The sequence below is a fragment of the Panthera leo genome, chromosome A2 (assembly GCF_018350215.1).
Source record: "Panthera leo isolate Ple1 chromosome A2, P.leo_Ple1_pat1.1, whole genome shotgun sequence".
NCBI lineage: Eukaryota > Metazoa > Chordata > Mammalia > Carnivora > Felidae > Panthera > Panthera leo.
The window spans coordinates 36,610,082-36,682,170 of record NC_056680.1 but is presented as its reverse complement, the minus strand read 5'-3'; the positions used below and the strand labels follow the sequence as shown (position 1 = coordinate 36,682,170).

Here is a 72,089-nt window from a genome sequence, read left to right as displayed (position 1 = left end):
TTTACTTCTTTTCATCTTTCCTTGATTGCCTATCTGTGTTGGGTCAACAATTGGTTTGATAGTGACTTAACAGGTTATTTTTTATCTTATTGTTAAGTATCCGTAGTCATCTGCTCTGATAGAAGCTTATGCAAGGACAAATATTTCTTGTTGCACATACCAGCATTATTGCTTCTATTATGAAATTCACCTGGTCATAAGGTAGGAGTTGGTTGTCTATTTTTGGTATTCAGATCTTAAGATCATATACCAATGCCTGAGCCCTACTACGAATGCTCATCACCGCATCCCTAACAGCCACCTAAAGTACACCAATCATATTTTTCACGCTTCTAGGACAGCCTTGATACACCTACATCGGCGATGCAGGAGTGTCACGCTTGCACCCCTTCTGTGCCCCTTCATCGGCCATATAGATATGTCACGCGTGTGCCCTTTCTTCAGCCATGTAGGGGCATCACGCCTGTGCCTCTTCATGGGCCATATAGAGGTGAGCCGCCTGCTCCCCTTCATGGACTACGTAGGGATGTGCTGTCATGACATGTCATGATAACATGCCTCCTGAGGTCTATTGGTGAAAAACCGTCGTAGACTTTGAAAGTTAGTTATTTATAGTTAGGAGAGTATCATTCTCTCTTTGGGTGCAGCTGATTGTTTAAAATAGAACTTAGGGTTTTTCTCCATAGATTTTATATTTTAGAGTGAGCTTTGCTTTAAAAAGTAAATTATATTTGCATTCGTGCAAGTTGTGCAATCATTAAATTGACAGAAAAGCAGCTGTTAATAGTTGTCATTTGGACGTGTAGATGGAACTACTTCTATCCCTACTTTCTTGATGGTTTTTATCAAGAAAGGATGCTGTATTTTTTCAAATGCTTTTTCTGCATCTATTGAGAGGTACATGTGGTTCTTGTCCTTTCTTTTATTGATGCGATGAATCACAACGATTGTTTTGTGGATATTGAACCAGCCCTGCATCCCAGGTATAAATCCCACTTGGTCGTGGTGAATGAGTTTTTCAATGTATTGTTGGATATGGTTGGCTAATATCTTGTGGAAGATTTTTGAGTCCATGTTCATCAGGGAAATTGGTCTATAGTTCTCCTTTTTGGTGGGGTCTCTGTCTGGTTTTGGAATCAAGGTAATGCTGGCTTCATAGAAAGAGTTTGGGAGATTTCATTCCATTGCTATGTTTTGGTACAGCTTCAAGAGATAGGTTAACTCTTCCTTCAATGTTTGGTAGAATTCCCCTGGAAGCCCATCTGGCCCTAGGCTTTTGTTTTTGGGGAGATTTATCATTACTAATTCGATTTCCTGACTGGTTATGGGTCTGTTCAAATTTTCTATTTCTTCCTGTTTCAGTCTTGGTAGTTTACAAATTTCTATGCATTTGTCCCTTTCTTCCAGATTGCTCATTTTATTGGCGTATAATTGCTCCTAATATTCTCTTATTATTGGTTTTATTTTTGCTGTGTTGGTTGGTCTTTCATTCTTGATTTTATTTACTTGGGTCCTTTCCTTTTTCTTTTTGATCCAACTGGCTAGTGGTTTATCAATTTTGTTAATTATTTCAAAGAACCAGCTTCTGGTTTCATTGATCCGTTCTACTGGATGTTTTTGTTTTTGATTTTTGGGATTTTTTTTATGTGTGTGTGTTTTCGGTTTAAAGCATTGGTTAAAGCATTGATTTTTGCTTTAATCTTTATCATTTCTTGTCTTCTACTGGTTTGGGGTTTTCTTTGATGTTCTTTTTCCAGCTCTTTAAGGTGTAAGGTTAGGTTGTGTATCTGAGAACTTTCTTCCTTCGTTAGGAAGACCTGGATTGCTATATACTTCTCTCTTATGACTACCTTTGCTGTTTCGCAGAGGATTTGGGCTGTGGTGTTATCATTTTCATTGGCTTCCATGTACTTTTTCATTTCCTCTTTAACTTGTTGATTAGCCAATTCATTCTTTAGTAGGATGTTCTTTAGTCTCCGAGTACTTGTTATCTTTCCAATTTTTTTCTTGTGCTTGATTTCGAGTTTCACAGCGTTGCAGTCTGAAAACATGCATCATATGATCTCGATCTTTTTGTACTTGTTGAGGGCTGACTTGTGTCCCAGTGTGTGATCTATTCTGCAGAATGTTTCATGTGCACTGGAGAATGTATACTCTGCTTCTTTAGGATGAAGTGTTCTGAATATATCTGTTGAGTCCTTCTGGTCCAGTGTGTCATTCAAAGCCATTGTTTTCTTGTTGATTTTCTGTTTCAATGATCTTTCCATTGCTATAAGTGGGGTGTTGAAGTCCCCTACTATTATGGTATTATTATCAATGAGTTTCTTCATATTTGTGATTGATTCATATATTTGGGTACACTTACATTTGGAGTTTAAAAGTTTACAATTGTTAAGACTACTTGGTGGATAGACTCCCTTCATTATGATATAACACCCTTCTTCATCTTTTCTTACAGTGTTTATTTTAAAGTCTAGATTGTCTGATATGAGTATGGCTACTCTGGCTTTCTTTTGGCGACCATTAGCATGAAAGATGGTTCTCCATCCCCTTACTTTCAATCTGAAGGTGTCTTTAGGCCTAATGTGGGTCTCTTGTAATCAGCATATAGATGGATCTTGTTTTCTTTTCCATTCTATTACCCTATGTCTTTTGGTTGGAGCATTTAGTCCATTGATGTTTAGAGTGAGTACTGAAAGATATGAGTTTATTGCCATTATGTTTCTTGTAGAGTTGGAGTTTCTGGTGGTGTTTTCTGGTGCTTTCTAGTCTTTGTTGCTTTTGGTCTTTTTTCTTTTTCTTTTATTTGTCTTTTCTCCCCTCAGAGTCCTCCTGAAAATTTCTTGAGGGCCCGTTTAGTGCCACGAACTCCTTTAAGTTTTGTTTGGGAAACTTTTAATCTCTCCTTCTATTTTGAATGACAGCCTTGCTGGATAAGGAATTCTTGGCTGCATACTTTTCTGATTCAGCACATTGAATGTATCTTGCCACTCCTTTCTGGCCTGCCAAATTCTGTGGATAGGTCTGCTGCAAACCTGTTCTGCCTTCCCTTGTAGGTTAAGGACTTTGTTTCCCTTGCTGCTTTCATGATTCTTTCCTTGCCTGAGTATTTTGTGAATTTGACTGATATGCCTTGTTGATGGCCAGTTTTTGTTGAATCTCATGGGAGTCTTCTGTGCTTCCTGGATTTTGATGTCTTTCCCGGGTTAGGAAGGGTGTTATATCTGTGTCTTTCCCCAGGTTAGTTAAGTTATCTGCTATGATTTGCTCACAGAACCCTTCTACCCCTTTTCTCTCTCTTCCTTTTCTGAGAACCCCATGATTCTGATGTTGTTCTTTTTAATGAGTCACTGATTTCTCTAATTCTTAAATTGTGCTCTTTTGCCTTAGTCTCCCTCTTTTTTTCTGCTTCAGTATTCTCCATAAGTTTGTCCTCTCTATCACTGATTTCCTGCTCTGCCTTATCCATCCTTGCCTCCGTGGCATCCATTTAAGATTGCAGCTCAGTTATAGCATTTTTTATTTCATCCTGACTAGCTTTGACTTCTTTTATCTCCACAGAGAAGGATTCTAACCTATTTTCAACCCTAGCTAGTATTCTTATTGTCGTGATTCTAAATTCTGGTTCAGACATCTTGCTTGTATCTGTGTTGATTGCGTCCCTGACTGTCGTTTGTTCCTGCTGTTTCTTGAGGTGAATTCCTGTTTCATCAATTTTAGGGAAGGAAAGGAATTACTAAGGTAAAAAAACCTAAAACTGAAAAAAGGAAAAACAACACACATATCGAATAAATGATGCCAGATCCTGGTGTGTTTTGGTCTGGCTATTGAAAGGAGCTTGATTAGATAAAAAGCAGGGAAAAAAGGAAAACGTTTGGAAATTTGAGAAAATGAATACAATGAAATAGAATAAAATGAAATGTTGGAAGTAAAATAGAATTTGAAAAAATTACCAAAAAAGTACAAAATATGGCAAGAAAATAAAGAAAAATATCTTTAATAAAAATTGGCAATAGAAATAAAATTTTCTCTTTCTTTATTCAAGAAACAAAAAGAAATAAAAAAAGAAACTGCATAGTTGGACCCGCGAACACACTGAAATACGATTGAAATTACATCGCTTTCCCCTAGAAGTCAAACTATGAAACACTTTGTAGTCCACAAACTAAGCAGGCAGAGAGATTTGTGGTGTTCCTGAAGAGTGAGTTTGGTCCAGTCAGGTGGGGCTTAGTGTAATGGCTCTGTTCTCCATTAGATGGCACTGCTTAGCTTACTGGGTTTCAATGTTGTGGCACTTGTAGGTGTGTATGCACATGCACAGGAATGGTGAAAATGGCGTCACCCAGCTACCCAGTCTCTAGTATCGGAACTCTGTGCTCTCCCCGACCAGCAATCGCACACCCATCTTTTGTCTCTGGTTTCTGTCCATTCACCGCTTTACCACTGTCCGTGACCAGGTGGTCAAGTTGCCAGGCGCCACCTCCCTCTTGAGTTTTATCTCAGATGTGGCTGTGTTTCCTGACCCCTCAATTCTGAGGGACTGTGGCTTTGACCTGCTCAGATCTTCTAGGGGAGGGTCTCACTAAGCAATGGCTGGGTGTCAGGCGCACCCAGGACCATGCTGCTGCTGATGCCCAGAGACTGCAGCTGGGTGCCACAGAAAAAATTCACACAATCCTGTAGGAGCAGCATTTCGGGGATTATGGAAAATCACAACCCACATCTGGCACCAGCCTTCACCCTCAATGACCCTGTTCCAGCACCTGTGACTGTGGTTGTTCACTGGGGTCTGCTGGGACCAGGTGGCCATACAGCCTCTACCAAATTTCCTTCCAGCAGTGGAAACGCTCCTCCCTGGGTGGCCCGAGGACCTCCGGGACCCCACTCTGCTCCTGGGGATTCACCCTTCCCACCAGAACACCTCCAGGTATTGAGCTGTGGAGTTTCAGACTCTGCACTCCCCCTGTTTATAGAGTCTTAATGGAATTTAAACCCTCTCCTTTCTCCTTTCCCCCTTTTTAGTTCATACCCTGTGACTGTGTCCACTTTTCCACTTTTTCTCCGGCTGCTTTTGAGAGGGCTGCTTTTCCCATATTCCCTCCCCCCCCCCATCTCCGTCCTCTCTCTGCAAGCAAAAATGGCTCCCAGCCCTTTGCAGCTTCTCTCTTCCCCATTCACCTCTCTGTGCTGTGTACCTGCTGAGTTCTGTGGTTCAGGTTGTGCAGATCATTGTGTTAATCCTCAAATAAGGTTTCTAGGTATACAGGATGGTTTAGTGTTGATCTGGCTGTATTTCATGGATGCGAGACACACAAAAAAAAACCTTCCAGGCTGTTCAGCCATCTTGGATCATCCCCTACTAGGTTAGTTTTATAGAGCAAACGGTATGTATGTATATATATAGTTGTATATATGCACACACACACACACACACACACACACACATACATATTGGTTATAAGAAGGAGTTTTAGATACCACAAAGCCCATATCTCCACTAAAAACATTTAGCCCATTATGTTTTTGTCGACCAGAGTTTTCTCTCTGGCAAGCCCAATTAATTATGCCATTGCCCTGCTTGACAAGCAAGATTAGCTTCCCTTTATCTTGTAGGTTGGAGTATAAAATCCTTAATTGGGTTTTTATACTGTTTACCAAACCCTCCAACTCTTCATTCTTGCCTCTTCCATCCCCATCTTTTCCAGCTGCTTGGTCTTATTGCAATTCCTAAGTGCTAATATTAAACGGGTGGTGGTGCTGCCCTGCTATCCTACTGAGTTTCTCTGGACCACTCACCTACGTGACTCTCCATAGCTTTCCTTCATCCTCACATCAGTCCTTTTAAAAAATTTTTTTTTAGTGTTTATTCATTATTTTTGAGAGAGAGAGAGAGAGCAAGCAGGAGAGGGGCAGAGAGAGAGGAAGACGCAGAATTTGAAGCAGGCTCCAGGCTTTGGGCTGTCAGCACAGAGCCCAACACAGGGCTTGGACCCATGGACTGTGAGATCATGACCTGAGCTGAAGTTGGATGGTTAACAGACTGAGCCACCCAAGTGCCCCTCTAATACATCAGTCTTTTTAAAATTTTTTTAGTGTTTATTCATTATTTTTGAGAGAGAGAGAGAGAGAGAGAGAGAGAGACAAAGCAAGCAGGATAGGGGCAGAGAGAAGGGAAGACACCGAATTTGAAGCAGGCTCCAGGCTCTGAGCTGTCAAAACAGACCCTGACACAGGTCATGGACCAATGGACCGTGAGATCATGACCTCAGCCCAAGTTGGATGCTTACCCGACTGAGCCACCCAGGCGCCCCTCTAATACATCAGTCTTGATCATTCATATCAGCTGATTCCTTTCTTCTCTATTCTACTAAAAAAGCAGAATTAGTTATGAGATATATATTGCTGCTCCTGGAGAGGAGTTGTCCATGCTCCTGCCCGAGGCCAGCCCCTCCAGCCTTACATTAGATCCCATTAGATTCACTACATTCAATTCCTTCCCCCTTACTTAGAATGTTGGCAACTCTCACCTCCTTGGCATGTCAATTTCCCACTCTTGAGTGCATCATCCCCCAAAACATATAAGCATGTTATTGCTTTTCCCCTAAGAAAAATATTGCTCTCCTGATCCCACTGGTCATTCTTAGATACCATTCCATGTTTCTGTTCCTCTTTTTCTGCCAAAACTGGAGATCCCTGCATTTTTTCCAGTTTCTCTCATCCATGACCTCTAGAAGATTGTTTTTTTCAAGGTCACCAAAGACCTCCATATTGCTAAGTCCCTTGGGCAATACTAGACTTCTTTCTTTATTCTTAGTCTTCATCTTACTTGACCTATCAATAATATTTAGATCCATGCAGATGTTCACTGTTAGGGGCTGAGTGTTTATATCCTACCCTAAATTTATATGTTAAAACTCTACTCCCGTGTATGATGGTGTTAGGAAGTGGGACGTTCGGGAAGTAGGATTAGATGTGGTCATGAGGATGATGTCCTTAGGGATGGGATTAGTGCCCTTGTAACGAGTCACAAGTGAGCCTGCCTCCTTTCTCTGCTTCTGCCACATGAGAATACACAAAGAAATCTGCACCCCAGAAGAGAGCTGTCACCAGAACCTGACCATGATGCTCCTTGATCTTGGACTTCTAGACTCCAGAACTTTGAGAAATACATTTGTATTTTGTATAAGCCACCCATGTGTGGTATTCTGTTATATTAATCAGAACTGATTAAGACACTCTCCTTGATACAGCTTCACCACTTGACTTGCAATATACCACACCGGTCAAGTCTCTTCTTCCTCAATGTTTTCTTTGCTGGTTCCTGTTATGTCCCCAAACCCTAAATATTGGAGGCTTCACGTCTCCATCCTTACATCTCTTCTTTTCGCTGTTATCACTCTCCTAAATACCTTTTCCCCTGATGATCCTCAAATTGAAATCACTAGCCCTGACCTCCCCCTGAACTCCCGTCTCCTATTTCTCCACTTGATGTCCTTGCTTGTATGTCTAACAGACATCTCTGACACATTACATTCAAAACCAAAATCGTGATCCTCTTACAACCTTCTCATTCCATAGTCCTCTTCCCATAGTAAATATAAATCCTGGGGCGTCTGGGTGCCTCAGTCAGTTAGGCGCCTGACTTCAGCTCAGGTCATGATCTCGTGGCCAGTGAGTTGAAGCCCCACGTTGAGCTCTGCACTAACAGCTCAGAGCCTGGAACCTGCTTTGGAGTCTGTGTCTCCATCTCTCTGTATCTCCCCCTCTTGCACTCTGTCTCTCTGTCTCTCTCTCAAAAATAAATGAACATTAAAAATCTTTTAAAAATATATAAATTCTATTTTTCCAGGTGTAGGTTTCAATATCTTGGAGTTTTTTTGACTCCCCACTTTGTTTTATACCCTACCCTCATATCCAGTCTGTCAGCAGGCACTTTTGGCCTTACCTTTAAAATATATCTAAATCAGACTCCTTTTCATCCTCTCTGAAATTACCACCCTGGTCTAAGCTACGATCATTATTCATCGAGATCATTGTAACCGCCTTCTCATTGGTATCCTGCTTTCTCCCTCTTTGACTCATAATTTTATTATTATTTTTTTAAGACAGAACCCAAAATGGCCCTTTAAAAACTGAAGTATGACTATGTGACTCTTCCACTCACAATTCTGCATTGTCTTCCAGCTCTCTCAGAGTAAAACCCAACGTCATTACCCTGTGGCTTACAAGATCTTATATTATCTGCCCCCATCCTTGCTAGTCTTTGACCTCATCTTCTACCAGTCTCTCCTTCACTTACTTTGCTCCACCTATATTGACATCTTTGCTGATTTTCCAACACATCAAGGTTTTATCTTAGAAACTTTTCAAGAAACTTGGAAAGGATTTCCTCAACTATACACATGGATTGCAGCCTTCCCTCCTTCTGGCCCTAGAGCAAACGTTGTCTTGTCAACAAAGCTTTCCCAACCACTCTAACTAAATTACACCTTTTTTTCAACTTTGAATTCTCATACCCATTTATTTTTTTCCATCCTGAGCTCATATATCATATCATTTTGCTGATGTTTTTGGTCAATTATCTGTTCCCCATTCCCCATTGAGTATTAGCTCCATGAGGACAGAGTGTATGGTCTGTTTTGTGAATGCCTGTATCCCTGTTGCTTTGAACAGGGATTTAATAAATAAATGTTCAAAGATTGAATACCTTCGTATCTTTATATGAACTCTTTTCTCCAGAATGGCCTGAATGTTGCTTGTTTTGCAATTTTTAATTTTTTTTGTAATACAGCACCCTGTCAGAGAGATTTTCCTCTCTTATGAAAACAGCTTCTAGTCACTGTTACTAAAATAAGAATAATAATCATAAGCTGTTATATTATGCTTACTCTGATCTAAATGCTTTATCTATTTTATAGGCACCATAACAACCCCATGAAGTAGGAGCTATTGTAACATCTATTTTACAGATGAGTTGACACAGGACATTTAAATTTACACAGGTAGTACGTGGGGGAGCCGGGATATTTTAAACTCAAGGAATGTGGCTCTAAAGGCTGTGCTTTCAGCCACTGTGTTATGCTGCTTACAGATAGAAGTTGTGTTAAGGAGGTCTGCAGAAAAGGTGGATAGAGACTTTCATTTGACTTCTGGAAGCCAGCCAGTTCCTCTTAGTGATGGCATCTGAGCGTTCTCGGAAAGGATTGGATAAATTTGCATAAAGGAGACTGTGGATATTTCAGGAAGAAAGGTCGAGTTATGATTTCATTCTGGTACATTATGGTGTGGGAGAAGGTGACAACTCTTATTGTCATGGTGAGACATGGATCAGAAATAGTTCTGAGTTGTGGCAAGAAGCAAAGAGAGTGCTCTGTTTCTATGATGTGGCAAACCCTGGAACTAGTCCTAACCCAGCCAGCTAGCTCTCCTGTAAGGAACTGGGCAGGTGAACTGAAAACCTGACTCAGGGAAGCCTTGAAAACTGGGCCCATTAGGGCAAGACATCATCTCAACCGAACCCTATAGCCATCCTCATAGGGCCTTTGGGCAAAGTTTCCTCTGCAGGAGCACAGCACCCTAGAGTCTTCTGTTCAGTTCTTGCCATTAGTCCTAAAAAAGGTTCCTCTCACAGCCTGAACTCCATAATGACTAACCCTTGAGGTGACAGGCACTCTGTAATCACCTGACTTGACCTCACCACTCTGGGGCTGCCTTTTGCCTTAGGAATATGCACAGGCGAGGGAATGACAGGGCATTGATCCTCAGAGTCCTGGCCCCTTCTCTGAGCATAATGCTGGGGAGTGTGTTCTTCCATCCTCAGAATCTTTATGGCTGTGAATAGATGCTGCCTTACTCCTTGAGAGAACTTCTGAACCCCCACTACCATGCTTCCAACACAGCCTGCTGATGCCAGGTTTTAAATGTCAAACTGGGTTAGGGCAAAACTGAAACCCACTGCTGTTTTGATGTATGAGAGAGAAGAGAATTTGGGAGATTCCGAATGAGTGAATGTTCTGTTACAGTACCTGATGGTCGGTAACTCCAAGCATAGCAGAGATAGCGTCCCATTAATTGCACACAAACCTTAAAGAAAAATGACCAGGTGGACTTCCAAATCCATCACAAATGTTATCTAATTGACTTCCTTCAGGCTAAACGTTAAATGGCTGTTTCAACATTCCTTGCCTTGATCATAATGCTGTTAGTCATTAGTTGATATCTCTGTCTCTCCCCACTAGCCAATAAATTCCTCAAGGGTAAGAACCATCTCTATGGATCTACTTACCCTTAGAGTTAGTCATGCCTGACATGGTAAGACTGTTAATATATCCTTGATAATTGACCGGACAAAGGAATGAGTCATGAGTGGACAAAGAATTTCTCTTTTCAGATTATGTTATTGCTACAGGGTATACATTTTGTTTTAACAAAAACTTTATCAAGAGTCGGTGTCATATCGAAGGAGGGATTTATGGCAGATATTTTGGCGCAATTGTTCTTTACAAACATTATGCTTCAGAAGATGTTTCCTTTATACAAAGTTGGTATCTAATATACATATGTGAAAACAACTGAACTGAATTTATGAAACAGTAGAAAAAGCAGATCTGGTCATAGTCCCATTTTTGCCACTGACCTTGAACAAGGAGGTTGCCGTCTTAAGTCCCTTCTGGCTCTTTTGTTCTACAGCTTTGTGAATTGATATGTGGAAGTAAACTATGCATTTGTTTCCTAGTAAAATTAGTGAAAAGGCTGATAAAAACACCCAGCCCCCCTCAAAGCAAAGCCTACTTCTCTAATAAGAATGTAAGGATGTCTCTCTCAGGCTCCATTGGGTATGGATTATTTTGCATTTGTGTCACTAATCTCAGAAAAAGCTATTGTTTGAACATTTGGCTCATGATAGATATAAATAGAAACCCATATACTTTCTGGTGTTCAGATGGATGTAATTCTAACACCTTCAGAAAACCTCATAGATTGTTGGAAAAGCTCCATGAGAACAACAGTGACATTTTAACATAACCTATTGTTGGATTTGGAGGGCTTTATAGCTCCATTGCTAAGAGAATAGAATAATATCTTGGTAAACTGGCATCTCTGAGGATCACTAATTGTTAATTAACCTTTACATTGTTATCAGTTTACTGAAAATACCATGATAGTATTGCTTTGATTGATCAGAAAAATTCTACCACATATGTCCAATAAATACCTGCATATAAGTTCCTAGCACAAAATCTTATATTGATTCACTTACTGATATTAATGACTGCATAATGACATATATGTATATTTTTTGCAGCTCTGCTGTTACGTTTGAACAGATTCAAGCCTAAAGACCTGTGCCCTGAAGCAAATCGAATGCTGCTAGTGTAGAGGGAAGAGGACAGGTGTGATGTAATCAGAAGGGCTTAGAGTCTTAATCAGATAAACCAGTGAATTTTTGGGTTATCTCTCACGTTGAAGTAATTTTCAAAGTAAAAATGTACTTTGCAATAATAAGATTTGGGGTTAGAAAGTCATGTATATTTGGGCCATTAGTTTTGCATCAGAGAAAAAAATCTCCAGGTTTAAGAACTGTCAGGAAAGAAGGGAAAATAACCTCAGCCCCCAGGAGTAGAATCTGGGACTGTAACAATAAACCAGGGGTAGAGAAGCCATGGTCAAACATCAGGAAACATTTGGGAACCTTGCAAAAGTTGTACCTGCTCAGAAACTCAGATCCAATAGGGCTGGTTTGGCATGGGCTTTAGGAATCTGAGTTTTTAACAAGCACCCTACCAAATAGAAAGTTCTTGACAAGTGAGGAGTGATTCCCATGTAAAACTTCAGTCATTTGTGTAAAGACTTATTTTTCCCAAGAGAATAAACAGATTTTTTTTATTGTGTTCAATGCCTCAGACTTTAAGGGTGTTACGTATGTAGGCATAGTGACCTCAGGATAACTTAAAGAAGTTATACCTTGTTGTCAGCTCAAACAGAATTTTTAATTTTTTTAATGTTTATTTATTTTTGAGAGACAGAGCATAAGCAGGGGAGGGGCAGAGAGAGAGAGGGAGACACAGAATCTGAAGCAGACTCCAGGCTCCGAGCTGTCAGCACAGAGCCCGACGCAGGCTTTGGTCCCTAATTGCAAGATCATGACTGGAGCCCAAGTCGGATGCCTAACTGACCGAGCCACCCAGGCGCCCCTCAAATAGAATTTTTAAAGCATGCTTGAGAAGTTTGAGCCAAATTTCCCACATCAATTTTTTTCCAGTTTGAATTTTTATTGGAGAAGCAAAGTTTATTTATTCATTTCCCATTTATAATCTAATTATGTCAAGCTGTATTTTAGTCACGAAAGGTGTCAAGATGAATAAAATAGTCCCTGTCCTCAAAGAGCTTATAATCTTAGTGGGTGATAGGCATATAGGTAAATAAATGTAATAAAATGTGATTAGTGTTATTATTAGAACCTATTTCATAGTATGGTTGGAACAGAAAAACTGAGTCAACTCTCACGGGATCAGAAAAGTGTCCCAGAAAGGCTGTAAAGGAAGGAGATGCTTGACCTGATTTTTTTTTCTTGCTTTATTGAGATATAATTGACAAATAACATTATGTGAGTTCAAGTTGTACAATGTGATGATTTGGTACACATATATATTATGAAATAATTACCATAGTATGTTTGGTCAACACATCCAACACCTCACATTGTTACTTGTTTGTGTATGTGGGGTGAGGGGTGGTAAAAATACTCTTGTAGCAATTCTCGTATTGTTAACCATTGTCACCATGCTGCACAATCCCCAGAACTTCCTCATCTTCTACTTGAAGGTTTGTGCACTTTGACCTACATCTTTCCATCCCTAGCCCTTGGCAATCACCAGTTTGCTCTTGGTTTCTATGAGTGAATTTGACTTTTTTAGATTCATAAATAAGTGGTATTATACAAGATTTGTCTTTCTCTGACTTATTTCACTTAGCATAATGCTCTCAAGGTGCATCCATGTTGTCACATATGGAAGGATTTCTTTTGTTATGGCTGATAATATTTCAATATGTATATGATTATTCATATGACATATCCATATGATATGTCATATATATATTGAAATACTATCATATGACACTATGATATCATATATATCATATGATATCATATGACATATCATATGTATGTATATAAATCACACACACACACACACACACACACACACACACATACACACACACGCACACACACAAACACATCTTCTTTATCCATTCATCTGTCAGTGGATACTTTGGTTGTTTCCATGTCTTGGCTATTTTGAATATGGCTGCAATGAACATGTAGGGGCGGATATCCCTTGGCGGTAGTGGTTTTGTTTCCCAAGAGAATAAACAGATTTGGTTGTACATCCAGAGTGGGTTTGCTGGATCATATGGTAGTTCTGTTTTCTGTAAGTTAGTTAGTTAGTTAGTTAGTTAGTTAGTTAGTTAGTTAGTTAGTTTATGCCATCTCTACACCCAGCATGGAACTCAAACTCATGACCCTGAGATGAAGAGTTGGATGCTCCACCGACTGAGTCAGCCAAGTGCCCTGGTAGTTCTATTTTCAATATTTGGAGGATCCTCCATACCGTTTGCCATCGTGGGCATACTAATTTATATTCTTACCAGCAGTGCACAAAGGTTCCCCTTTCTGTACATTCTCACCAACACTTGTTATCTCTTGCCTTTTTTATGATACGAATCCTAACAGCTGTGAGACAGTATCTCATTATGATTTTGATTTGCACTTTCCTGGTGTTAGTGACGTGGAGCCCCTTCATGTATCTGCACGCCATTGTGTGTCTTTGGGAAAATCTTTGGGAAAATGTCTATTTAAGTTCTTTGCCCATTTTTAAATTGGATTATTTGTGGGTTCTGCTATTGAGTGATATGAGTTCTTTAAATATTTTGGATGTTAACTCCTTATCGGATATATGATTTGCAAATATTTTCTCTTGTTCCGTACATTCACATTTGATTTTGTTGATGATTTCCTTTGCTGTGAGATGCTTCTGAGTTTCATGTAGTTCCACTTGTTTATTTAGTTTTTATTGCTTGTGCTTTTGGTGTCACATCCAAAAAATGTTGTCAAGACCAATATTAAGGGGCTTTTCCTGTTGGTTTTTCTTCTAGAGTTTTACAGATTCATGTACAACATTTAAGTATGTTGAGTTAATTTTTGTGACTAGTATAAAATATGAGTTTAATTTCATTCTTCTGCATGCAGCTACCCAGTTTTTCCAGCACCATTTATGGAAGAGACTGTCCTTTACCCATTGTATATTCTTGCCTTCTATGTTATAAATTAATTGACCACCCATATGCATGGGTTTATTTTTGGGCTCTTTATTCTGTTGGCCTAGGTGTCTTTTTTTTATGCCAGTACCATAATATTTTGATTGCTGTAACTTTGCGATACAATTTCAATCCGGAAATATGATGCCTCTACCCTTATATACTTCCTCAGATTGCTTTGGCTATTTGGAATCTTTTGTGGTTCCATACAAATTTTAGGGGTTTTTTTCTACTTCTGTGAAAATGCCATTGGAATCTTGATAGAGATTGCATGGACCTATAGATGACTTTAGGCAATATGGACATTTCAATGATATTAATTCTTCTGATCCATGAACATAGGATATCTTTTCATTTGTTTCTGCTTTAATTTTTCATCAAAGTTTTATAATTTTCCGTGTACAGCCCACTGTCTCCAGAAATGTGGGTGCTACTGGGTCCTATAGAATATGTAGATCCTTCAAATGCCCCCACTCTTCTTCGTGTTGTGGCCTCTGTGGCCTCTAGAGGAAATGGGGGAAATTCCCTCTGATGCCTAATATACAGACAGGTCTAGTTGGGGAAACCCACGCAGAGGAACTCAAGTTGGTATTTAGCCCAATACTGACACCATCTGGATGGAAACAGGAACAAGCTAAGCAGCCACTGGGCTGAACTCAGAGGGGTTTCACTGGTGATCACTCATGCGTTCTAGCCATTAAATCCTTTGCAATGACAGGTGGGCTGTTCTAAAGAGATTAGCCTCAAATTTAGACGCTGGGAAGCCAAAGGGCAGATTATCATAACTAAGCCCTGTGGTATCAGGATATGGCATCAGGACATCTGGCTCACCTGCAAGAGCCTGAGGTGATCCTCCCTGTTTTCCATGTCCTGGCTCAGAAAGCACTGGTTGGTAGAAAGGAAAAATGGAATATTGAAGCAGCAGATTAAATTATTAACAGGGAAAACCACCTTGTTCTGGTGTACTAATGTGCTGTCACAGGCTTTAATGCATTTGAATGATCAAACATATGCCCCATATGTCAGACTGGGGACCCCTGCTAAGGCACCCAACACTATAAAGGTATAGAAGTTAGGGAGACCACTATGGCCCCAACTCTCACTGTGGATTCATATGCTATGCTGCTGAGAACACCAAAAGGTGTTGTCTACTGGAATTTGCCATGGGATGCCCCCTAGGATAGGTGAGGTACTTTGTGCCCCTGGGTGAGAGGGATCTATTCGATCTCTACTGGGATCCTGTTGTTCTGCTGAAAGTCAGACCTGTGTAAATGCACTATACCTGGAATGGAGCACACCCCATCGAAAGAGGGAAAGACATGGGGGTCCTAGTATGGCATATTCTGCCCCAGTCTATCTCCTCGTGCCTGACAGTGCTGCTTCCCCCTGCCTACATGTATGGCATGCACAATCAGGTGAAGTTCCTAAAGCTGCTGGTCTCCCTCTCCTTCAAGGCCATAAGACACTGACACACCCCTGACAATCACGAGGCTGATCCCTACCCTGGGTATAAGCCCTAGCAACTGACTGTGCAATACATACAGCAGATTAAGTACAGTTACTGTGGAGCCTTGGAATGGATGGATTGGCTATTGCCAGGATTTGCCCTTAAAATAGAGTGACTTGGCAAATGTAGTAACAGCATGTGCTATGTTTGTTTGTTTGCTTGCTTGTTTGTTTGTTTCTTTTTTTGGTGGAATCTTTGGGTTTTCTCTATATACTAAGATCATGTTATTTGCAAATGGGTGATTTTACATCTTCCTTCCTGATTTGGAAGCTTTTTATTTCTGTTTCTTGCCTGACTGGTGTGGTAGGACTTCCAAGACTACGTTGAATAGAAGTGTAGAGAGTGGACACTGTTGTCACCCTTGTCTTGCTCTGGATCTTATAGCAAAAGCTTTCAGCTTTGACTACTGAATGTGATATTTGCTGTGGGCTTGCCATATATGGCCTTAATTATGTTGAAGTAAATTCCTTTTATACCAAATTTATTGAGAGTTTTGAATTTTAAGTTCTTGTGTATCTAAGTTCTCCATATCCCTGGGTAAGGGCTCAAATGGGGCCTGGGTAAGAAAACACTGACATCGGCCTCTAAGGTGACCTCGTGTTGTGCTTTTATCCTGAGAATGAACTGGCCCTAAATGCTGTCCCTCCATAATTCTCCCCAAGTCCCATCAGAGAAGATTCCAGGGCTAGATTCTCCCTCCTGGTTCCAGGGGCCCTGGGTGACTCCTTATGCCCATTCAACAGCTAGGACACAGAGGTCATGGGAGACACTCCTGTGGCCCCAGGTGCCCATCCCTGCCTGGCTTGCCCATGCCCTGCTGGAGGGTGATGCCAGGGCAAGAGACAGTGAGGTGGCTGGGGCAGGGGGCAAGGGCCGAGGGCAGCCCGGCATGGTGATTCCCTTTGCTTGCAAGACCATGGCTCACTGCTCCATCCACCATCCCAGGGATCTGCTGCCCCTGCTGCCTCTGGATGCTGTTGCTGCTGCTTCCAGGCCCCAGCCTGCACCAGCACAGGTGAGGAAGGGATCTGCCCTTTGGGGACCCACAAGTCCTGCAGAACACCTCCAGCTCTTTCCTGGGGTGTCCAATGCTGCCTTCCTTCCATGGGAACCTGCTTCGGATTCTGTGTCTCCCTCTCTCTGTCCCTCCCCCACTCATTCTCTGTCTCAAAACTAAGTAAACATTAAAAAAATTTAAAGGAAGTGTGCTTGTATCTCTGCCTTACTTTTTATTTTTTTTTAATTAAATTAAATTAAATTTTTTTTTCTGCCTTGCTTTTTAAAAACAATTATATCTTCATTGAAGATCATTTGATATATATATATACACACACAGTATGTATTTGTATAGAATATGTGTACATTATGTGTATTATCAATATAACTTTACTTCCAAGTTTAATATTTGTGTTACTTATATACATTCATATAATAAATATATATTTATATATTTTAATAAATAAATGACAGCATATTTATTATATATTTTTAAAATACATTTAGATGTATAATAATATGAATGACAATTTATTATAATTTATACCATGTTTGGATTATAAACATATTTATTTACTAAATATGTAAGTAAGGCATTAATACCTAAACTGAGTTCTCTATTTTATTTTATTGATTTATTTTGAGAGAGAGGTGGGGGAAGGGCAGAGAAAGAGGGAAAGAGAATCCCAAGCAGTCTTTGAGCAGTCAGCTCAGACCCCTACGCAGGGCTCAATCCATGAATGGCAAGATCACGACCTGAGCCGTTATCAAGAGTTGGATGCTCAACTGACTGAGCCACCTAGGCACCCCTAGAATTTTTTTTCACTGATCATTCTTTTCAACTGCTGTATAGTATTCCAATATGGAAGTACCGTGAGTTATTTAGCCAGTACCTCACCGATGGAGCGATCTCTCTGGGAGACTATCAGTTCTCTCACCGATGGAGGTGGTTTTCAGTCCTTTGCTATTACAGACAATGCCATAATGAATACTTTTCTACATCTTTGGTTATGTATGCAATGACACCTTTCTCTCTTCTTCCCCCCCCCCCCCCCGCCTTCCCCTGACCTCTCCTCCTCCTCTCCATCTGGCCAACTCATGGCATCGGGGAGGAGAGACACAAAATGTGACAATTGGTGGTGATGTGACAAAGGCCTGAAGACAGAAACTGGACACACGGTATCCAGGCCAGAATTATAACAGGAATCAACTTGCGTTAATTTCGGCAAAAACAGGAGGAAGTTAGGAGGACTTTATTGGGAGATCCAGGAGTAGCACGCAGAACCCCCAAATCTCAGGATCCAGAAAGCCATCAGCCAGGTAGTTAAGTTTCTCTTTGTCTTGTTTCTGCTTCTCTCTAGAATCACATCCATTTTCCCTTTCTGTTTCCCAGCACTGTTTGATCCAGTCTGTGCATGGAGGCCAATGGGATTCCCCACAGGACTCGGTATAGATGTTCTCAGCTCAGACTAGTTGGCTTTTTCTTGGTCCCAGAAGGCTGATGAGGACCAGATTCGCTGGCAACATGATTTGCATAAGATGCAAATCTGAATGGATGTGTCTGTCTTTGTTTTACATTGTTGGACAAGGTACCATCATTATAGAAAGCAGTCTTGAGCCCCTTAGCAAGGAATTGAAACACTTTAAGCTGACCCCCTACTTGACCTTTATTTCCAGTGTTTTCTCCTCAAAAGCTCCAAGTTCTGGCCATGCCAAGCATCAAATCAGTTTCTGTATACACCAAGAGTACATGCTTCGGCCAGGACAGTGTAGGTTGGATTTCAGCCTCAGCTCACCCATCGTTTGGTTAGCTGTACAAGCAGCAACAGGAAATCAGAGTCAGAAGTGATTCGGAGAAATAGAAATCCCTTGATCGTGGCGTGGGTGGTGATGAAGGTTAATGCTGGGTTTCCCTGTATATGGGGATGGTGCTCTAACTATTTTACTCAAATTACAAAAGACATGATGGTCTTGGCAATACAGGATTTGGAAGAAGGCATCCAATGGATGGCACCCGGTCTTCACAGGCACCTTGCCTGTTCCTTTAGACTTCCCTAGTTTGTCTCAATTCCGGATAGGTGGCTAAGCAGGTTACGTCCTCTGCAGGTACCATCGACCATCAGAGTTGGTGCAGCTGATGTTGCTGATGGAGTGGATGTCTCTTATCAGAGGCGGGCCATCACCAAGTCCCGTTGATTCCACTACATATTGCCAGGACCCTGGAATATTGCCTTTCTACTTTTCTCCTGGGATAAAGCAAATAAATGACTGTCTTCTGCACCAGCACTGGTTCCCCTGATGTGCTCTCCACAGAGCAGGTGGGGTTATCATGCGAAAATGCAGATCTTGGTCAGGTCACTCCTGCTTCAGTGGCTTTCTGGTGCCCTCAGGCTTAAATTCACTGCCCTCCTCCCCTCCCTCTCCTCCCTGGAAAATCCTGTTGGATCTGGACCTTGCTACCCTTCAGCCTTAACTTCCACTTCTGGCCCTGTCTTCCAGTCTTTTTGCCTAGCTCACTAATGTGTGATCCTTATCTGGAACTTAGTGTAGGCATAACTGCTTGTATTAGTTTCCTCTTGTTGTTGTCACAAATTACCACCAATTCAGTATTTGAAAGCAAGAAAACTTTATTCTCTTATACTTGCAGAGGCCAGAAGTTCAAATTGAGCCTTAACAGCCTAAAAGCAAGGTGTTGGCAGGCTGATTCCTTCTGGGGGTTCCAAGAGATAATCTGTTCCTTGCCTTTCCCAGCTTTTTAGCTTGTGGGGCTTATGGACCCTTCCTCCATCTTCAAGCACATCACTCCAGTCTCTGCTTCTGTCATCCCATCTCCCTTTTCTCTTCCCTGGTCTCTCCCTCCATCTACCTGTTAGAAGAACACTCATGATTACAGTTAGGGCCCCCTTGGATAATCCAGAGCAATTTCTCTGTCTCAAGATCCTTAATCACATGTACAAAGTCCTTTCTGCCAGGTACTAGGTTTGAGGTTCCAGGGATTAGGACTTGGATATCTTCGGGGGCCATTATTTAGCCCACCGCCCTGCCTTCCTGAATCCAAGGCTATAGTAAATACATTAGACCCGCCCCTGGTTCCCTTAGGATGCCATACTTCCCAGTTACATGCATGACAATCATCCATTGAGGAAAGGACTGGTTATACACTCACCAGCTCTCTTTCCTGCTCTGAGCATGTAGGAACACTACATTTCCCAGAGCCCTTTGTGCTTAAGTTGGGACCATGTGACCGAGTTCAGCCAATGAAATATGGTGGGAATGATGTATGCCACTTGCCAGGCATGGCCATAAACTACCTCACTCCATCCTTCTGCTCTTTCCTTTATGGCTCTATATGGCCTCCACATGGCTCCCACATGGCTCAAAGTAAAGGATTTTATGATGGTGGAGCTACATGATGGGAGAGACCTGGATTCCTAAGTCACCATTTACTGGGTTAAGCCACAGATTTTGTGGTTATGCAGTACAGCACATGACCTGCCCTGACGGATAAATTAAGTCTTTTTTGCTTCTTTCCTTTACCAAACTAGGGGCTCTCTTATTTCCTGTTGTATCTGCCACCACCAGCAGAGTGCTTGGCAGGATGTGAGCATTCAATAAAGGCTTGTTAAGTGAATGAAAGACAACTGGATTCAGGATGAGGACATGAGGGGGGTAGGCAAAATTAGGGAGAAGTGTCATCGTCACCATGAGAGATGATGAGGGCTGAAGTGAAACAGGAGGAACAGGGATGACAGGAAGGAAGGATCTGATGTTTGTTCAGGAGGGAGAATTGACAGAACTTGGTGACTGACAGGATATGGAAGTTGAAACAAAGGGAGGCACCAAGGACCTCCCGGTTTAGTGTTTGGACACATGGCTGGCTGTTTGGGTACCAAACTTTCCAATGTACAGGGGTTGTTCTGATTATGTAGGTGAAAGTACAACTTGTATAACGTTATGTGACTGTTGCTTCTTTGCAGACAGTACAAACGTGTGTATAAGTTTCTCCTGGAATACTGTCGGTGAGGCAGTCTTGGTGATAGGGGGATTTTCATTCTACCGTGGTTGGTAGTAATGCCATTTGAACTGTTTGGTAGGTTGAAGCTATCCTCTAAATGTTTGTGTCCTCTCAGGGGCACCTGGGTGGCTTAGTCAGTTAATCCTCGGATTCAGCTCAGGTCATGATCTCACAGTCTGTGAGTTCAAGCCCCACAGTGGGCTCTGTGCTGACACCTCAGAGCCTGGAGCCTGCTTCAGATTCTGTGTCTCCCTCTCTCTGTGCCCACCCCCCATGCTCATGCTCTGTCTCTCTTTGTCTCAAAAACAAAGACAAACATTAAAAAAATTGTTTTTTAAATAAATATTTTTGCCCTCTCAAAATTCCCATCTGGAAATCTTAAGGACCAATATGATGATATTAGAAACTAGGACCTTTGGGAGATGGTTAGGTCATGAGGGTGGCATCTTTACTAATGGAATCACTGTTCTTCTAGAAGAGACCCCACAGAGCTCTATCACCCCTTCTGCCATGTGAGGACATAGTGAAAAGGTGCCACCTATGAACCAGGAAGAGGGCTGTCACCAGAATGTGTCCGTGCTTGTGTCTTGATCTTGCCAGCTTCCAGAACTGTGAGAAATAGATTTCTACTATTTACAAACCAACCAGTATATGACATTTTGTTACAGAAGCCAAAATGGACTCAGACAGTTGGTATAAAAAAAAATAGCTACAGTGATTCACACATTCTGCATGCATGTCCCTTTTCTTTTCTTTCTTTCTTTTTTTTTATTTTCAAGAGAGAGAAAGAGAGAGAGCAAGTGGTCAAGGAGCAGAGAGAGGGAGAGACAGAATCCCAAGCAGCCTCCCCGCTGTCAGCACAGGCCTGACACGGGGCTCGAACTCACAAACTGTGAGATCATACCCCAAGCTGACGTCAAAAGTCGGATGCTTAACTGAGTGGGCCACCCAGGCACCACATGCATGTCCCTTTGCAATGCAGCCTTGCCACTCTTCCATATTCTCCTTGAATATAAACTGCCTTTGTAGCTTGTTTTGTGCCAACAGAATGTGGCACAGTGATGACGTGCCTGTGCTGACCCTGGGTCTCAATAAGTCTCACGTGCTTTATTTTGGTGACTAGGAACCCTGCCCAGGCATCATGTGAAAAAGCTTGGGCTAGCCTGATGGCTTATGAGAAATCTCATGGGACAGAGAGGAGCTGTCCCAAATGAAGGCTGTCCCAGACCAACCAGCACCCTGGTGACCTGGCAGTTTAGCAGCAAATGCATGAGTGAGTCCAACCAAGACCAGAGGAACCATCCAGTTGAGGCCAACCTAAGTTGCCAATCTACGGAACTGTTGGTTAAATAAGGAGTTATTATTTTAAGCCACTAAATGTTGGGATGATTTGTTACATGGAAAAAACTATCTGATACAATCTGTATTTATAGGCATTTGTTGGAGCAGAGAGACATGGGTCCGGGGAGTTGTGTGCTTTGCATCCAGCCGTAGCTAATTCCTGGGATATACCTCATCATTTTAGCCAATGTAGCTAGCTGGAAAATGCATGACCCTAAAACCTATTTTGGTTTCACAGCACAGTTGGAGGGACTTAAATTATTCAGAGAATTGCCTCAAACTACCACTTAACTTGTGAACAAACCCTACTGTGAGGTTCTTACATTAGTCATCCCAGACTCTGGTATTTCGTCTCCTCCTGAGCATGGGTTGCTGTAAGGCTGTCCAGACTGCATGCCCAGGAAGCTTGCCCTGCCTCTATATTCTATCTTGTCCTGGAGATCTGAGATCCTGGAGAGCAAGGATGTTGTCTCAGCCTTCTGTCTCCCCAGGACTCAGGGCAGTGCCTGCCACCTGCTAGGCTTCTTCAGGTTTCCTGTCTTAAGAATGACTGTTTACTAAGCACTGCCAAAGTTCCATTTCACTGTGCAAAGTGGTCTATGCAAGATATGGAGTGTTTGTGAAGGTTGGAGGGAAGATGGCGGCGTAGGAGGACGCTGGGCTCACCGCGCGTCCTGCTGATCACTTAGATTCCACCTACACCTGCCTAAAGAACCCAGAAAACCGCCAGAGGATTAGCAGAACGGAGTCTCCGGAGCCAAGCGCAGACAAGAGGCCCAAGGAAGAGGGTAGGAAGGGCGGGGAGGCGGTGCACGCTCCACGGACTGGCGGGAGGGAGCCGGGGCGGAGGGGCGGCTCGCCGGCCAAGCAGAGCCCCCGAGTCTGGCTGGCAAAAGCGGAGGGGCCGGACGGACTGTGTTCCGACAGCAAGCACGACTTAGCGTCTGGGAGGTCATAAGTTAACAGCTCTGCTCAGAAAGCGGGAAGGCTGGAGGACAAAGGGAGGGAGAGCTGCTGAGCCCCCGGACGGCAGAGCTCAGCTTGGCGGGGAACAAAGGCGCTCGCCAGCGCCATCTCCCTCGCCCATCCCCCAGCCAAAATCCCAAAGAGAACCAGTTCCTGCCAGGGAACTTGCTCGCTCCGTGCAAACACCCAACTCTGTGCTTCTGCGGAGCCAAACCTCCGGCAGCGGATCTGACTCCCTCCCGCTGCCACAGGGCCCCTCCTGAAGTGGATCACCTAAGGAGAAGCGAGCTAAGCCTGCCCCTCCTGCCCCCATGCACCTTGCCTACCCACCCCAGCTAATACGCTAGATCCCCAGCACCACAAGCCTGGCAGTGTGCAAGTAGCCCAGACGGGCCACGCCACCCCACAGTGAATCCCGCCCCTAGGAGAGGGGAAGAGAAGGCACACACCAGTCTGACTGTGGCCCCAGCGGTGGGCTGGGGGCAGACATCGGGTCGGACTGCGGCCCCGCCCACCAACTCCAGTTATACACCACAGCACGGGGGAAGTGCCCTGCAGGTCCTCACCACTCCAGGGACTATCCAAAATGACCAAACGGAAGAATTCCCCTCAGAAGAATCTCCAGGAAATAACAACAGCTAATGAACTGATCAAAAAGGATTTAAATAATATAACAGAAAGTGAATTTAGAATAATAGTCATAAAATTAATCGCTGGGCTTGAAAACGGTATACAGGACAGCAGAGAATCTCTTGCCACAGAGATCAAGGGACTAAGGAACAGTCACGAGGAGCTGAAAAGCGCTTTAAACGAAATGCAAAACAAAATGGAAATGACGACAGCTCAGATTGAAGAGGCAGAGGAGAGAATAGGTGAACTAGAAGATAAAGTTATGGAAAAAGAGGAAGCTGAGAGAAAGAGAGATAAACAAATCCAGGAGTATGAGGGGAAAATTAGAGAACTAAGTGATACACTAAAAAGAAATAATATACGCATAATTGGTATCCCAGAGGAGGAAGAGAGAGGGAAAGGGGCTGAAGGGGTACTTGAAGAAATTATAGCTGAGAACTTCCCTGAACTGGGGAAGGAAAAAGGCATTGAAATCCAAGAGGCACAGAGAACTCCCTTCAGACATAACTTGAATCGATCTTCTGCACGACATATCATAGTGAAACTGGCAAAATACAAGGATAAAGAGAAAATTCTGAAAGCAGCAAGGGATAAATGTGCCCTCACATATAAAGGGAGACCTATAAGACTCGTGACTGATCTCTTCTTTGAAACTTGGCAGGCCAGAAAGGCTTGGCACGATATCTTCAGTGTGCTAAACAGAAAAAATATGCAGCCGAGAATCCTTTATCCAGCAAGTCTGTCATTTAGAATAGAAGGAGAGATAAAGGTCTTCCCAAACAAAGAAAAACTGAAGGAATTCGTCACCACGAAACCAGCCCTACAAGAGATCCTAAGGGGGATCCTGTGAGACAAAGTACCAGAGACATCACTACAAGCATAAAACATACAGACATCACAATGACTCTAAACCCGTATCTTTCTCTAATAACACTGAATGTAAATGGATTAAATGCGCCAAACGAAAGACATAGGGTATCAGAATGGATAAAAAAACAAGACCCATCTATTTGCTGTCTACAAGAGACTCATTTTAGATCTGAGGACACCTTTAGATTGAGAGTGAGGGGATGGAGAACTATTTATCATGCTACTGGAAGCCAAAAGAAAGCTGGAGTAGCCATACTTATATCAGACAAACTAGACTTTAAATTAAAGGCTGTAACAAGAGATGAACAAGGGCATTATATAATAATTACAGGGTCTATCCATCAGGAAGAGCTAACAATTATAAATGTCTATGCGCCGAATACCGGAGCCCCCAAATATATAAAACAATTACTCATAAACATAAGCAACCTTATTGATAAGAATGTGGTCATTGCAGGGGACTTTAACACCCCACTTACAGAAATGGATAGATCATCTAGACACACAGTCAATAAAGAAACAAGGGCCCTGAATGATACATTGGATCAGATGGACTTGACAGATATATTTAGAACTCTGCATCCCAAAGCAACAGAATATACTTTCTTCTCGAGTGCACATGGAACACTCTCCAAGATAGATCATATACTGGGTCAAAAAACAGCCCTTCATAAGTTTACAAGAATTGAAATTATACCATGCGTACTTTCAGACCACAATGCTATGAAGCTTGAAATCAACCACAGGAAAAAGTCTGGAAAACCTCCAAAAGCATGGAGGTTAAAGAACACCCTACTAACGAATGAGTGGGTCAACCAGGCAATTAGAGAAGAAATTAAAAAATATATGGAAACAAACGAAAATGAAAATACAACAATCCAAACGCTTTGGGACGCAGCGAAGGCAGTCCTGAGAGGAAAATACATTGCAATCCAGGCCTATCTCAAGAAACAAGAAAAATCCCAAATACAAAATCTAACAGCACACCTAAAGGAAGTAGAAGCAGAACAGCAAAGGCAGCCTAAACCCAGCAGAAGAAGAGAAATAATAAAGATCAGAGCAGAAATAAACAATATAGAATCTAAAAAAACTGTAGAGCAGATCAACGAAACCAAGAGTTGGTTTTTTGAAAAAATAAACAAAATTGACAAACCTCTAGCCAGGCTTCTCAAAAAGAAAAGGGAGATGACCCACATAGATAAAATCATGAATGAAAATGGAATTATTACAACCAATCCCTCAGAGATACAAACAATTATCAGGGAATACCATGAAAAATTATATGCCAACAAATTGGACAACCTGGAAGAAATGGACAAATTCCTAAACACCCACACTCTTCCAAAACTCAATCAGGAGGAAATAGAAAGCTTGAACAGACCCATAACCAGCGAAGACATTGAATCGGTTATCAAAAATCTCCCAACAAATAAGAGTCCAGGACCAGATGGCTTCCCAGGGGAGTTCTACCAGACGTTTAAAGCAGAGATAATACCTATCCTTCTCAAGCTATTCCAAGAAATAGAAAGGGAAGGAAAACTTCCAGACTCATTCTATGAAGCCAGTATTACTTTGATTCCTAAACCAGATAGAGACCCAGTAAAAAAAGAGAACTACAGGCCAATATCCCTGATGAATATGGATGCAAAAATTCTCAATAAGATACTAGCAAATCGAATTCAACAGCATATAAAAAGAATTATTCACCATGATCAAGTGGGATTCATTCCTGGGATGCAGGGCTGGTTCAACATTCGCAAATCGATCAACATGATACATCACATTAACAAAAAAAAAGAGAAGAACCATATGATCCTGTCAATCGATGCAGAAAAGGCCTTTGACAAAATCCAGCACCCTTTCTTAATAAAAACCCTTGAGAAAGTCGGGATAGAAGGAACATACTTAAAGATCATAAAAGCCATTTATGAAAAGCCCACAGCTAACATCATCCTCAACGGGGAAAAACTGAGAGCTTTTTCCCTGAGATCAGGAACACGACAGGGATGCCCACTGTTTCACCGCTGTTGTTTAACATACTGCTGGAAGTTCTAGCATCAGCAATCAGACAACAAAAGGAAATCAAAGGCATCAAAATTGGCAAAGATGAAGTCAAGCTTTCGCTTTTTGCAGATGACATGATATTATACATGGAAAATCCAATAGACTCCACCAGAAGTCTGCTAGAACTGATACATGAATTCAGCAAAGTTGCAGGATACAAAATCAACGTACAGAAATCAGTTGCATTCTTATACACTAACAATGAAGCAACAGAAAGACAAATCAAGAAACTGATCCCATTCACAATTGCACCAAGAAGCATAAAATACCTAGGAATAAATCTAACCAAAGATGTAAAAGATCTGTATGCTGAAAACTATAGAAAGCTTATGCAGGTAATTGAAGAAGATATAAAGAAATGGAAAGATATTCCCTGCTCATGGATTGGAAGAATAAATATTGTCAAAATGTCAATACTACCCAAAGCTATCTACACATTCAATGCAATCCCAATCAAAATTGCACCAGCATTCTTCTCGAAACTAGAACAAGCAATCCTAAAATTCATATGGAACCACAAAAGGCCCCGAATAGCCAAAGTAATTTTGAAGAAGAAGACCAAAGCGGGACGCATCACAATCCCAGACTTTAGCCTCTACTACAAAGCTGTAATCATCAAGACAGCATGGTATTGGCACAAAAACAGATACATAGACCAATGGAATAGAATAGAAACCCCAGAACTAGACCCACAAACGTATGGCCAACTCATCTTTGACAAAGCAGGAAAGAACATCCAATGGAAAAAAGACAGTCTCTTTAACAAATGGTGCTGGGAGAACTGGACAGCAACATGCAGAAGGTTGAAACTAGACCACTTTCTCACACCATTCACAAAAATAAACTCAAAATGGAGAAAGAACCTGAATGTGAGACAGGAAACCATCAAAACCTTAGAGGAGAAAGCAGGAAAAGACCTCTCTGACCTCAGCCGTAGCAATCTCTTACTCGACACATCCCCAAAGGCAAGGGAATTAAAAGCAAAAGTGAATTACTGGGACCTTATGAAGATAAAAAGCTTCTGCACAGCAAAGGAAACAACCAACAAAACTAAAAGGCAACCAACGGAATGGGAAAAGATATTTGCAAATGACATATCGGACAAAGGGCTAGTATCCAAAATCTATAAAGAGCTCATCAAACTCCACACCCGAAAAACAAATAACCCAGTGAAGAAATGGGCAGAAAACATGAATAGACACTTCTCTAAAGAAGACATCCGGATGGCCAACAGGCACATGAAAAGATGTTCAACGTCGCTCCTTATCAGGGAAATACAAATCAAAACCACACTCAGATATCACCTCACTCCAGTCAGAGTGGCCAAAATGAAGAAATCAGGAGACTATAGATGCTGGCGAGGATGTGGAGAAACGGGAACCCTCTTGCACTGTTGGTGGGAATGCAAATTGGTGCATCCGCTCTGGAAAGCAGTGTGGAGGTTCCTCAGAAAATTAAAAATAGACCTACCCTATGACCCAGCAATAGCACTGCTAGGAATTTATCCAAGGGATACAGGAGTACTGATGCATAGGGGCACTTGTACCCCAATGTTTATAGCAGCACTCTCAACAATAGCCAAATTATGGAAAAAGCCTAAATGTCCATCAACTGATGAATGGATAAAGAAATTGTGGTTTATATACACAATGGAATACTACGTGGCAATGAGAAAGAATGAAATATGGCCTTTTGTAGCAACGTGGATGGAACTGGAGAGTGTGATGCTAAGTGAAATAAGCCATACAGAGAAAGACAGATACCATATGGTTTCACTCTTATGTGGATCCTGAGAAACGTAACAGAAACCCATGGGGGAGGGGAAGAAAAAAAAAAAAGAGGTTAGAGTGGGAGAGAACCAAAGCATAAGAGACTGTTAAAAACTGAGAACAAACTGAGGATTGATGGGGGGTGGGAGGGAGGGCAGGGTGGGTGATGGGTATTGAGGAGGGCACCTTTTGGGATGAGTACTGGGTGTTGTATGGAAACCAATTTGACAGTAAATTTCATATATTAAAAAAAAATAATGTAGCAAAGGACAAAAAAAAAAATATGGAGTGTTTGTAATATTCCTGGGGAAAGCACCATTCTTTTTTTAAAGTATTTATTTATTTATTTATTTATTTATTGAGAGAGACAGAAAGAGCAAGCAAGTGCATGGGGGAGGGGCAGAGGGAGAGAATGAATTCCAAGCAGGCTATTCGGAGAGACATGGGTCCTGGGAGTTGTGTGGTTTGCATCCAGCCATAGCTGATTCCTATGGATACACCTCACATTTTAGCCAATGTAGCTAGCTGGAAAATGAATGACCCTAAATCCTATTTTGGTTTCACAGCACAGTTGGAGGGACTTAAATTATTCAGAGAATTGCCTCAAACTACCACTTGACTTATGAACTAAACCTACTGTGAGATTCTCACATTAGTCATCCCAGACTCTGATATTTCGTCTATAGTAAAATGACCAAAGATTAGGCATGATAAGTTTACCATTTTTTCTCTGGTAAGAAATATTTACACACACACACACACACACACACACACAGACACAAGACTAACATAGTTTAGAAAGTGATTGTTACACAAATAGAGTATACAACCTTTAAAAGAGCTACTTATAGAATATCTATTTCATCAACCATAATTTTTTTCAATTTTCTATGGACCAGTGGAAACTTAACTATGGAAAACTTCAATATAGTTCTTGGGACTGACATTTGACAACTACCTGGGTTTTTTTTTAGTTTATTTATTTATTTTGGTGGGGGGTCAGAAAGATAGGGAAAGAGATAATCCCAAGTGGGCTCCACACTGTCAGCTCAGAGCCCCACGTGGGGCTTGATCTCAGGAATTGTGAGATCATACCCTGAGCCGAGATCAGGAGTTGGATACTTAACCGACTGAATCACCCAGGCACCGCGAAAACTATTTTTAAAGAGAATCTACCAAAATTCTTCCTGCGGTGGGGTGCCTGGGTGGCTCCGTTGGTTAAACTTGATCTCAGCTCAGGTCTTGATCTCAGGGTTGTGAGTTCAAGACCAGCATTTGACTCCACACTAGGCATAAAGCCTACTTAAAAAAAAAATTCTTCTTGCTACATTGCTGAGAATGCTTACATACATGTAAGCTAGGACTGATTTGATGTCAACACTTTAAGAGATGCCTTTGCCTGTGTGTAGGCGGAGCAAAGCATCCCCCTGTAAGTTCCCAAATGCTTGACCCCTCATTTTTCCAGAGTTGCATCCCTTACATAGAGGACTCGCTGCAGAATTGGTGAGGCCCCGTGTTGAGAAATCATTTAAGAGTTTCACGACAATGGCAGAGCAGCAGGCGAAGCATGGGGCCCTCCTGAGCATGGGTTGCTGTAAGGCTGTCCAGACTGCATGCCCAGGAAGCTTGCCCTGCCTCTATATTCTATCTTGTCCTGGAGATCTGAGATCCTGGAGAGCAAGGATGTTGTCTCAGCCTTCTGTCTCCCCAGGACTCAGCGCAGCGCCTACCACCTGCTAGGCTCCTTTAGGTTTCCTGTCGTAAGAATGACTGTTTACTAAGCACTGCCAAAGTTCCATTTCACTGTGCTAAGCGCTCTATGCAAGATATGGAGTGTTTGTAATATTCCTGGGGAAAGCACCATTCTTTTTTTAAAGTATTTATTTATTTATTTATTTATTTATTGAGAGAGAGAGACAGAGAGAGCAAGCAAGCGCATGGGGGAGGGGCAGAGAGAGAGAATGAATTCCAACCAGGCTCCTCGGTGTCAGCGTGGAGCCCAACATGGGGCTTGAACTCACCAACCATGAGATCATGATCTGAGCTAAAATCAAGAGTCAGAGAGGCTTAGCCGAAAGAGTCACCCAGGTGTCCCGGGAAAGACCCATTCATATCCACATCTTATAGGTGGGGAAACTGAGGCTTAGAGAGGTTAAGCGACTCATTTGAGGTCATAAACCTCATACAGAAAGAACTAGGATTTAAACATGGGGCGGTTCTCAACTGATTTCGCAATGTCTGCTCATCACCTGTGTTTGGTTGTGGCAACTGGGAGGTGCTACTGGCATCTAGTGGGTAGAGTCCAGAGATGCCTCTGAACCTTCTACGATGCACAGGACAGCCCCCCACATCAGCTCCCCCCATCACAGAATGATCCACTCCAAAATGTCAATAGCATTGGGGCACCTGGGTGGCTCAGCCGGTTAAGCTACTGACCTTGGCTCAGGTCAGGTTCTCACGGTCCTCCAGTCTGAGCCACTCATCTGGGTCAGGGCTGACAGCTCAGAAGCTGGAGCCTGCTTCAGATTCTGTGTCTTCCTCTCTCTCTCTCTCTCTGTCCCTGCTCTGCTCACGCTCTGTCTCACTCTCAAAAATAAATACATAAACATTAAAAAAAAAGTGTGGATAGCATTGAAGCTGAGAAACCCTGTCCTCATACCAAAACCCACGTTTCCTAAACACAAGACACTTCATCTTATTTTCTGCATTTTTACTTTATTAATAAATACTATAATGTATTTATTATTCTTCTTAAATGGACTTTAAATTGATGTGCACCTTAAATGTTTTTCCCCTGAAGCCAAGTGTTCGATGTGTCATTAATTTTTTCTGACACACATTAGCAATAAATATAAAATTATTTACAAACATGTTTGGGTACCACCAAAAAGCATCTCACCTACTACTTGTAGTCTGGGGGAACCAAAATTTAGACCCACTTCACTTCTCTTGTAGTTTCCTTTCTCTTTTCAGAACAAGAGAATAAAATATATCAAACCAGCGTGTTGCCCCAGCACGGCAAGGTGCTGGCCACATTTTGGCTTCTGTTGGAGAAAGTCATCGAGGGGACATGACCTTCAGTTGACCCCTGAGCTGGCGGTGGGCAATCGGAGGCTCATCATCCCCTCCCCTATCCTTGCAATGTATATTCCAAACACTGTTCTGGCACCAGGAGTCTGCTTCAAGGATGCAGCCTTGAGAGAGAAAGTGCTGCTGAGACCATCTGGGCGATATACTACTGACCCCTACTGCGGGTTGTGTGTAATATAAACTTGTAAGATTCTGGCAGGCAGGTGGAGAGATCCACTTGCCTTGCAGGGCCCAGGGCAGGCCTTGTAAGTTCCCTTGCTTATTACCCCCACCATCCACCCATCTGGAGACATCTGCCTCCTCCTTTGGTCTCTCCTTGCCCTCTGTATATGGGGGTCCAGTTTTGATCTCCCCCAGCCCCCAGGCAGCTCTTAAGGTTTGCAACCAACAGCTTGTGTGTCATCTCTTTTCTTTTTTGCAAGGCTAACAGTTGCTAAGAAACCTTTTTGAAACCCTAAGAGTCACCCGATGAGGACTATTAAGAATCAATGCCTTCCGGTGAGGGCCACAACACAGAGAGTCTAATTTGTGGAGTTGCATATAGACTGACGTGGGCTCCGAGTCCTGGTGAGCAAACCTCCTTTGTAACATCGGTCCTTCCCCTTAATTATTGGGGAGTATGGTTGCAGGTTCCTTGCAAATTGTGCTGCAGACTGACATAATTAAGCCTAGAGCCAACGAGATTCTTCCTTAGATACTAAAAGTGCCTGTGTTGTAAATAATAATGTCATCATCTCTTTCATAGAAAGCAGTTTCCTGAAGAGCTGCATGTTAATTTCAACACATTTGCAGGAATTCATTTGGGTAGTGGTGGGGGTGGTCTTTGATGATGATTTTTCATCTTCTATGAACTTGACAGGTGTTTCAATTAGGAAGTGAATAACCACCACCATCCCCCCCCCCCCCACACACACACACCCCGCACCCCTCCCCACCGGGATCCCTTACAGAAATGCTTTCTCAACCACATGTTCTAAATGGGGACATGTTGTCAATAATCACACTTCTATTAGGAGGCAGTGACTCCATTTACTGAGTTGACATACCCAGAGGAAAGTGGCTTTCTTCCTTTAGAGAGGAAAATGAACCTGATTCCCCCCTTCTTGTACATATTTTTCAAAGGCTTGGGAAACGGGTGTGGGCAATGTTCCAGGCGGGAACAGCAAGGGAATTTGGGGTGGATGAAGTTCACAGAGATAGCAGGTTTAAAGTTTGGGATCTGGCAAATAAGCCACAAAGGGGCCTTCTATCAGGTTGGCTTCTTTCCCAAGCAGGCTCCCTGCACTCTCCTTGTGACAAACAGGGGGCAGTCTCTGTTAAGTAAAGCCTGGAATAGCAGCCAGAGTAAATCTCCCCTGGGGACCGAACTCAAATATTCTGGTGACAGGCAATATTTTACAGATTGGAGACAGATTCTAAAATGGACTTTTCTGTCTAGATTTTGTCTCTTTTCACGAAGGTGTTTTTTTCTGTTTGTTTGTTTTGTTCTGTCTTGTTTAAAATCAAATTTAAATGTCTCTGAACAACCCCAACTCTTGCAGGAAGGTGTCTGTGACCTATCCTCCTACCAGGCCCTTGTCCTAGGCTCCCAGCCCTGATGCTTGCTGGGAGGTGCCTCGGTGGGGTGCAGTGGGGGTGGGCAGGCAGGAAAGCAGAGGTTAGGAGTCTGGCATTCTGCACCCAGCCCTGGCTTTCCCATTTGCTGACCATGTGACCTTGGGACAAAGACCTTAACCTCTCTGAGCCTCAGCCTCTTGGACCTTGGCAGGCCTGCTGGAAGGGTCCTTTCCAATTCTGATTTAGTGCCTAGAAATATCCCAATCCCTCTGTGTGGTCCTGACAGCAGAAACTCCATTGTCTGTCCCTGTTGTTTGCATTTCTTTCCTCCCTTGGTTTCACACCAAGGGTCTTGCATAAGAGTTTAGTAAGTTCACCAAAACAGCCTATAAATAGTTTTTGAGTGTTTCTCATGCTTCTTGCTGCTGTAGGTGCTGGGAGATGCTGCAGGACTCAAGGCCCCTTTCTGCCCTGGAGTTTACCGTTCAATGTGCGGAGATAGGCAAAAACCAAATACATAATGTAATGTCAGATGGACAGGGAATCTGGAGGCCTATTTTAGGCAGGCACTACCCGCAATGGTTACAACACAGACCCTGGAGTCACATTTCTTGGGTCAAATGCCAACTGTGTAGCGTCCCTTGCTGCGCTACTGTGGGCATCTGGTTTAATCGCTTTGGGCTTCAGTCCCTCCCTCTGTTGTGTGGGCCTCGCAGTATCACCTAGAGATAGAGTTACAGGAGATCAGTCACTCCAGTGGTTTAGCAACTATTCCCAGATTGTCTGGGAGTGCTAGGCATGCTTTGAGCATCTGTGAGGAGGTGACTTTAGAAAAGACAAGCTTAGTGGGTTTATTGTAGGCATCAGATGTCAGCCATCATTAGTTCTCACACACCAATGCTTGTGTTTGTAGAGGTTCACACAGTGGTGGTGGGTGTGGGTCGACCCATATGCCACACTGCCGTATTTTGGGAACCTCATTCCGATGGCTCTGATGCATTTAGACTAAACAATCTCACACTTTGTCCAGGTGGGTTTGGGACATAATACAGGCCGCGATTCAGTGAGTCTCCGAGGGCTGGCATACTCCTGGATATGCTGGGTCAGTGTCAGCCTGGTTCATTTTTTGCTGGAACAGGGTCATTCTATGCTAGTCTTTCAGAAGACAGGAGGTGACATTCTTCCAAGAGAAGGCACAGTTAGCCAAACTCCCTGTCATTTTGAGAAAACTTGCAAAGGAGTTCAGTAACCACCTCCCCACCATGCTTTTTCGGTTAGAGAACCCACTATGTCATTTTATTGGTGGCCCAACTTTTTGGTGCTTTGAAAATGCCTGGAGAGGGGCGCCTGGGTGGCGCAGTCGGTTGAGCGTCCGATTTCAGCCAGGTCACGATCTCGCGGTCCGGTCCGTGAGTTCGAGCCCCGCATCAGGCTCTGGGCTGATGGCTCGGAGCCTGGAGCCTGTTTCCGATTCTGTGTCTCCCTCTCTCTCTGCCCCTCGCCTGTTCATGCTCTGTCTCTCTCTGTCCCAAAAATAAATAAAAAAAAACGTTGAAAAAAAAATTAAAAAAAAAAAAAAAAAAAAAAGAAAGAAAATGCCCGGAGAAGCCCCTGACTGAAGCCCAGTGGAGGGGAGGGTGGTGGAGACATCATTTCCCCGCAAACCGCCCAGCTGACTGCAAGGTGTATACTTAGTTAATGCAATTAAAAAAAAAAAAAACAACACAGGGGCTTGTGGAGATCTAAATTCAGTGTAGCAGCTTTGGTGCAAATCCTGTTTTGGGGGCTATTGGAGTCAAACTCAAGCAGAGGAAAGAAGTGGGATAAATGAGAGAGGGCCAACTGATTCCACCTGGAATCAGCTGAGTGGAGAGGGCAGATTTGGAAATGCTGAAGGGCAAGGACCAGAGGCTGGAAGCCCAGGAAGCAAGGCCGGACTGCACCACCTCGGGTGAGGATGTCTGGGGAGCTCCTTGAGCAAGGGGCCAGATGACTCCAGAGACCCACACGCGAGCTCCAGATGCGGGAGGGTGGCTGAGGCTAGGTGTCCAGGCTTTGTGCTGCACTGGATCTGGGCGTGCTGTGTGCCCTCCTGTAGAACGCAGGGAACGCCCCCGCGAGGTCTTAGAAGGACACAAGTGGCAGGTCCTGGGGCCTGGGAGAGTCCCAAGGAAAGACCTTCCGGGACGTGGGACGTGCCCCTGCCTGGGCCTGGTCTGCTGCCTCTTCCTACCCCCTGGGCTTCTTTGACTTCAGTTCCTCCCACGGCCCTCCCCCGGGGGTCCTTACCCTGGGGCCAGTGGCTTGCCACCCCGCCTTCCCAGCTCAGTCTTGGTCCTAGGCAAGTCCCACGGAGTAGAACCACCCCGGACGCGCGCCTGGCTAGAGGGCTCAGTCGGGGAAGGGAAGGGCGAGACGGCCCGGGCACCCTGGAGGGGCGATCCTGATCAGACTGTGTCTCAGTCTGCCTTGGAGTGGAAGCCACTTAGTCTGTCCCTACCTAACCCCTGCGAATCCCCCCTTCCCTGGAGGGCAGATTCCAACCGCAGCTCCTGCGCACTCACGCCTGAAAAAGCCAGGGGCTGAGCCGCCTCTTCGCCCGGAACAGGTCTGAGCCGCGCCTCCCTCCCGGAGAGGGCGCGGAAGGTCCCGCAGCCATCCTCCACCTGCTGGGAAACCCGAGCGGTGCCTTCAGCCCCAGTGGCTGCCGACGCTCGCTCCTCCCCGCCCGCTAGCCTAGCTCAGCTCTGCACCCCCGCCCCGCCCCCCAACTCGCTCGCGCCAGCCCTGCCGACTCACCTCTTCCGCGCCCCCGCCTCTCTGGAGCTAGCGACCTTTCCACCCCTCGTTCCCTCCTGCCCCCTCCCCCTTTCCTCCTGCCCTCTCTTCATACCAAAAGCGTTGCTTGGCTCTCTCCAGGGGACTTAGCAAGCTGGAGAGCTGAGAGGGATCGCAGGGCGGCTAGTCCGGAGCCTTCGGCCTAGGCGAGGCACGGAACGACCCACTCGCCGCTGCTCTCCGGCCTCCGCGTCTCCCTGTAGGGGGCCGGACCTGCACCCTGCGCTTGCCCCCACTCGTCCTCCCCCAGCCCCGCCAGGCGCGCTCCTCCCCGCCTGGCCCCTCCCCTTAGGCGCGCTGCGCGCGGCGCCCGGGAGGCGAACGCGGGCTGAGCCCAGCGCAGGGGCCGCCAACCACCGAGCTCCCCGCGCCTCTCCCTGCCTGTGCGGCTGGCGGCGGCTCGCAGCCCCGGCAACAGCCTCGGCAGCTTCGCGCCTGGAGAGGCGGCCGGCCGAGCCCAGGCTGGGAGACAGGATCCGTAGCGTCCTCCGGCTGCTCCTCGGCAGCTTCCTCCCCGAGCTGTGCGCCCGCGTGTGCCGGGCGCAGGAGCGAGCGGGGCACGGGCAGCTGGCTCAGCTGGGCTGCGTGGTAGTGCTGGCGCGGGGAGGGGGGCGTGCAGCCGCTCTGGGGCCGCCTCGGAAGAGGCCAGCGAGGGCGCGGGGGTCTGGGACGCGTTCCCCACCCGAGCGCCCACGCCGAACTTCTGCCGGGGCTACTTCGATATCAGGGACGAGTGGGACCAGCCGTTCAGTTGTTCCTCGGGCGACTTCATCTTCTGCTGAGGGACTTGTGACTTGCGGTTCTGCTGCACATTTTAAGAAGCGGCGACTGAATCAGAGCACCTGCACCGACTCTGACATTCCGCTGTGGCTCAACACCCGCAAGCCCCCCGCGCGCAAGGACGGCCCCCAGCACCACCCCACGAAGGACAAGACCAACCTGATCCTTTACATCATGTGCGGGGTGCTGGCCGTCATGCTTGTAGGCATCTTCACCAAGCTGGGGCTGGAGAAAGCGCACCGGCAGCAAAGGAAGCCAAGTCCAGGTAGGCTGCCTCCCCTCCACCCAACTCCGTCGCCTCCCCTCCAGGCGCCGCTCTCCCTCCTCTTCCCTCTCCACCTTTTCTTGGGCAGTGGCGCTCCCCCCACCCCCCAACCCCCATCTCCGCTGGCGGAGATCGCCAGGGCAGCCAATTTCGGCTCCAAGAGCGGAGAAGGGGCGCTGGGCTCCGCACAGGTGTGGACTTGAGCGCGTGTGTGTATGTAGGGGGTGGTCTCTGCACCACCCCTCACCGTCTCGCTGCCCTTTCCCACCTAGGATTCAAGCGGATCTGAGACACACAACAGCCCGGGAGCTCAGGGCCCCGGAGTCTTGGGTTTTGGCGAGGGGTCTACCCCTCGAATTCCAGATGCCAGCTTCTAGGTAAACAGGGCAGGCGGCCCCGAAAAGGAAGGGCGGCATGTGTGAGGGAGGGAAGCAGTGTGTGCTGCCTGCAGCTCGTAAGGCTCCCGAAAACGAAGCGAGGGAGGTGGAGAGAGAGAGGGGAGGGCGAGAAGAAAAGCCTTGCCTGGAGCGGCCTCTTCTCTCTCTCCCTGAGCTGCCAGGTTCCTGGAATTGGGACCTTGGTTGCCTCCCCGCCACCCGGACCCCTGCCCGCTTTCCGCTGTCGCCACTTCTCCCTGCTGGGGGCCAGGGCCTCCGCCCTGCGCTGTGCCCCTTGCAGGGGTTGTCGAGGACTCCAAGGGCGGGAGCCCCCCTCCTGCCCCACTGATTCCTCAACTTTCCCTCAACTTTCATTTTGCAAGTCCTAGTGATGGCGAGTTGCAGCAGATGGGAGAAGGCACTTTGGGATTAATGGAGCGATTTTCCTTGTGCCTTTTAAAAAAGTGTCTAAATTGATTCGCACAACCCTGTAACTTTGGAGGCAGAGTACACAGCCACCGGGAAGCAGCCCCCAGACGCGACGCAGGCCAGGGTTGGCAGGAGGTCTCGGCGGGGCGGGGTTGGAGAGCGACTGGCGGTCTTGGAACAGCTGGATGGCTGGGCGCTAGCTAGCTCGATCTTGCCGAGTGTGGGCAACGGGGTCGCCATGTGTCCCCCCCCCCAACCCCCTACACACAGACACACACCCTCCCCACACCTCCGGCGGGGGCCCATGTGTGCTCCTGTGGATGCAGGAACTCGGTGCGTCTGCCTAAAAAACCTGAACAAAGAGACCCACCCAAAATAGGCGAAGGAACATTACCACCGCACTAGCAATTATTTTCTATTTATACGCAGAGTATCCGATGTTTTTTTTCCCCCCCAGAGGGGAGGGATTTGGGGCAAGAGGTGAGGAAATTCCTCTTGGTTTGGGTCAGCAGGGAGGTGTGGGTGGATGTTGGGGTGTTGAAGCACAAAAGTTAGCTTGGAGAGGATTCAGGAAACTCTGACCAACTGAGAGAGTAGCACGCTGGCCCCGCCCACCTCCTGCACCTCTAAGATGCCCTGTGGCCAGCCCCACAGGCAGGAGTTTCACTTCCCAGCAGTCCCTGCCAGTCCCTGTAGGTTCCCGGGGTCTGTGTTAAGGTGAAGGAAGACTAGGGCGGAGGGACTGTGGCAGGCGACGAGTGTGGCCTTGGTAGAGAGAGAGTCCCCCAGGGATAGGTAGGCTGCCTTGCAGATTCATATTAATTCCTCTGCTGAAGTATCCACTGAGCCCTTCCCTTGCAAACCAGCGATGCCAAGGAGCCCTCCTGGGTTTTTGGGTGGGGGATGAAGGAGGGTAGGAAAGGCAGGTGAAGGAGTGTAAGAAAGGCGGGAGAAGGGGAGGTGGGAAGGTGGGAGCTGAGCTAAGGGTGGGCGGCTCCCTTTGGCCTGCAGAGGGGGAAGGTGATGTGTGATCTTCAGGCTCTGTGTGATCTGGGTATTCCTGTTGAGACAGAGCTCCACCGAAGACCTGAGGGCTCAGGAGGGAATCTTATTCCTGTCTTGCCACCTTGCAGCTCTGTCTGGAGAAGAGAATCCCCCCAGCTTAGTTGGTTGCAGCCACTTCTTCAGGGACCACCAAAGGGCTGGTTGGGTGTGGAATATCGGGGCATCCACACCTCTGAAAGAGCCTGGACACAAGACTCTCCTGATACACAGTTTGGGAATTCCAGAATGCCATGGAAGTACATTCTCTTGAAGAGAAAGGATAGTTGATTTTTATTGGCAGTTTCCCAGGTGTGGTTTTCAACCCCAGCTGCTGTTTAGGACCACCTGGAGTGCTTTAAAAAACAAAACAAAACAAAACAAAACAACACAACCCTGTTGCTAGGGGCCTGCCCCAGGCAATTTAGATCACAGTCTCTAGGGTTGCTGAGTCTTTGTACTTCTGTAAAGCTCTCTAGGCTTTCCAGTGCGTGGCCAGTTACTGTTACTGAAAAGGAAAGAACATTTGCCAGGCACTGCACTAGAGGGGTGTGTGTGTGTGTGTGTGTGTGTGTGTGTGTGTGTGTGTGTACTTGAGTGCATGTGTGTGTAAACACTCCTTTAGTGTGCATGACCACCTTAGGAGACAGGTGCTAATAGTTCCCACTTATAGATGACAAAATCATGGCTCAGGTTGGGTGGCTTCTCCAAGGTCACCCAGTTAGTTATAAAACTGCAGTCCCCAGCCCCCTGATTTCAAGTGTGTTTTCAGTTTGAGTGAGCATTGGGTGGGGGTGGGCAGCTTCCTAGAATGCATATTCTTGTGTTCTGTCCAGAAAGGGAAACATTCCGGGTCAGTAAAGGTCTGGGATGAGCCCCAGAAATCCGCATGTAGCAGCCTCCCTGAATGGCTCCTCAAAAGTGGCCTACATGTTTAAGGAAGACTGTTCTTGAGTTTGGGACTATTTTACAGTCTTGGAGATGGATGCATTAATCCAATGCCACTCTCTTATTTGCATTTGCTTGTGTGTTTTCTGCACGTATTTCTGCTTTGTGTATTTGTGGTGCTGGGGGCTGCCCCCAGGACCGTCGAAATGCATGGTGCCCTGTGTATGCAATTAACCATTTCAAGTCCCAGCCACAGGTCAGCGGGTACCCGAGTGGCATACACCCAGCTACCTGAGAGCTTCCGGGTGAAATTACCATCTCGACCACAGCCTCTTAATTTATTTTGTCTTGGGCTGTGCGGGTCCCTGAGATGAAGGGTTCATTCTCATTTCATCGGAAAGCAGCCCCACATCACCAACTGCTCCTCGTGACCCGTGCAATTGTGGTATCCCAGAAGAGTCCTTCGTGATGTCAATTTTCAGACCCAGAATCGTGGGCATGTCAGCTGCTCCTTTTTGGGCTGACTGGGACTCGAAAACAGGGGAAAGTTGCTAATTCCAGGAGCTGTGGAATCCATGGGCGTGCGGGGGTCTTGCCCATGATATAGGAATATATTCAGAGACCCTCATCCATCAGCCACAGCAGCCTTATATTCTGCCACCATGTATCGGAACAAGTGACTGCAAACAGTGGCTGGCTGTGGTTACCCAGGGTAACCAGCTGTGGTTACTGGTTTAGTCTGCAAGGTATTGCTATATATGTATTTTTTTTAAATGTATGTTTATTTTAGAGAGTGAGAGAGAGACAGATCATGAGCAGGGGAGGGGCAGAGAGAGAGAGAGAGGGAGACACAGAATCTGAACCAGGCTCTAGGCTCTGAGCTGTCAGCACAGAGCCCAACACAGGGCTCGAACCCGGGAACGGAGAGATCATGACCTAGGCTGAAGTCAGAGGCCCAACCAACTGAGCCACCCAGGCACCACTATTTATGTATTCTTATTTTTAAGTTTCTCTCTCTCTCTCTCTTTTTTTTACTGTGAAACATTTTACAGATACAAAAGACAAAACTTGAAAGAAGGATAAAAATGTCTTTAGGGTTTTTCACTCCCGGTACGACTGCCATTGGGCCGGCTCATTCTCGGTTGTGGGGGGCTGTTCTGTGCATCGTAGGGTGTCTGGCAGCCTGCTTCGACTCCCCCCATTAGGTGCCAGTAGCACCCCCTTACAACCCAGCTGTGAGTTAAAAAAAATGTCCTCAGCCATAGCCACATGTCATCCGGGGGTAGAATCACCCCCAGTTGAGAGTTACTAATCTAGGCCACGCAATTATGAGTATCTTGTCATATCTGCTTTAGCACCCACTCTGTATTTTCTTTTGCTCTCTTCCTTTCTCCCTAAATACTTCAGCGTGGATCGCCTAAGAACAAGGACATTTTCCCACACAACACAATCCCAGGATCGCACTCAAGAAGGACAGAAACTCTAATACCATCAAAAAGCCAATTACAGTAACATTCTCCTGGTCATGCCAGAAATGTCCTCTGGAGCTTGGGCTTCCAAACTCGGATCCAGTCAAGCCTCACTGCATCTGGGCTGTAAAATTTCTTCAGTGTCTGTTATGTATTGTGTTTGGAGCCCAACTTAGAACCAAGGAGATTTCACATAGAAATCCCAATTTCTGACTTCTCTTGAGAAATCGGTAGAACCGACAACACCAGAGTGCATTTTCCCAAGGAAGCTGTTGGTTGCCTCCCGGGGGTGACTTCCCTCTTTAGGAAGCTCTCAGGTCTCCTCCGTCTCCACCACCACCCAGTTCCCTTAGTGCTGGTCCCTGCAGTGCCTGGAGATGCAGTCAGGCCGACCTCATCCGATGGCCGGAGATTCCATCCAGCCTGGCCACTTAAGAGTTGTGTGGCCTTGGGAAAGTGACTTCCCCTCTCTGAGTTTTAGGTTCTTGTCTGTAAATTGCGACCATGGTGATCCCTATGTCATAGGCTTGTGCGAGCGTTTCACTGAGACTGGGCTTGGGAGGCCCTTAGCACAGGACCTCTTTATGGTCACTGCTCAGCAACTTTTACCCCTTTGCCATCACCCTTATTATTGGAATTTTCTACCCCTGACCTGCCAAAGGGGTAAATGTTGTAGTCTGAAACTCGGTACCTAGGTCTGGCTCTGTTATATGTTTTTAGCTGTGTGACATTGGTCAAGGCTCCTAAGTCCTTCAGGGTTAAGCAGCGGAGCGTGACAGGTTCAGAATAGGAGAGAAGACCCAGGTATGGCCACATTGAATACCTTGCAAAGTGTTGGCCTGGGTGATATTAAAGAACCCTTGTCCAGCCTGCTATTTTGCCGTGAGCTTGGGTATAAATTCTCCTTTAATTTCAGGTCCTGCCCCACTGAGGCAGGCCTTAGGACAGTGTGCCTTTGAAGAGGCACAGATTGCTTTCCATGAGGATGAACAAGGCCCTGGGGAGTGGAGGAGTCAGGCTTCCAACCCAGACAGTCTGAGGCCAGAGCACAGGTCCTTGACCACTAGACTGCACGGCCTTTGAGTGGACACGTGCAGGACTTACGTGCTCTCAGATCACAAAGAAGTGCTTATGGTTATGCAAATGGCAACACATGCAGGGAGGCCAGTTCAAGGAGCCGCTGGAAGATCAAGACCAGGAGTGTTTCCTGCATCTGCCCCTGGCAGGGCCAGTGCCCTTTGAGGAGGCATTGATGAGAAATGACCTTGGGGGCAGGAATGCCTGTATGAAGCTCCATAAACTTGAGGCCAGGAGGGAACACATGCCATTGTTTTGCCCATCTTCAAACAGAATCAGAAATCCAAGTGGCACATTACACAGCACAGTGTCCCGGGTGCTTTTCAAACATGCTTCAGACGAGCTGGAGTCCCTTCTATTTATTTTTTTTTATTTTTATTTTTTTTGAGTCTCTTTTAAAGAAGTGGCCTCAAATGATAAATGTCTTCCCTTCTTTTGCCTCTTCTCTCTTCTACCTGCTTCCCCTTTATCCTGCATGTCTGTGGTTACCTTCTGGCTTTCACCAGCTCCCCAGCTTGGAGAAACTCTTGCAGGCACATCTCGTTGCCCATGGAGTAGTCTCTCTATATCCTTTTTCATGGCAGGTTACTTCTCTTTGGGCAATGGAGTCCTTGCATTTTAGCAGTCACCTTCAGTGGGGTATACGTTACACGATAAAAGGCACACATTTTAAGTTTAAGTGTGGTTTGAGGAGCTTTGCCTGTACCTGTGTAACCACCGCTCCAGAAAGTTACCTCATTCCCACAACCCTTGCGTTCTTGAAAGACTAAAAGATGCTTCTGATACAAGAGGAAATGCTCCGGAATCCTAGCCAAGTGTTTAAATGTCAGAACACAGTTTAGACCTCGGGACTCCTGGAAGCTTTGAAGCAAGATGAGGAGGTTCTGAGCTCTGTTTGGGAATGTTGGGGTCTTTTATTTGCTCGCTGTAATTGGAAAGTGAAGGAACGCTGTATTCTCTTTTTGTTCCTCAAATATGACAAGCTCATTGCTACCTTGGAGCTGTTGTGTTGGCTTGGCTCGAATTCTCCTCCATCAGATCTCACATGCTGGCTTCCTCGCTATTGAGGTCTCCGCTCCAGCGTCGCCTTCTCTGAGAAGCCATCCCTGAAGACCCAGGCTCAGTTACCACAGCCGCCCCCCCCCCCCGCCCCACTCCAGCCTATCGCTTGGTGTTACTTGCTTCATTTCACATTACAGTCTAAAATTAACTTATTAATTTCCTGGTTTGCTACTTGATTATCTGTCTCTTTACATTACTGTCCACAGTGCATAGAACAGTATCTGGCACAGAGGAATTCTGGTTTCTGACATCCCAGTTTACAAAAGAAAGTATCTCCTCTTTTATTCATTCTTCATTCATTCATTCATTCACCCATTCACATATTCATTTCATAGGTATTTATTGAGCACCTATGGCATACCTAGCACTGTTTTGAGAGCTATAATAGTGACAGTACAGACACAATCCCTGCACTCAAAGAACTAACACTCAAATGGTTCGAGACAAGTAACACACAAGTAAATCTTAAAAGAAATTGACACTAAATTGAACCTTATGAAATTGTCAATATTCAATCATCTTTGACAGTAAAAATGGCAATGTTTCAACCTAATTGTTCTGAACTGGGACAAGTGATATCAAGGAAAAGTATAGTTTCTTTAGTGAGGTACCTGTATTAGGGTTCCCCAGAGAAACAGGAGCTATAGGAGATATCGATATCTATATCTATATCTATCTATATCTAGATATATACATATACATATAGAGAGAGAGATAGAGAGAGAGAGAGATACATTATGTGCACTTGCAATTAGGAAGTCTGAAATCAGTAGAACTGACACCCCAGTTTGAAGGCTGTCAGGCAGGAAAATTCCCTTTTACTCAAGAGAGGGTCAGCCTTTTGGTCTGTACATGCCTTCAACTGATTAGACAAGGCCCACCCAAATGATGGCGCACAATGTACTCAGTCTCTTGGCTGTCAATGGTCATCTCATGCAAACGCACATTCTCAGATGCATCCAAAATGACCTTTGACCAAATATTTGGGCACCCTGTGGCCCAGTCAGGTGGACACTTAAAAGTTACCATTATAGTTCTTTTAGGAACTTACTACTCAGAGTGTGTCCTGTGGAGCAGCCTCATTTTCATGACCTGGGAGCTTGAGCGGAAGAATCTCATGCCCTGCCACAGACTTATTGAAATAGAATCTGCATTTTATCAAGGCCCCTAGGTAGCATGAATGCACATTGTTTGAGAAGCACCCAAACTATGTGCCCCAAATAGATGGCAAATCCTTGGGAATTTGGTTTATAGCGCAGAGTTGGTGATTTCCATTGTCTTATTTATGAAGCTTTTTGAACACATGTTTTAACATGTTTTTTCAGTATGACCCTAATCCATACACATTTGTTGTACTAATAAGTATGTGCGTGTACCGGTGAACAGTTATTAGGTACATTATAAGGCATACATAAAAATGAATTTTAAGCTGAGCTGAAGGTGCAGTATTATTTTAAAATTTGTTGGTAAGCATGGTGATGTCATATGATCATTAGTTAACATCAAAGCATGATGTATGTTGAGGATGAAACTTACCATTAATAAACAGTCCATATTTTGAATATTTTACAGGAGAGTTTTGATTATTCTTGGCTGACTTTGCTTTGATCTGAATAGAACATCATTGTTTTTAACCTTGTGACAAGCTAGCTGTTGAAGAGAAGGGGAGAGTCGACGCAATTGTTTTCTTGTGCTTCCTCTATCAGTATTTTCTTCAGCCTGCGGTTTTGTTATGGGGTGGGGAGGGGTGGTTTAAGCCATGTGCCTGCTTATTGATGGTTAGCCTCCCTAACCCTAGATAATGTATCTGCATATTTCCTTTAGGGGGGCACATAGCTGTGATATGGGCAATGTACCCCAGTGAGCTCACACATGGCTCTGATAAGGAAGGCATTTCTTGTTGGATGAACCCCAGGGGCAGGGGGTTCTTCTGCCCACTGTGGTTCCATGGCACCCACCTGTCAGGGTCTGAGGCAGAGACTAGAGCATGGACTTGGAGGTCCCGTAGATTTGGGTCCAAACTCATGGGCTCTGCCTCGTACCAATGGTGTGACCTTGGGCAAAGTACATATCCTCTCCCTCCTTCCGTAGAAAGTGGTGGTATTACTATCTCATTCCTTGGATTGCCATGTACAGTAAATGAAATACCGCTTGTAAAACCACTGGCACAGTTCCAAGGGCAGCAGCAACAACAAACAAAACACACACACCTTGTCTTCCCTAGTGTCGTGTTGTGATACTCTGCTACAAACCTGCCTTTGTCCGTGGAACTCTAGTGAGGCACATGATCAGACTAGGCTTCATCAAAGTGTTACTGCTCCAAGACAAGTTTAGGGGCATGGTGGCTTTTCTCCTTTTTAAGGACAGAGACTCTGGGACAATCTGTGACTTGGGTTGGAGCCATTTGAGATTCTCACTGCAGTGACAGCCTGCTGGTAATGTGAGATCCTAACAGCTTGTGTTAATCCTGGAGACAGGAGGTGAGGACAAGGGAGGCTCTTGAGTGTGGCCCCCCTAACGTCTCCACGCACCTCGCTGCCATCCTTCTTGGGGCTGAAGGACAGGAGATTCTAACTCTTCTGAGCTTCCCTTCTCTTTAGGGGAGCTGGTACAAGTAAGCTGATTTCCAAGCAGGAAAGGGCAAAACAGGCTGAGAACTGTTAGTGGCTACAGTGTTCTAGAACCACCTCTAGGAATGTTCACCAGGGGAGAGAACCTTCAGAAGTGTGCAGAGTTGGAGCACATTGCCTTTCTCTTGATCCCACAAAATCAAGCTGACCAACCCTGTAAGGAGGGGGAATCCCTTAGCATCCACAAGAGTCTTTGTAACAGCTTTACAAATCCCGTGATTATATTTGCTGAAGGGTGTCCATCAAAGAGGGCGTCCTCTCCGTATCTGAGCATTTCCTTCTACAAAGTCCGTTCTATTTTGAGAAGCCAGTGCTAGGAAAAAGCTTGGTGTCTCCTAAGGAGCTTGAATGATCTCATGGCAAACCTACAGAGAATGATGTAACTGATCACCCTAACCTTTGGTGACCAACAAACGCAACCAAATTCAAACCTGCTTTGATCCATATCTCCTGCTCTCTGGTTTCCATTTTGCCCGCATCTTGCTATATGCCTGGACTGTGTCAGGATCTTTTACATTCCAGTGAAAGAAATCTTTTTTTTTCAATATATGAAGTTTATTGTCAAATTGGTTTCCATACAACACCCAGTGCTCATCCCAAAAGCTGCCCTCCTCAATACCCATCACCCACCCTCCCCTCCCTCTCACCCCCCATCAACCCTCAGTTTGTTCTCAGTTTTTAAGAGTCTCTTATGTTTTGGCTCTCTTCCACTCTAACCTCTTTTTTTTTTTTTTTCCTTCCCCTCCCCCATGGGTTTCTGTTAAGTTTCTCAGGATCCACATAAGAGTGAAACCATATGGTATCTGTCTTTCTCTGTATGGCTTATTTCACTTAGCATCACACTCTCCAGTTCCATCCATGTTGCTACAAAGGGCCATATTTCATTCTTTCTCATTGCCACATAGTACTCCATTGTGTATATAAACCACAATTTCTTTATCCATTCATCAGTTGATGGACATTTAGGCTCTTTCCATAATTTGGCTATTGTTGAGAGTGCTGCTATAAACATTGGGGTACAAGTGCCCCTTTGCATCAGTACTCCTGTATCCCTTGGATAAATTCCTAGCAGTGCTATTGCTGGGTCATAGGGTAGGTCTGTTTTTACTTTTTTGAGGAACCTCCACACTGTTTTCCAGAGTGGCTGCACCAATTTGCATTCCCACCAACAGTGCAAGAGGGTTCCCGTTTCTCCACATCCTTGCCAGCATCTATAGTCTCCTGATTTGTTCATTTTGGCCACTCTGACTGGCATGAGGTGATATCTGAGTATGGTTTTGATTTGTATTTCCCTGATGAGGAGCGACGTTGAGCATCTTTTCATGTGCCTGTTGGCCATCCGGATGTCTTCTTTAGAGAAGTGTCTATTCATGTTTCCTGCCCATTTCTTCACTGGATTATTTGTTTTTCGGGTGTGGAGTTTGGTGAGCTCTTTATAGATTTTGGATACTAGCCCTTTGTCCGATATGTCATTTGCAAATATCTTTTCCCATTCTGTTGGTTGCCTTTTAGTTTTGTTGGTTGTTTCCTTTGCTGTGCAGAAGCTTTTTATCTTCATAAGGTCCCAGTAGTTCATTTTTGCTTTTAATTCCCTTGCCTTTGGGGTTGTGTCAAGTAAGAAATTGCTACAGCTGAGGTCAGAGAGGTCTTTTCCTGCTTTCTCCTCTAGGGTTTGGATGGTTTCCTGTCTCACATTCAGGTCCTTTATCCATTTTGAGTTGATTTTTGTGAATGGTGTGAGAAAGTGGTCTAGTTTCAATCTTCTGCATGTTGCTGTCCAGTTCTCCCAGCAACATTTGTTAAAGAGACTGTCTTTTATCCATTGGATATTCTTTCCTGCTTCATCAAAGATTAGTTGGCCATACGTTTGTGGGTCTAGTTCTGGGGTTTCTATTCTATTCCATTGGTCTATGTGTCTGTTTTTGTGCCAATACCATGCTGTCTTGATGATGACAGCTTTGTAGTAGAGGCTAAAGTCTGGGATTGTGATGCCTCCTGCTTCGGTCTTCTTCTTCAAAATTACTTTGGCTATTCGGGGTCTTTTGTGGTTCCATATGAATTTTAGGATTGCTTGTTCTAGTTTCGAGAAGAATGCTGGTGCAATTTTGATTGGGATTGCATTGAATGTGTAGATAGCTTTGGGCAAAGAGAGAGATTCAGTGGACCACGTCACTGACTTTCAGACATCGCTGGGTCTCAACAGGTATTCTCAGAGCCCTATCTCTCCATCTGTAGATTTTGTGTGCTTCCTTCATCTTAATTTAAAAAAACCTTTTTTTAATGTTTATTTATTTGTGTGTGTGTGTGTGTATGTGTATGTGTGTGACAGACAGAGAGAGAGAGAGAGAGAGAGGATGAGCAGGGGAGGGGCAGAGAGAGAGAGAGAGAGAGAGAGAGGGAGATACAGAATCCAAAGCAGGCTCCAGGCTCCCAACTGCCAGCCCAGAGCTGGATACAGGCCTTAAACCTGAGAACTGCAAGATCATGACCTGAGTCCGAGTCGAATGCTTAACCCACAGAGCCATGCAGGAGCCCTCTCATCCTAATTTTTAAGATAGGCTTTTTGCCTGGGCTGGCAGCCCTAATGCAGCATGTCCTTAACTTGCAGACCCCAGAGAATGGGACAGCCGTAGTTCTCCACAAGGTTGTAAGAAACCTTACAGAGGTCTGTGATTGGTCTCCGATAGCATGCTGGTCCCTGCACCAATCATGTTGGCCAGACGGAGTGGTGCTCTGACAGATCACTCTGGGATCACATATTCACTGCTGGCCGTGGGAAGAGTCAAGTACATCCAAATCTCACAGACAGTACAGGACCCCCTTCCGGCAGGTGTGTGTTTGTGTACATGGTGTATTTGAGGGGGAGTTCTTCAAAAGATGAGTTTGTAAACAGACAACAACCATAATGAAAAACCCTCCACGCCCCTTATTCTAATCTGTATTGTTCCTGGTTTTGGTTTATGATTGTTTATATCTACTTGGCTGCCTCAAACCCTTCGTGAAATGTGGTGGAATAAGTAAATGATAAGATGTGTAACATGACTGAAAAGACACATCAGGGCATCTCTCCTTAAAAAAGGAGGGTGGGGTTGGCAGAGAGAGCCGTCATCGGCCAACCTAGTACCAAACTGAGCTGTGGAATGTGCTGCCAGTGGAAAGCTTATCTCGGACCTCCTTCAGAATTCCTTTCCGTGATGGGTGTGCTTGTTTAAACAATGACCCCACCTCCATCTGTGGATGTTGACGAGGGACTCATGATAAAGCAAATACCATTTCCCAGATTGAGAACCAAAGCGGACGAGGAAGACACCAGCCCAGGTTTCACATCTCAAAATTCTCGGTTTGGTTTTTGCCATTCTCTCTTCTTCCTCTCTTACAGGGTCTCTCAGCCTTGACATCTTTTTTTTTTTTTTTAATGTTTATTTATTTTTGAGAGTCAGAGGGGGCAGGGAGGGGCAGAGAGAGAGAGAGAGAAAAAGAGAGAGAGAGGAGACAGAGGATCCAAAGCAGTCTCTAAGCTGTCAGCTTAGAGCCTGATGCAGGGCTGGACTCAGGAAGCATCAGATCATGACCTGAGGCGAAGTCGGATGCTCAACTGACTGAGCCACCCAGGGGTCCTGACCCTTTGGACATCTTAAGCCAGATAATTCTTTGTTGTGGGAGCTGCCCTGTACATTGTACAGGGTTTAGCAACATCCTTAACCTCTATCCACTAGATGCCAGTTACACACCCACTCCCCAATTATGACAACTAAAAATGTCTCCAGAAATTGCCAGATGTCCCTGGGGGTCAGGGTTGGGGGGGGGGGGGGGGGCAAAATCATCCTGATTGAACCCAATACTCCATTAGAATGTGGCTTCTGAGAGAAGGGAACATATGTGACTTGGTCATATGTTGAACGCCTCTACCTAGCACATTGTCTGGAACTTAGTAAGTGCTCCATGAATATATATATTTTTTCCCAGTAAATCTTTGTTGACTGAATGAACTGGCCCACTTTGAATTCGTGTCTAGGTGCTCTTGGCCTCCAAGCAGCCACATTTCTTCGTGTTAAGGGAACCAAAATCAGCAATTTGTGTAAAGTCTTACCTTGTTTCAGGTGTATGACAAACAATAAACGTTAGCTCCTGGCATTACCGTGATTATGACCATCTCCTTCCTGGAGTGGTGCTTAGCCCAAAGCCATGTGGTTATTTTGCGCTGAAAATCATCACTGTTTCTTGAACCACAGGGAGGGACTCATTTGAACTACTGGAGAATGGGAGAGCAGCAGACATCAAGGGGGTGTCTGAAGAACTTTTGGGGGAGTTCTCTGTGAAATGACATCACCATGGGCTTTTCTTAGAGCCAGAGGTCTTTTACTAGAGAGCAAGTGCAGAACTTAAACGGTTTCTTATTTCGGAAGAGCATTGCACTCTCTGAGCCTGGTGTTTGGAAGTTGTAGGACCTTTTTCAGTGTCAACATGCCTGGGGAGCCGCCCTGGCCTGACGTCCCCAGAAGCTGACTCTGAGACAAGGATTTGAGGGCAAGTCATGTTTTTAGGAGGGGATCCCAGAAAACACTGTTAAGTGTTTCAAGGTAACAAGGTAGGGAAGCCAATGTGTCAGGCCACTTACCACCTGGGTGACTGGTCCTGCTGGGGACTTGGAGAGCAGGATGTGCCTTCAGAGTCATTGCATCTGAGAGGCAGGGAAGGTGGGGAGTTGAGCCACCAAGTTCTAGTTCAGCACTGGTCAAGGGCTGCTTCCAGAGCCACTGATGCTCTGGCACTCCTGGGTTGCCTTGCGTGGGAACCAAGGATGTTCTCCAAACAGGGAGAAAGTTACCAGGCAGAAGGTCACAGGTGTTTGCAGCTGGTGGCACTGGCTGGAGGGGTGGGTGCTGACAGGTTGCTGGCAAGGCACTGACAATATCTGCTATGGGACATTGGTTGGACAGGGGTGATGGTGCTAAAATCCTACAGCATATAAAGGAGACCCTCACAAGGAAGCATCATCCCACCCTGAATAGACATCCCTCTGGGAAACATGATAAATGAAAATGGATATTTCCTTTCTCCTTTGGATTCCAGCAAGAAAGAACCGTTTCTGTTTGTTTCATTTTATAAAAACAATAACTGTTATTTTTTTCCTGGTTATTAATGGCATAGTTGCTCCGTGTAGAAAATGCAAAGTACAAGAAGAAAATCCCTGAAACACATACAACTTACTGCATCTCATTTTTATTCCCTTTATAGGCAGTAGAAGTCATGGCTAGAAAAAAACGGAGTTGAAAGGCAGTCTTGGGTTCAAACCAAAGTCCAAAACTTACTAGCTGTGTGGCCTCGAACAAGCTAGTTAATGTCTCTAAGCCTTAGTTTCCCCAACTGAAAAATGGGGATAATGATATAGGGTTGTTTTGAGAATTAAACGAGATAGTTTAGAGAGTATTTGGTTTATAAGTAAGCACTCATCAAATAGGGTATCTCCTTTTAGAAATGAGAATAATATCAGCTCTTTATGAATTAAAATTCTTCATATTCTCTTCCCGTGTTTTGTGTTTTGTTTTGTTTAGAATTATTTCATTAGTCTGTTCTTAAGACTTAAAACTTTTCACAAACATTATTTTATTTATTTTTAAAATTTTTATTTTATTTTGATTTTATTTTTCATTTTTTAAAATTTACATCCAAATTAGTTAGCATATAGTGAAACAATGATTTCAGGAGTAGATTCCTTAATGCCCCTTACCCATTTAGCCCGTCCCCCCTCCCACAACCCCTCCAGGAACCCTCAGTTTGTTCTCCATATTTATGAGTCTCTTCTGTTTTGTCCCCCTCCCTGTTTTTATATTATTTTTGTTTCCCTTCCCTTCTGTTCATCTGTTTTGTCTCTTTAAGCCCTCATATGAGTGAAATCATATGATTTTTGTCTTTCTCTAATTTCACTTTGCATAATACCCTCCAGTTCCACCCACATAGTTGCAAATGGCAAGATTTCATTCTTTTTGATTGCCGGGTAATACTCCATTGTATATATATATACACCACATCTTCTTTATCCATTCATCCATCGATGGACATTTGGGCTCTTTCCATACTTTGGCTATTGTTGACGTGCTGCTATAAACATGGGGGTGCATGTGTCCCTTCGAAACAGCACACCTGTATCCCTTATATAAATGCCTAGTAGTGCAATAGCTGGGTCGTAAGGTAGTTCTATTTTTAGTTTTTTGAGGAACCTCCATACTGTTTTCCAGAGTGGCTGCACCAGCTTGCATTCCCACCAGTGATGCAAAAGAGATCCTCTTTCTCCGCATCCTCACCAACATCTGTTGTTGCCTGGGTTGCTAATGTTAGCCATTCTGACAGGTATAAGGTGGTATCTCATTGTGGCTTTGATTTGTATTTCCCTGATGATGAGTGATGTTGAGCATTTTTTCATGTGTCGGTTGGCCATATGGATTTCTTTGGAGAAGTATCTATTCATGTCTTGTGCCCATTTCTTCACTGGATTATTTGTTTTGGGGTGTTGAGTTTAATAAGTTCTTTATAGATTTTGGATACTAACCCTTTATCTGATATGTCATCTGCAAATATCTTCTCACATTCTGTCGGTTGCCTTTTAGTTTTGCTGATTGTTTCCTTCGCTGTGCAGAAGCTTTTTATTTTGATGAGGTCCCCGTAGTTCATTTTTGCTTTTGTTTCCCTTGCCTCCGGAGATGTGTTGAGTAAGAAGTTGCTGTGGCCAAGATCAAAGAGGTTTTTGCCTGCTTTCTCCTTGAGGATTTTGATGGCTTCCTGTCTTACATTGAGGTCTTTCATCCACTTTGAGTTTATTTTTGTGTATGGTATAAGAAAGTGGTCCAGGTTCATTCTTCTGCATGTCGCTGTCCAGTTTTCCCAGCACCACTTGCTGAAGAGACTGTCTTTATTCCACTGGATATTCTTTCCTGCTTTGTCAAAGGTTAGTTACCCATACTTTGTAGGTCCATTTCTGGGTTGTCTGTTCTTGTGCCAGTACCTTACTGTCTTGATGATTACAGCTTTGTAGTATAGCTTGAAGTCTGGGGTTGTGATGCCTCCAGCTTTGGTTTTGTTTTTCAAGATCGCTTTGGTGATTTGGGGTCTTTTCTGGTTCCATACACATTGTAGGATTATTTGTTCTAGCTCTGTGAAGAATGCTGGTGTTACTTTGATAAGGATTGCATTGAATATGTAGATTGCTTTGGGTAGTATCAACATTTTAACAATATTTGTTCTTCCTCTCCAGGAGCATGGAATCTTTTTCCATTTTTTTTGGTGTCTTCTTCAATTTCTTTCATAAGATTTCTATAGTTTTCAGTGTATAGATTTTTCACTTCTTTGGTTAGATTTATTCCTAGGTATTTTATGGTTTTTTTGCAACTGTAAATGGGATCAATTCCTTGATTTCTCTTTCTGTCGCTTTATTGTTGGTGTATAGGAATGCAACCAATTTTTGTGCGTTGATTTTATATACTGCAACTTTGCTGAATTCATGAATTAATTTTAGCAGTTTTTTGGTGAAATATTTTGGGTTTTCCATATAGAGTATCATGTCATCTGTGAAGAATGAAAGTTTGACCTCCTCCTGGCCAATTTGGATGCCTTTTATTTCTTTGTGTTGTCTGATTGCAGAGGCTAACACTTCCAATACTATGTTGAATAACAGTGACAAGAGTAGACATCCCTTTCTTGTTCCTGACCTTAGGGGGAAAGCTGTCAGTTTTTCCCCATTGAGGATGATATTAGTGTTGGGTCATTCATATATAGCTTTTATGATCTCGAGGTATGCTCCTTCTATCCCTGCTTTCTTGAAGGTTTTTATCAAGAAAGGATGCTGTGTTTTGTCAAATGCTTTCTCTGCATCTATTGAGAGGATCATATGGTTCTTGTCCTTTCTTTTATTGATGTGATGAATCACAATGATTGTTTTGCAGATATTGAACCAGTCCTGCCTCCCAGGTATAAATCCCACTTGGTCATGGTGAATAATTTTTTCAATGTATTGTTGGATCCAGTTGGCTAATATCTTGTTGAGGATTTTTGCATCCATGTTCATCAAGGAAATTGGTCTATAGTTCTCCTTTTTAGTGGGGTCTCTGTCTGGTTTTGGAATCAAGGTAATGCTGGCTTCATAGAAAGAGTTTGGAAGTTTTCCTTCCATTTCTATTTTTTGGAACACCTTCAAGAGAATAGGTGTTAACTCTTCCTTAAATGTTTGGTAGAATTCCCCTGGAAAGCCATTTGGCCCTGGACTCTTGTTTTTGGGGAGATTTTTGATTACTAATTCGATTTCCTTACTGGTTATGGGTCAGTTCAAATTTTCTATTTCTTCCTGTTTCAGTTTTGGTAGTGTATTTGTTTCTAGGAATTTGTCCATTTCTTCCAGATTGCCCATTTTATTGGCATATAATTGCTCATAATATTCTCCTATTATTGTTTTTATTTCTGTTGTGTTGGTTGTGATCTCTCCTCTTTCATTCTTGATTTTACTTATTTGGGTCCTTTCCTTTTTCTTCTTGATCAAACTGGCTAGTGGTTTATCAATTTTGTTAATTCTTTCAAAGAACCAGCTTCTGGTTTCATTGATCTGTTCTACTGTTTTTTTTGGTTTCGAGAGCATTAATTTCTGCTCTAATCTTTATTATTTTCTGTCTTTTGCTTGTTTTGGGTTTTATTTGCTGTTCTTTTTCCAGCTCCTTAAGGACTAAGGTTAGGTTGTGTATCTGAGATCTTTCTTCCTTCTTTAGGAAGGCCTGGATTGCTATATACTTTCCTCTTATGGCCATCTTTGCTGCGTCCCAGAGATTTTGGGTTATGGTGCTATCATTTTCATTGACTTCCATATACTTTTTAATTTCCTCCTTAAGTGCTTCATTAGCCCATTCATTCTTTAGTAGGATGTTCTTCAGTCTCCAATATTTGTTACCTTTCCAAATTTTTTTTTGTGGTTGATTTTGAGTTTCATAGCATTGTGGTCTGAAAATATGCACAGTATGATCTCGATCTTTTTATACTTACTTAGGGCTGATTTGTGTCCCAGTATGTGATCTATTCTGGAGAACGTTCCATGTGCACTGGAGAAGAATGTATATTCTGCTGCTTCAGGATGAAATGTTCTGAATATATCTGTTAAGTCCATCTGGTCCAGTGTGTCATTCAAAGCCATTGTTTCCTTGTTGATTTTTTGATTGGATGATCTGTCCATTGCTGTGAGTGGGGTATTGAAGTCTCCTACTATTATGGTATTACTATCGATCAGTTTCTTTATGTTTGTGATTAATTGATTTATATATTTGGGTGCTGCCACATTTGGTGCATAAATGTTTACAATTGTTAGGTCTTCTTGGTGGATAGACCCCTTGATTATGATATAATGCCCTTCTGCATCTCTTGATACAATCTTTATTTTAAAGTCTACATAGCCTGATATAAGTATAGCTACTCCAGCTTTCTTTTATTGACCATTAGCATGATAGATGGTTCTCCATCCCCTTATTTTCAATCTAAGGTGTCTTTAGGTCTAAAGTGGTTCTCTTGTAAACAGCATATAGATGGATCTTGTTTTCTTATCCATTCTGTTACCTTATGTCTTTTGATTGGAGCATTTAGTCCATTGATGTTTAGAGTGAGTACTGAAAGATATGAGTTTATTGCCATTATGATGCTTGTAGAGTTGGAGTTTCTGGTGGTGTTCTGTGGTCCTTTCTGATCTTTGTTGCTTTTGGTATTTATTTGTTTATATATATATTTTTTCATCTTTTCTACCCTCAGAGAGTCCCCCTTAAAATTTCTTGCAGGGCTGGTTTAGTGGTCACAAATTCCTTTAATATTTGTTTGTCTGGGAAACTTTTTATCTCTCCTTCTATTTTGAATGACAGCCTTGCTGGATAAAGAATTTGTGATGGCATATTTTTCTGATTCAGCACACTGAATATATTCTGCCACTCCTTTCTGGCCTGCCAAGTTCTGTGGATAGGTCTGCTGCAAACCTGATCTGTCTTCCCTTGTATGTTAGGGACTTTTTTTCCCTTGCTGCTTTCATGATTCTCTCCTTGCCTGAGTATTTTGTGCATTTGACTATGATATGCCTTGTTGATTGTCGGTTTTTGTTGAATCTAATGGGGGTCCTCTGTGCTTCCTGGATTTTGGTGTCCATGTCTTTCCCCAGGTTAGGAAAGTTTTCCGCATGATTTGCTCAATAACCCTTCTACCCCTATTTCTCTCTCTTCCTCTTCTGGGACCCCTATGATTCTCATGTTGTTCCTTTTTAATGAGTCACTGATTTCTCTGATTCTTAAATCGTGCTCTTTTGCATTAATCTCCCTCTTTTTTTCTGCTTCATTATTCTCTAAGTTTGTCCTCTATATCGCTGATTCTCTGTTCTGACTCATCCATCCTTGCCGTGGCATCCATCCGTGATTGCAGCTCAGTTAAAGCATTTTTTATTTCATTCTGGCTATTTTTTACTTCTTTTATCTCTGCAGAAAGGGATTCTAATCTCTTTTCGAGTCCAGCTAGTATTCTTATTATCATGATTGTAAATTCTGTTTCAGACATCTTGCTTGTATCTGTGTTGGTTAAATCCCTGGCTGTTGTTTCTTCGTGCTCTTTCTTTTGGGGTGAAGTCCTTCATTCTGTCATTTTGAAGGGAGAAAATGAATTAATGAGGTAGAAAAATTGAAATTAAAAACATTAAAATTAAAAAAATATTAAAATTGGGGCGCCTGGGTGGCGCAGTCGGTTAAGCGTCCGACTTCAGCCAGGTCACGATCTCGCGGTCCGTGAGTTCGAGCCCCGCATCAGGCTCTGGGCTGATGGCTCGGAGCCTGGAGCCTGTTTCCGATTCTGTGTCTCCCTCTCTCTCTGCCCCTCCCCCGTTCATGTTCTGTCTCTCTCTGTCCCAAAAATAAATTAAAAACGTTGAAAAAAAAAATTAAAAAAAAAATATTAAAATTAAAAATTAAACACACACACAAATCGAATAGATGATGCTAGATCATAGGTGTGTTTTGGTCTGGGTGTTGAAAGTGGTTTGACAGATTAGAGAAAAAAAAGGGGGGGGGGGGGAAAAAAGGAAATCATTTGAAAATTTGAAAAAATGAATACACTGAAGTAGACTAAAATGATATGATGGGGTTAAAATAGAATTTGAAAAAAATATACACAAAAGTAAAGAATATAGTAGAAAAAATTAAAGAAAAATATTTTTAATAAAAATTAAAAATAAGTATGAATTTCTTCTTTTTCTGTATTCAAGAAAGAAGAAAAGAAAAAGAGAAAAAATATTTAAAAAAAAGAAAAAAGAAATGATTTAAAATTTGAAAAAGTGAATACACTGTAGTAGAGTAAAATAAAATGATGGAAGTAAAATGGAATTTGAAAAAATTTACATAAAAGCAAAAAATATAGTAAAAAATTTAAGGAAAAAGTATTTTTTAATAGAAATTGAAAGTAGAAATGAAGTTTTTCTACTTCTGCATTCAAGAAAAAGAAAAGAAATGAAAAACACAGGCAAGGGAACAGCATGTACAAGGTCCTGAAGCAGGGGGAAGGACAGAGTGGCCCAGGCTCTGAAATGACAGCAGCCATGTGACCTGGGGCTGGTGTCCCTTCACATCGCTGGTTCTCAAACCCTCATTAGTAAAAGGGCAGAATCAGACTAGTTCGTGTCTGGGTCCCTTCCAAGAAAGGGGGTCAACTTAAACATTAAGCAGGCTCATATGAGCTGTCATATCGTTACCTTATCCTCTGGGTGTCTGGGAGTCCCCTTGGTCACCAGCCGCTGGATTGGAGCCCCAGAAGAGCAGCTCTGTACTGATTCTAGAGGCACAGCCAAGTTCACCCCTGAGCCCGGCCCGGGATTGGTTCTGTTGCTGCGCTTCATCCAGTCTGCTGAGGGTCTCGTTGTGGGTATGACCTTCACGATTACATGATGGATTTTGCAAAATTCTGTTAGGATTATTTCCCATCCTTGCTCAGAGCCAGATGTTTGACCAAGGGTAGAGAGGGCTGAAAGGAAAATCTCTGAAACAGGCCTCTGAAAGCAGCACAGGCTTGCAGGCTAGATCGGCCTGCTCTCCCAATGTCCTCGGCTGCTTGTACCTTCCAGGCATACACTAGGCCTTAACTGTGGAGTGGATGGTGTTTGTTAGACACCATTTCCTTAGCGGCTTCGTTCTACACATACTTCTCTTTAAGAGGTCATAATGAAACGCAATGTAGGATTAATATTTTGCTTTTTATCCACTCAATATTAATTCGTAAGTTTGTCTTCACACTGCTGAGCAACTCTTAAATGTCATTTAAGATGTTCAAGATCCCACTGGGTCATGTGTGGAACTGCTGAGTCACTATATCGTACACCTGAAACTAATGAAACGCTATGTTAACTGTACCGGAATTAAAATTAAAAACTTAAAAAAAAAAAATGTTCAAGATCTGAAACGTTAAGACGTTCAAGTCTAAACTACCGAAGAGTTGAGGTCAGCTCCAGTGTCAGCTCGGTGTGGATGAACACGTCCCCTGTCGCCCACAGCCCGTGAGGAAGGGGTGGGTGTTTTCTCTCACCTTCCTCTCAGATGTGTGGCTAAGACTCTCAGGTTAATGTGGGGAGAGGCGCCAGGCACCTGCCAAGGCCCCGAGAAAGCCTGCCGTCCGTGGGCACTTCGTGCTGGGGTGTCCGAGGACCAGGAGATGGCAGTCAGAACGGAGAGTACCTGAGTCTCCACCATCCCGTGCCCCACACTTCCTCATGGGGTCTGCCCTGTCTCCGCTCTCCTTGGACCGTTTTTGCTCTCTCATGCCCTCTCCCCTTTTGGCCCCAGCCGTGCGGCCTTCTTACCAGCCGGTGCTTTTCGCTGGGCCTCCGCTGAAACCCCTGAGAGTAGCCAGCTGGTGGGCCCGGCATCTCCTTTCCCTCAGGTGACCATTTGTGGTCCCAGCGGCCAGCGGGTGGGGTTGGGTACTTCGCTGTTGTCCCCTGAACACGGTGCACATGGGGGCTTGCAGAGAGCAGATGGGCCTGACGCCCATCTGGGACCACGTGGCTTCCAGCTGGTGACCCAGCACCCCACTCACCTTGTCGCCCTCCCCACCGGGCGGGCCTTTCTGCTGGGCTGTCAGGGGCCCGATCTGGGCACGCTGTCTTGTTTACGGCAGCCCCTTCCTCTCTGGGCTGGGGGCTGGGGGCTGGCTGCTCCTGGGGCACTGTCGTGTGCTGTCCTCCGTGCTGGGGTGGGGTTTTGCAAAACCCACCGCTCCTTCTCCCTCTGTGGGTTTCAGTGTGTCCAGGGAATGCAGCCTCTGGCCGGCCTCTGGCATCCTCGTGGGAAGGCCTCCCCACTGGCAGCTTTCCCCCTGTCCCACCTCTGCCTGTCCGCTTTCCAGACCCGGAGGCTTCATCTTGTCACTATCGGGGGACCCCGCGCTCCAGCTTATCTCCATTATCCTCATCAGACATGCGTGTGTGAGCTGTCAGCCAACTTTTTAGTTTACTGTGGTGACAAAGCTGCCAGGAGTCGCCGGAGCCTGTGACAGCCTCAGGGACAGACGCGCCCTGGGTAGAAGTTGCATAGGAAGACAGATTATGCTCGGGCTGCAGAAGATCTGAGAGTCAGAATCGGGGTTGCTCTGCTGCCCGATTGGAAGGCCAGGTGGCATCGAGTCCCTCTTGGCCTGACCCCCGTTTCCCTGGGAGGTGTGCGGGCCCGTGGTGCCGGGACTCACCTGTCAGGGAGGCCTTTCCCTGGCCTGAGGCCTTTCCCTGGCCTGCTCTGAGTGCATGCTGTCAGCATTGCTGCCCCAGACTCTTTTGCTTCTGCTCACTTCTGACTGTTCTCCCTTCCGATTGCCACCCTTCTACTTGAGCAAGGTTAACATACTCTCATTCTGGCTGGGGAGCCATTTTGTGTCTTTAATGACAGCTGTGGACACAGATGGTTCTACCCTTAGGAGTCCTTTCCATCATCTTTGAAAGTGTTGGTGTTTGTAGTGTCACTGCCCTTGGGGGCATTCAGAGGAAGACGGAGGGAGGCACATGGAGGAGGAGGAGGAGTGTTTTTGGTGGCTAAATCTGGAGAGGGAGAAGGTGGCAGAGAAGGGGACTCTGGACAGAGAAGTATTTTCCTTCTGATTCTTGGACGAGGAGACTCCGTGGCTTAGGGGGCTGTGCTTTGGAGCTGGGGTTAGAGGCTCAGAGAAGGAAGACACCAGGCAGGTCACATGGGACCAGGATGTGGGATTAGATGCAGTCATTGCTCTGAGCGTGTCTCTTACCTGCAACACAGTAAAGCACATTTACCATTTCTTTGAAGCTGCAAGGGAGAAGTCCCAGAGTCCTTTCAACTGAGAATACTAAACAGAGGTGAACGAAACACCCATTTCTACCCATTGCACACATGAAAATGTTACTGCTGCTTTCATTGAGGGTCCTGGGGTTAGTGTTGGGTCTTAGCAACTTCAGAGTCAGTTTCTTCCTTCCTTCCTTTCTTAAGTTTATTTATTTATGAGAGGGGGGGCACACAGGTGGGGGAGAGGCAGAGAGAGAGAGAGAGAGAGAGAGAGAGAGAGAGAGAGAGAGAATCCCAAGCAGGCTCTGTATTGTCAGTGCAGAGCCCGACGTGGGGCTTGAACTCATGAACTGTGAGATCATGATCTGAACCGAAATCAAGAGTCAGACGCTTAACTGACTGAGCCACCCAGGCACGCCACCCCCCCGCCCCTTGCCCAGGGTGTGTTTCTGAGGGCTTGTTTTTTCATTTGAAACCTTGGGTCTTCAAACCTTCATTTACCTGGTTCTTCAACTTCTTGTCCTGCATTGGGTCTTGGGGGTTGCTTGTTGAGGTCGAGGCTCTGTTGTAGCGCCGCTTTGATCTGAGATGGTTGATCTGGGAAATTGGCTTCCAGAGGGTAGTGTTAGTGTTGGGAATGTCAGGACCCTGTGGTGCCCCGGATGTGCACTGTGTGTGGTCCCCATACCACTCATGATGGTCGTGTGCCGCTCAGGGGTCATGATTTTCTTTATGCAACCAGTGGGTGTCCCGCTCTGCACCAGCACTGTGCTGGGCTCTGGGGGGATCCGGAGGTGAGCCCTCCCCACCCCCAGAGTTTTGCATGCAAGGAGGGGACAAGGGACATCAACAGCTCTCCCTGCTTCTATCTGGGCCCCCACCCTGGCATTCTTCTTATAGCAACTGGAGTGATGTCTTAGAATATAAATCAGATTGCATCATTCCCCTGCTCCAAACCCTTCTAGTGCACTGAGGATAAAATCAAGAACCCTCACTGTGGTCACCGAGGCCCCAGCTTGCCCCACAGCCTGATCCCCTCCTGACGCCCCAGCCACCCCAGCCAGCTTCTACTTCCTTGAACTGAGCCCACAGCCATCTCTCTCCTTCCACCTCCTGCAGCCTGTGTGCATCCTTCAGGTGGCAGCCCAAGTGTCACGTACAGAGGGCTCTTCCACTCCCTCCCCAGGCAAGCTGGGCCTCCTGTTCACACTGCCATAAACCTCGTGTGTCCCCATGCCCTGATCTCAGCTTGGAACTCTGTATTTGTGTAATTACATGGCGATCCCCATCCCCCTGCTAGTCTTTGAGGTCCTTGAGGGCCAGCCATGTCTGCCCTGGTTCCAGTGTGACACTGACCCTGACGAGAGCCAGGCCCACAGTACGGACTCAGGAAGCCTGTGCTGAGTGGGTGAGCAGTGGGTGGACCACATACGTGGGGGTGGGGCATGCCAACGGGAGTGGACACCTGGCAGTTGGAAAAATGATATCCAGGTGGGGACACGATATAGACAAAGGAATAGGCCAGGGAGTTCAAGGACGCATAGAGAGAGAGGCATGTAGCCCACATCAGCTGTGTGAGAGATCACAAAGAGGGAAAGGGCTTAGCTCTGGCTCTGGACAGAGTGAGGTTCAGACACTCACACGTCAGCTTGTGATCTTGGATAGGTCATTGAACTCCTCCAGGGCCATCTCCATATCTGTAAAATTAAGATAATAGTAGTGTGTGTCTCCAAGGGCACCTTGAGGGCGATTGAGGCAGCGTGAGTGGCTATGCTCATGCTCCTGTGCTGTGGTGGGAAATCGCTGGGCTGAGTAGGCATGGTGTCTGGAATGCTGGAGGGTGATGTGGGCCTTTACTCCAACCATGGATTTCCGCTGTGTATGTTGGAGTCCCCATTTTTGGTTCGGAGGGGGCGGGGAATCTGATAGCTTTGAGTGGGTTGGACTAGTAGGGGTGAGGCAGAACCGTGGGGGTCCTGCAGGAGACCCCTGGAAGGTATTGAGCCTCAGCACTAGGATGGCAGTGGAGATGACTGTGGACAAGGAGTGGGTGATAATGAGGTGGAACTGGCAGGTCTGGGGCTCCCCAAGCTCCATGATGGAGGGAGGAGGGTGCCTCACTCTAAGGGGAGATGGCCCAGTGGAGAGGGTGACAGAAGGGAGCAGTTTTGACATCACAATCAGTTGGTAGGCCCTGCAGGGTGGCCCGGTAGAGCTTTCAGGCAGGCAGCTAGCACCGTGGGACAAGGGTGCTGGATTGAGGTCTCGGCCAGAGGTGCATGCTTGGGACTTGTCCTCTTTACACAGCTGGGGGCTGGGGTCAAAACCCTGTTAGATTTGCCAAGGGGGACGGAGGCCTCTGAGCTGCAGTCCAGAGGCACTGTCACAAAGGAAGCCGAAAAGATGAAGGTGGGGGGTGGGGGATGATGATGGCCTTGGCGATGGTGGTGGGAACCTGTGGTAGGCAGGCTGGGCTGTAGGGTGACATTTCCCCCTCAAACTTCTTTTAAAAAAGCAGGAGCGAGTGGAATAGCTTGATGGGGATGGCAGGGTAGAAGAAAAGGTGACAAAACGTTTTCTCATTAGGATTACCCAAGTGCAACCCCTGTAAGAACTGGGGAAATCTCCAGCAGGATGAAACTCTGGCCAAAATAGGAGGAAAGACAGGGAGGAGGCTGTGTAGCTTAGAGCAATGAGATGTGCTCTCTTCCGCCTCTGCCCCGTCCCCACATCCACGCCTGGTTCTACCGTGGGTGTCGACAAGCCAGAAATTTCTCCACTGGGCAAGTGTCAACCACGGTTGACTCCGACCTTAATGTCACCATCCAGCCCAAGGGGCCCTGGATTTGCACTTTTTTTCTGAAAAGAGACTTGAACAGCAGCAAATACATTTATGAAAGTCTTTAGTGCCTCTGGAGATTATTTGTGGCCTCGCTTGTTCTGAATGCCTTTCCCCCACACCACTCTGTGTAGGGAGGTGGCGTTTTAGAAGGCAGCAGAGCCTGGATTTTGATGCAGACACTGTCAGTGATGGGACTGTGCTGCCCCTTTGTGTCTGTCATAAGCCACTACAGTGAGAGCAGTTTTGTCTAACAGAAAGCTGATTATTATTCCCTGATCCTGAGGCTGGCTCTGAATATGGACTTCACGCATAATTCCAGACCGCTCAAGGTCAAAAAGGTTAAGTGGGAGGTTGGGGCCTCGTATCAGTGACTGGTGCCAAATCTGAGATTCTGGCCAAAAGAACAAAAGAAGTAGCAGATTAAAATCCCGCGTGCAGGCCAGGAAACATTTGTAAGTCGACTGATGTAGAGAGGAGCCAGTGTCCGCAACGTGTCCTTGCTGCATGGAGAAAATGAAATGAAAACAGACTGCTGACTTTCTTGCTGCCACTGCTCTCTGTGCACAGATGACCCCCTTGGAAGCCTGGAGAACAGGACAGGACTGGAGGACCACATTCTCCTGGAGCCTGGGCTCGGGTACAGGTTAGTATTCAGAAACCAAATTGCCTTTGGGATTGAGTTGTCCTGTTCGCAGCTGTGCCTTTTATTCTTTTTTGAAGGTAGGAGTGCACCTGCCAGGATTCAAGGTCAAGGCCTTATTTCACATTAATGTTCAGGTTTAGAATGGGAAATTGCCAAGGACGTCAGAGTGTGAGGAACAGTATTTTACCAAACTTCATTTGTGTACCTCCTTTACTTTTTATGATTTAGGGGCCATATCTGGGTACCTCTTCTAACATCATTTACTGGATTTTAACATTTGGTCACAATATTACACAAGTTTAACATTATGTAATACTTGAGCCACTTAGCTCTCACGTGTTTGAGAAGTGCTTCGACCAGAATAGAGTAGTAAGCACCGTGTCAGTTTTCTGATGTTCAAATAAAAGTATCTCAAAGGGAAACGGAGTTGCTCAAAGTCATTGGATGTTTGGTAGCAGAACTCGGATGGACACTAAAGTCTCCCTAATGCCACCACGATCCTTGTGGTTCTTAGAGTTGTTTCTTTTTCTCTCTTCACGGTTTTAATTTAGTGCAAACTTGAGAGTAGGGGTAGATCACATCTGCATTTTCAACCTCAGCCCCAGGGTGGGAGTCACTGATCACCTCAAACCATGCTTGGTTTTACTGTCTCTCCCTAAGTCAATGGAGCTCTTCTCTGTGACAGTGACACCACCTGTCAGTTCCTGTACAGTTAGTACATTGTCAGGTTGGGTGTCACCAGGTCCATATAGGTGCAGAGTCCTTTTTGCTGTTTATTAAAAAAAAAATTAATGTTTTATTTGTTTTTGAGAGAAAGAGAGATACAGAGTATGAGCATGGGAGAGCAGAGAGAGGGTGGGAGGACACAGAATCTGAAGTAGGCTCCAGGCTCCGAGCTGTCAGCACAGAGCCCGACATGGGTCTTGAACCCACAAACTATGAGATCATGACCTGAACTGAAGTTGGACATATAACTGACTGAGCCACCCAGGCGCCCCTGCTGTTTGTTTTAGAAGAATACTGACTATTGATTTTGGGGACACAAATCAGCGTCAGCGAGTAAGCAGATTTGCAGATAGGGAGTCCGTGAATGAAGAGGGCTGACTGCAGTTTTGAAGGACTGCCTCCTGTGCCTTCTGGTGGTTGTACCTGAAAACACTGAGTACCTGCTAGTTCTTGGAAGGGTGAGGTTGTATATTTTGAGTGGCTGAGTGTAAGTTCCTTCTGTTTGCTTTTTCCCAGTGTGGAAGCTGGTCCTCCTGGCCAGGGAGACCTCCTGAGCAGCATGCTACCTTCCTCCTCGGTGCCAGAGTTGATGACAATTAGTAAGTTGCTGAGTCTCCTCCGCCAATGCCGGGTGACTCTCGGACCTGAACATCAGTGGGGTACCGTTGTGTTTGCTCCTGTGTGAGTGTGGACTTTGTGAGATGTGGGGTGAAGTCAGGTGTGTGTGTCCGTGGTCTGAATGTGCTGTGCAGTTCTAAGCTTCCTGAGCTGTGGTTAATGATGTGATGTTTGGGCGTGTGCACACTCTAAAGGACATGCTTCAGAGCTGGAGCGGCACTGAATATTGAGGGGTTTGGGGATTTGCCCCCTGTACGATTGTCAACCACAGAGGAACTGTGCTAATTGGGTAGCTCTGGAGGAGTCATATTTGTAAATAGGAAAGAGCATATCTCTTAAGTATGAAGGTTGTTAAAGATCAGGTTCAAACAGTTTCGAACCTTAGCCCTGGGAAGAAAGTATTAGAGATACAACAAGATTAGGTTTGTGTGGCTTTATATAGTAAAGAGTAAGCCAACTGTAGCTTAAGGAGATAGAAATTCATCTCTCTTTCCAGAAGTAGGCAGGCTGGGGCTGGTATGTGGCTCCATGTTCGTCAGAGACCGGAACTCCCTCCATCTTGTCTCATAGTCCAAAATGGCTATTTTAGCTCCAGCCTTCCCAGTCTCATCCCAGGTAGCAGAAAGGAAGAGGGAGCAAAGGAGAGAATTCCTCCATTTCCATAGGTAGGATTCAACTTTTTCCTCTAGCCACTGACTGAAATTTACATTTCCTTCCATTATGAAAGTACCAGCAAACCATAGAAACCATAGTCATGTTAGCAGACTGGGTGACTTTATCGCCGATAGAAGTCATAGGCCCTGTGAGAGCTGCAACGTGAAAAAAAAAATCTCAGAATATTGTTTCTGCTGGAAAATAAGGTGGTTTTTTTAATGTGATGATAAAGAATTCTATGTATTTATTATATCACTTTTATTTTTTACATTTTGATAATCCTATTTCAGTATAATCTGTTCCTTTGAAGTCTTGTGTGTTTTATTTTATGTATTTTAAAATCTTTTTCTGAGAAGAGGTCCATGGGCTTCACCAGACTGCAGAACGGGTCCATGGTACGAAAAAGGTGATGCCCGCTCCCAGCTGTAAGGACCCTTCCTAGAAGTGCACACAGTATCCCATTGGCATGGCCAACATCAGTCCCATGGCCTCCTCTGCTGCTATGGAGACAGTGCTCCCCACCCCTCCCATTAGAGTTTTCATTGCTTAGGGAGGCAATGCCCACCCTCCTGCCCCCATTAGGGTTTTCATTGCTAAGGAAGGAAGGAAGAGCGGGGTCTGGGAGACGTCCAGCACTGCCAAGTCAGGGATGAAGAAGGAAATGAGCAAATTCTCTAAGGTTGGTTGGTGGGAATGACCAGTCTCACTCTGTTCAGTGAAAATGTGCAGTTCATTATGGCACTTCTCAGGCTTGAGTTCAGCTGGGCAGATATTTATAAATCTATACATGTGGGGCCCACGGGCTGGGAGAACAGTAAAGTCTCTGGCTTTCAAATTTCAGTTATTTATTTACCACTATACTAGTATTTACCCTGTAATTTTTTTTTAATTGGGTGCACTTAGGAAAAGATGAGTGCCTTTATTTAAAAAGGGAAATTTCTGGGGCACCTGGGTGGCTCAGTCAGTTAAGTGTCTGACTTCGGCTCAGGTCATGATCTCTCAGTTCTTGCAGGTTTGAGCCCCTCATCAGGCTCTGTGCTGACAGCTCAGAGCCTGGAGCCTGCTTCGGAGTCTGTGTCTCCCTCTCTCTGCCCCTCCCCCACTTGTGCTCTGTCTCTCTCTGTCTATTAATTTTAAATAAATATAAAAATTTAAAAAAATAATACCAATAATAATACCATATGATAACCATGATTATAGTAAATGGAGAGTCACTATTAGTTGACTTAAATAGCAATGAACTGAAAATAAAGACAGCAGAAAGGAACCAATGTTAAGTTGGCCTGCATGTCATTGCCTGTCCCAGCTTCTGTTTGAGACCCCCTCCCATTGTTAAAAAGAGAGGTGAGTGAGTGAGCAGCAGAAGGAGAGTGTTGGGAATATCCTAGTGCTAAACTCAGATCTTTTTCCTGGAAGTAACCAGAAGGATTGAGAAGGGACAGAAGGCGCCTTCTCTGAGTCTCCGTGACCTCATGCCTTGTCTTTCTGCATCTGCAGTGCTCTCTGTTTGTATGGCTCACACCTCAAGTAGAGGGACGAGACTTCACTCTGGCCCTGAGGCGTGTCCATTCCAAAGAGTGTACGTTTGCTTTGCAAAGAACCTCGAGATCGCGGACACAAATACCAGGCTTCATAGGCCCCTTGCTGTGGACACTTTATTGGGGTGCAGGCATCTCCATGCACCCCAGCAGCTATTCAGCACTGTGCTTCCAACGGGGTTTCCTGTTTCCCGGGATGAAGTCCCTCCATCACGGCTGACCCCAGGCTGCATTGCCGGCTGGCCTGTGGGTCTCCCTCAGCCACTTTGTGCTAGAGGAAGTAGCTGGCCCTGCGTGTGCACTGGCACTAAGGTCGTCCGTATGAACACACTGGAGTTGCACCGATGGCTGAGATTTAGGCTGTTTTCCTTGTTTTTACTCATACAGTTTTCCAGAAATGTAAATCGAGTTTACTATCTGGGATCTTTGGCAAGTAGGGACTTACCCAGAGTTTATAACTCGAATCTTGGAGGAGATATGTCACCACACCCGCATCTGTACCCTTGGTACTTTGTGGGGGGTGAACGTGTGCTTCCTGGGGCAGGGGGTGGGGGCTGTTTGCTGAGGTGGCGGCAAATTGCAATGAGCCTTCTGGATGCAGCACTGGGTTGCCTGTGTGTGTTCCAGATGAGAGATCGGGATTCTTGGAAATATTGGATGGAAGGTGGGTTTGCCTTACGTCCACCTCATCCTGCCTCTGGCATTGTGTCATCATAGAAAAATGAGAAGCGCGAGCCTGTCCAGGTGTCCAGGGTGTCAGCTAGGTGCCAGCCGGGGTGGTCCTAACAAAGCACCACAGGCTGGGCGGCCTGAAAACAAACTTCTCTCTTGCAGTTCAAGAGGCTGGGAGTCCAGGTGACTGTGATGGCTCCTGGCGAGCCCGCTGTCCTTGCCTTGCAGATAGACTTTTCCATCTGCCTATGCATCCCTGGTGTCTCTTCCTCTGCTGATATGGACGCCAGTCCTGCTGAATTAGGGCCCCACCCTTAGGACCCCATTTAACCTTAATTACCTCCTTAAAGGCCCTACCTCCAAATATAGTCCCATTGAAAGTTAGGGCTTCGCATATGAATTCTGGCTGGGGGTGGGGGTGGGGGAACACCTGCAGTCCTGGGGAGTCCCAAGAATGGTGTCCTAGGAGCTGTCCAACTCCAGATCAAAGATTGCATCCCAGCATGTGAAGCACACATGACTCCACTCAGGGGAGATGCCTGACCCCCGAAAACCCTGAAGAGCCTGGCCGAGGGGCCCCAGCTCCGCTCTGTGAAGCAGGGAGCGTTTCCCTCACATCCTGCCAAGTGCCTTCCCCGCTTCTTTTCCTGGTCAATATAGGCGGCTGTCTGGACACTGTTACGGAACTGGAGTACTTAATCCTCGGTCAGGCCCCCTGCCAAGCAGCCTTCCCCTCTTGGATGCCTCTGAAATGGCAGAGGGTTTTGTCCTGGGCTTTTTGGCTTTTTGGCTTGTTGCTATTAAGTGCCCAAGAGAGGATGCTGTGTCCAGGCCCACGTTACTGCCCTTTCTGCAGGCCCTTTGGCACTTAAGAGCACACATAGGCTTCTTAGGAGGAATTAATTATTTAGTGAAGTAGTAAACGCAGTCTGGAGCGCACCAAAACACCCGCAGTTCTGTCTAGGCATTTCCATTTCTGCAGCTACGTTTGTGTTTGTTTGGGTTTGGGGCGCGCAGGGCTGCACAGGGTGGGAACCGCTGCCTGCCTGTTGCTTCGGTGGGCGACGTGCTGTCCTCGCCAGGAGGTCACGCTCTGAAACCAGGCTGCCTCGTTCCCCAGGCTCTCCTGGGTGGTCTTGAACCTCTTGGGGTCTGTCATCCAAACCCAGGGATGCCACGAACACCCATCATTTGCTAAGAGTGTCTGGGTCAGAGCTGACAGTCGGTAAATAGCAGCTGTTATCACTGAGCCTATTTGTATTCTGTTTTCTTAACATTATTCCCTGGGCCTTTTCCCCCTCTTCATCTCCCTGATTATCCTGCTGAATGGCTGTAATATTCTGGTTGACTGGATTGTTTGGGTGGGAGGAGTGCACCAGCCAGGTATTTTTGTTTGTTGTTTTTGCACTGAGTTTCTTCACTCATTTAAACATTTTTTTTAATGTTTATTTTATTTTTGAGAGAGTTACAGAGTGCTAGCAGGGGAGGGTCGGAGAGAGAGGGAGACACAGGATCTCAAGCAGGCTCCAGATTCCAAGCTGTCAGCACAGAGCCCGACGTGGGGCTCAAACCCACGAACCGTGAGATCATGACCTGAGCCGAAGTCGGATGCCTAGGCCACTGAGCCACCTAGGCGCCCTGGGTTTCTTCACTCATTGTTAGGAAAAAATGAGAAGTACCAGGCTTGTAGTAAATGATTTTTTTTCTGCTTATGTGTTCCTTTGTGGTAAGTTTCTTTGTGGGATGTGTCATGAGTGGGCCACAGGTGAGTCCCCTACTTATGGGCTTGTTACCAGTAGTCATTTTGTGTCCTCAGTTACCACATTGCCAGTAGGTGACAGCTGGTAACAGCCGCCGGTTTCTTGACGCTTCACTGGCCATACTTGGGAATAGTTTAATGCATCTGCTACTTTAAGAGCTGGAAAAATGGGACTTTGAGGTTGGGTGGCTGTGCATTCCTCGGAGGGGCAGCCCCTCTCCATGCTTTTGTATGACATTTGTAACCCCCCACCTCACTTTTTGTTTCTATCCTTTGTTTTGGGGTCTCTGGTCCTCCCATTGGCTGTTCTGCCTGATTTGAAGAAGAAATGGGTAGGGGGCACAGAGCACTGTTTGCTGTTCATGGCGTTGGCCGTGTGGCTCAGGGAGGAGCCCAAACAACATGCTGACAGCCCCCACCTCCCCGTGCTAACCTTGGCTTGTAAGTCAGTGAGCAAGGAACCAAAAGCCTGCCCCGAGGAATTGCCAGCCAGAGGGAAGATGGACAGTGGCGACATTAACAGACACATGAACTTGGCTTGCAAATCTCCAAGTGCTGGAAAGGGGCCTGTTTTAGGGTGTGTTATTAAGAGAAATTGGTCTCAGGTGACGGCAGAGCTGAGGCCTTCAGGGTGAGGGGACTGTGGAGCTTTGCTGGTGGGCAGTGATGTTGGAAGTTTGGCTGGGTAGCGGGGAGAAGGGAGGCCCGAGCCAAGGATGCTGGAGACAGCCCTCAGTTTGATTTTATCTCAAGAGCAGTGGGAAGCCGGTGGAGGGTCTTAAGCAGAGTGATGTGACTGTTCCTGCTTGCTCTTGCCAACGGCAGGTTGGAAAGCTCATCTGCTACCTAAGGCATCCTCAGTAGTACGCCCTCCAGTCCTCCCTGTAAGTCCCTGATGGCCCTTTCTTGCTTGGTGGCTCATGAAGGGCCTCCCCTGTGCCTCGCAGGGCGGGGATTCCTGAGTTGACGTCCGTGTCCCCACTCTTTCAAGCTGCCAGAAATCCACAGTTGGTGCCCTAAGTGCTGTGCACTGACACCCATAACACAGTGGTGTGCTAAGTGCTGCCAGAGAGCTGTTGGGGGGGTGCGACCCAGAGCCACCCTCCTGGGGTCTGGCCCCCGCTCCAGTGCTTCCTTTGCTAGGCTTCCCTTTCTCTTTCTTTTTTCTCCCCCCAGACTCTCTGGGGCCCACTTTCTCACGTGTAAAATGAAGACACTTACACTGGCTTCTTAGGGCCATTCTGAGGGTTAAATGCACTGACATAGGATGGCAGGAAACCCGAGTGCTGAACCAGGCATTACTTGGGATGAGCACCCTGTCGAATGCTTGTGAGCCTCCACACATGGTGAGTGTTGCCGTTCTGGGTTCCCGAGTCTGGTCATTGCCTGGCAGGGCTTGGGGACCGGGTCGAGACAGAGGACGGTGAGAGAATCACCATGAGTGTCCAGCATCATCTCATGATGTTTGGGAGGCATCTCTGGAGGGATGTCAGTTCTTTCTAGAATTATTTCTGGAGACCCTCTGTGGGCGTCAGTTGGGAGCCCATTTATTAGCCCGAACGGTTCAAGCTCTGAACCCTAGTTAGAGCCCAAACCTCTAGAGTTGTGAGCCTGGTCCCTGCCAGTTCCCTCCTAGTTCTTTCCAGGTGACCTCAGCCACTCTGGCTTCAGATAGCAGATCCATTCCTGAGTTCAGACTGTTCTCTGGGACAACTTCCTTTGAGGAGTGCCTGGGAAAGGTTCATAGTATGCTGTCTCCTCCCTTGTTTTGCCTCCTGTGACCCCGACTTTATTTACATTATTGCCTAATTGTCACAGCATCCCTGCAGGCAGGCCTCTTGGCCTCTGTTCGTAGTTGAAGCAATAGGCCGAGAGATGCTGCTGGAGGCCTGAGTGCCAGGATGTGGTGGGGCCGGGATTTCCTCTCTCCCTCCTTGCTGCTCCTGGAATCCCACGGCTTCTGGAATGCTCCGCCCTCAGAGGAAAGCATTTGGTCTGCTGAGATGTTCCCCCTCAAAGAGGCTTCCCTCCCCGACCACTCGTCTGGAAGAGCTTTTCCTGCACCACCCGTGCTGTTCTTTCAGTCCGCTGATTCCAGGTTTTCGAAACCTTCCCGATCTGAAACCTGAATATACTGTTCATTGGCTTTGCATGTCTCCATGGGGATGTGAGCTCCTTGAAGGCAGACACTTTGCCTGCTCACTCACAGCCCGCATCCCAATGCCTAAAATCCTGCCTGACAGGGCGTTGTGGCTCAGGAGACCTTAGTGGAGTGGATGAAGGAATGGACTGGTGTTTATTTGAGTTCTAACAAGCCTGAAAACTTTCGAAAGAGTTCTGCAGGAATGACCAGAAAGCCAGTT

The 72,089-nt window shown here is 45.4% G+C and overlaps 1 long non-coding RNA gene and 1 pseudogene across 1 annotated transcript; one reads left to right on the top strand and one right to left on the bottom strand.

Moving 5' to 3' along the window:
- Positions 1-19,654: 19,654 nt before the first annotated feature.
- On the bottom strand, positions 19,655-36,076 carry LOC122214561. Its single transcript, XR_006199958.1, has 3 exons — positions 36,018-36,076; positions 35,689-35,793; positions 19,655-19,688 (listed from the first exon to the last, which is right to left on the bottom strand). It is a non-coding gene; the product is annotated as an uncharacterized LOC122214561 (long non-coding RNA).
- Positions 36,077-36,394: 318 nt separating this feature from the next.
- Positions 36,395-65,294, top strand: LOC122213116 (annotated as a pseudogene).
- The last annotated feature ends 6,795 nt before the right edge of the window (positions 65,295-72,089 follow it).